Here is a 66,296-nt window from a genome sequence, read left to right as displayed (position 1 = left end):
ACCGCACTAGAAATGCATTGTTTGAATATGGCTCTCTACACTGTGTTACTTCCATTGCGACTGCTCCAGATATCATCTTATTGGGCAACCCCAAATCTGATATTGAGATCTATTCTGAGGATAGGTCATCAATATCTAAGTTATGGAGAAAAACACTTACAATTATATTAATTAGCAAAAAGAGGGGAACTTATTAGAGGGCTACTTATTAGCCCTCTAATAATTAGGCTACCCTTATAGAGGGCTACTTATTAGGAAATGGGTGACAATGACAGAATATAGCTGCATTAGCGCTGGCAACATGGACAGGACTACCAGGGGTCTAAAGGGTGAACTCTTCTCTCTAGGTGTAAAACAGCAGGAAAATTGCAGGTTGGTGAGATGGAGAACATTGGGCAGAGGGTGCGGTGTCTATAATGTCTATAAGGGTGTGGATTTATAAGCATTGCTCAGGTAGGGCAGCAAAGCTGGAGAGCTGAAGACCCACTTGACCTATACCTTTGTTATTCTATTTTAGAGTAATAATTATTTTATTATATTATAATTAACCACATGAGGACCGCCGTACGTAAATTTACGGCCTCATGTGCTGGTACCTAAAGACCGGACTATTGCCGAAATACGTCCGGCCTTTAGGTACCTTTCTGGCGGGGGGAGGGGTGCGGGGGGGACAGGGGTTAGGTGTTACTAACACCTAACCCCTTCCTCCATAACGTCCAGTCGGAACTGAGTCCGACTGGACGTGTTAACCCTTTCGATCGCGCCGTCAAACATCACGGCGTGATCGAAAGGGATCCGCCGACAGGTTAACCCGATCGGCACCCCCCGCAGCGAGATCGGGGGGTGCCGATGTCAGTACAAGGTAGTCTGGGGTCTGGCCAGTGACCCCAGACTACCGGAGCCCCCACATACCTGGTGATCCTGCCAGGCGATGGAGGAAGTGAGCGATGCAGCTCACTTCCTCTGCAGCTTACAGGACACGAGCAGGCTCATGTCCTGCTCGTGTCCTGTCTGCTACTGTGCTGAATCAGCTGATGCTTTCATCAAAGCATCAACTGATTCAAGTGTCCTAAAGGGACACATGAAAAAGTTAAAAAAAAAAAGTTTAAAAAAAAAAAAAAAAAGTGTATGAGAAAAGTAATAAAGTTCTAAAGTCCAAAAATCCCTTTTTTCTATACAAAATGAATTATATAAAAAAAAGCACTAAAAATTAAAAAAGCAATGCATATTTGGTATCGCCGCGTCCGTAACAATCTGTACAATAAAACTGAAATAATATTTAATGTACACGGTGAACGTCGGAAAAAAAAAAACGGAAAAAACTCGCCGGAAATAATGATTTTTTGCCATCTCATCCTACAAAATATGCTATAAAAAGTGATCAAAAAGTCATATTCACCCCACAACAGTGCCAATAAAAAGCGCACATTTTCCCGCAAAAAATAAGCCCTCAACCAACACTGTCAACCGAAAAATAAAAATGTTACGTCTCTCAGAAGATGGCGATGCAAAAAACATTGATTTATGTCCCCATATGTGTTTTTGTTCTGCAGACTTAGTATCGCATAAAAAAATAACATAAATGAGGTATCGCCGTAACAGTACCGACCCGCAGAATAAAGGACACATGTTACTTATGCTGTACGCTGCATGGCGAAAAATTTAAAATGTAAAACTCAATGCAGGATTGATTTTTTTTTTTTTTAATCCAGCAAGAAAGAGTTAATAAAATGTAATCAGTAAGTTGTAGGCACCCAAAGATGGTGTCATTACAAAATGCATCTCATCCTGCAAACAACAAGCCCTTATATGGCCATGTCACCAGAAAAATAAAGAAAATATAGCATCTAGCAATGTCAAGGCAAAACCCCCCAAAAATCGCCAAATTATTAGAACACAACTGGCTGCGGCAGGTAGGGAATATATAAGCTGTGCGAGCGAATATCAGGGGACACCCCAAATTTACAGCTTATGAGCGAAAAAACACCAGAAGTGACCCCCAAAGTGACCCCCAGAGTGACTCCCCCAATCATAGGAGCTACTGGGACATAGTAGGGAATTTGGTGTCTGCAATGTTCTCCGCACAGCTTATATATTCCCTCTTCGCCATCCGCTGTGCAGTCACGTCTGGGATACTAATACTCACTACACCCCCTGATAAATTCTTTGAGGGGTGCAATTTTCAAAATGGGGTCACTCCTTTGGGGAATCCACTTTTCTGGTACCTTACAGGCTCTACAAACATGACATGGCGTCCAGATACCAAACATCAAAATCTGTACTCCAAAAGCCGCATCGCGCTCCTTCGCTTCTGCGCCCTGCTGTGCACCCAAACTGCAGTTTATGACACATGTATGACACTGGTGTACCCGTTATATCGGACGTAATGTCATATGTGGGTATAAACTGATATTAGGGCACAGCTGGACGCAAAAGGGAAGAAGGGTTATTGGGTTTTTGGAGCACAGACGGTTTGGTTTTTGGATACCATGACACTTTTGTAGATCTGAAACGCCAGTAAAGTGGAATCCCCTGATATGTGACCTTATTTTGGAAACTACACCCCTGAAGGATTTCTCCAGGGGTACAGAGAGCATTTTTAACCCCCAAGTGTTGCTATAACTTATTATCCATAAATGAATACGAATACGTCATTTCAGTGCGTAATATGTTGTGCCCGCCTTGTATCAGAGATGAACGCTCTAAAAGCTGTTGTGCCCGGGATACCCGCTTACCAGTTTTTGGAGTGTCTCTGCTGACATAAGTTGGGCACAACATATCGGGCACTAAAATGGCGAATCTCTGGAAATTTTTCATTTTTAACTTCTCATTATCAGCTGTGATTTCATTTCTGGAAACTAAATAAATGCAACACTCAAGGGTGAAAAATGCTCGCTACACCACTTGATAAATCCCATGAGTGGGCTAGTGTCCAAAATGGGGTGACATGTCTGCGGATTCCACTTTATTGGCAATTCAGGGGCTTTGCAAAAGTGGCATGGTGTCCTAAAACCAAACTGTGCTCCAAAAACCAAAATAGCGCTCCTTCCCTTCTGTGCCCGGCTGTGCCCAAACAGCCATTTATACCCACATATGGCATTAAGTCCGTTATCCGGGGTACACCAGTGTCATACATGTGGGCATACACCACTATTTGGGTACCCAGCAGGGCGCAGATGTGAAGGAGCGATATGTGCTTTTGGAGTGCAGATTTATATTCTTTGTTTTTGGACACCACGTCACATTTGCAGAGGCCCTAAAATTGTCCCTACAAAATGGGTTCACTTCTTGGTGAATTCCAGTTTACTGTCACCTGTGTAGTTTCTAAAATGGGGTCACAATGGGGGGTTTCCATTGTATTGATACTTTAGGGGCTCAGCTAATGCGACATGGCACCTGAGAACTATTCCAGCCACATCTGCTTTCTAAAAGCCAAATAGCGCTCTTTCCATTCTGAGCCCCACCGTATACCCATACAGCAGATTATGGCCACATATGGGGTATTGCCGTGTTAAGAAGAAATTGTGTAACAAACTCTGGGGGGCTTTTAATTCTTCAGCTACTTGCAAAATTAAAAATATGGCGCTAAATGGACGATTAATTGGAAAAAAAAGTAATTTTTCATTTTTACGTCCCATTGTTAATAAAATCTGTGAATCAGCTGTGAGGCCAAAATGCTCACCAAACCCCTAGATAAATTCTATGAGGGGTGTAGTTTCCAAAATGGGGTCATTTTTAGGGGGTTTCCACTTTATTGGTACACTAGGGGCTCTGCAAATGCGACATGGCACCTGAAAAATATTCCAGCAAAATCTGCCCTTCAAAAGCCAAATAGCGCTCTTTCCATTCTGAGCCCCGCCATGTTCCCATACAGTAGATTATGGCCACATATGGGGCATTTCTGTGTTCAGGAGAAATTGTGTAACGAACTTTAGGGAGCTTTTTTTCCTTTATCCTCTTGTGAAAATGAAAAATTTGGGGCTAAATTGACAGTTTGTTGGAAAAAAAAGTAAATTTTCATTTTCATGTCCCAATGTTAATAAAATCTGTGAAACAGCTGTAGGGTCAAAATGCTCACTCTACCCTTTGATATGTTCTGTGGGGGGTGTAGTTTCCAAAATGGGGTCACTTTTAGGGGGTTTCCACTGTATTGGTTCTCTAGGGGCTCTGCAAATGCGACATGGCACCTAAAAATTATTCCAGCAAAATCTGCCATCCAAAAGCAAAATAGCGCTCCTTCCATTCTGAGCCCCGCCATGTTCCCATACAGCAGAATATGGCCACATATGGGGTATTGCCGTGTTCAGGATAAATTGTTTAACAAACTTTGGGGGGCTTTTACTCCTTTAACCCCTTGTGAAAATGAAAACTTTGGGGATAAAGTGACATTTTAGTAATTTTTCTTTTACACATTCCAATGTTAGTAAAATCTGTGAAACAACTGTACGGTCTAAATGCTCACTATACCCCTTGATGAATTCCGTGAGGGGTGTAGATTCTAAAATGGGGTCACTTTTGGGGGGTTTCCATTGTTTTGGTACGCTAAGGGCTCTGCAAATGTGACATGGTGCCTGAAAATTATTCCAGCAAAATATGCTGTTCAAACACCCAGTGTCACTCCTTCCCTTTTGTGCACTGCCGTGTGCCCAAAAATCAGTTTACACCCACATGTGGGGTATTTCTGTGCACGGGAGAAATTGCATAACAAAATGTGAGATGCATTTTCTCCTTTAACCCTTTGTGAATGTGTTAATTTTAGGTCTAAATGAATGTATTAGTGAAAAAAAATGAAATGTCTAAATTTGACCTCCATATTATTTTTATTCTTATGAAATGCTTAAAGGGTTAACAAACATCCCAAATGCTGTTTTGAATAATTTGAGGGGTGTAGTTTTGAAAATGGGGTGATTTATGGGGGTTTCTATTATATAGGCCTTTATAATTCCTTTCAGAACTGAAGTGTTCCCTAAAAAATTAGTTTGAGGAATTTTCTTGTAAATCTGGAAAATCGCTGTTACACTTGTAAGCCTTGTAACATCCAAAATGAATTAAAAGACGATCAAAAGATGATGCCGATATAAAGCAGAGATATGGGAGATAATATTTATTCATGTATTTGGATGGTATGACTATCTGCCTGAAAAGCAGAGAATTTCACATTTTGAAAATTGCAATTTTTTCCAAATTTCCATCAAATTTGCTAGTTTTTTTATAAATAAATACAAAAATATTGATTAGTGTTTACCACTAACATGAAGTATAATGTGTTACGAAAAAACAATTTCAAAATCACTTGTGTAAGTTAAAGCGTCTCAAAGTTATTGCCATTTAAAGTGACACATGTCAGTTTTGAAAAAAGAGGCCCGGTCCTTAATGTACTTCTGGGCCTGGTCCTTAACCGGTTAAAGGGAATCTCATTAGATTTAGGCAAATTTCCGTTGCGGCATGTTGGGAAATTTTCTCTGACGCCATTTGTGAAATAAATACAGTACTTATTGTTATATGCTAATTCTGTGCACTGAGCACAGGCGGTGTTCCCTCTCTGCTCTGAGCACAGCACCATCATATCCAGTATCCCACCTCCTCTTGCTGTTATACACCCCTTCATGTGAAGATATCCTCCTCTTATTATTCGCTGCGTCTGCAGCACTTCTCACTACAACGTATGCAGGGTGGTACACGGATGTCATTTGTGTGTCCCCCGGACCCAGGGGTGAACCATGGGTTTCTGCCGCCTGAGGCAGACGTCAGAAAGCCGCCCCCCCCCCCCCCGGAGGAGGGGGCGGAGCGGAAGGGGCGGGGCCACGTGGAGCGAGCGTCTTTAGCAGGCAGGACCTGCTCGCTGCCTGAGCATGAGAGGCGGCCGCTGGAGCAGCGCTGCTCCAGTGGCCTCCCCAATCCACCGCTCAGTGACGGTGACCCTAAGCCAGTCCAGGACAGCTTGTCCTGGACTGGCTTAGGTCAGCAAAAATGCCGCCTTCCCCGGGGCCCTGGCATACAGACCGGACCCCTCCAAACAGAAACCCAAACACAGGTGTTAACCTAGCGTTGCACTTTTTAAAAAGGTACTTGCATTTAGGAAGCAAATGGGGGGAAAAAAAAATCAAGATTTTCTTTACTTTAATGATCGCATTGTAGAGAATGACTAATAAAATCTGAAACACAAGATAAAAAGAAAAAATCTAGATAGAAACAAATGTATATAAACTGATCGGTAATAGCAATGTTTTCCTCAGTACAGGTTTATGGCCATTGCCTCATAGACACATCATTCCTGGAGTATTGAATAGCATTGCTATTTATACAAAAAAACAGGTCCAAATTAATAGTCATTTTAATGAACAGTTTGCTTCAAGATTAATAACATCATCCAGCCATTTTCTAGTTTCTTCTCCTCATTAAAATTCAGGAGGCGTTTGTGTTCTCTGGCCCACGTACAGTTCTTTTCTGCTTTTGTCTACATTTGAATAGATGCTTCTCACAGAAAAGCAGGATAGCAAACTTTTCAAATACACCATGAATCTCTGACCAGAGACTTCACCCAGACCGCATACAGCTCTACTCAACAATATTTCAATCTGACAGGCATCCAAAGTTCGGTACGTATCAATGTTTTCAAAGACACCGAACTTTCACAATATGTGGAGGACTTAATGATTTTTAGTAGTTTTTAGACTATTAGGTTTTGAAGACTTTTTATGTTCTGACTCTTCCTTTAACGCTGTCTCACTTTTCTGTCTATAATCTGGAATCACATATACCTATATAAAGAAGTTCGCTTTTAACTGACTTTTGCTTCACTAATTTAGATCACTATGACCAAAGAAGAGAGATACAATGAAGAATATGGATACGACAGGATGGCTACTTTAGAACTTGGAATGCAAGAAGGTCGAAAGTACCAAGCAAATTTGCAATCCTCTGACAATATCCACCCTTGTGTAAAGTATAAAACCTGGATGTTTTCTCTGTTGATCGGGGTAGGTAATATATACATAATCTACCATATCTTATGTCATTTTTATTCTTTCAACATGTGTTCTTTTTAGAATTTCCTTTTATTTCAATACCAACTAAACGTTTATTAGAAGGTTTAGGGGTTATCCATGTAGTGAAAACTTCTGACAATGTATTCAATGTAGCAAAGGTAAAACTTTCTAATAAACATACTTCTCCACGGTAGTGTCAATTAGGACATTTTTATACTCTTACTATACTATTGGGCCCATAAATCTTCTAGTTTGACTCCACTCCTGGTACTGTGACTCTGAATAACAGAAATGACCCCACAGTACCGTAAGGACAAGCATAAGGAGTGATCGAGAGTTGGAGTATTAGCAGTGGAGCTAAACCAGAAGACTCCTGGACCCCAAGCAGTGCTATAAATTGTCCCTATTTGGCATGGCAGTGGAACAGTATAGATAGTCAATATCCGTTCTGATGATACTCAGAACTGGAAAATGTGAGATAAAACAGTTACATAGTATAAGGTTGGATTAAGACACAAGTCCATCAAGTTCAAAGTATAAACCTACCAAGTTGATCCATAGAAAGGCAAACCCCACAAGGCTGACACCTATTGTCTCGTCAGAAGAGAAAATTCCTTCCCAATTCCTAATATAGCAATTGGACTAAGTACCTGGATCAACAGCCTATCCCAAAAACTTCTATCTTCTATAGCCTATAATATTGTTACTATGAAGAAAATCATTCAGGCCCTTCTTGCACATGTACAAGTTATCAGCAAAAACCACATCCTGTGGTGCCTTGTTCCATAGTTTCATCACTCTTACTGTAAAGAAGTCCCATTTATGACTATGGTGAAAACTTTTTTCTCTACGTAGAGGATATCCCCTTGTCATAATGACAGGCTTTGGTATAACGAGATCATTGAAACGATCTCTGTATTGTCCATTCCAATATTTGTACATTGGAATTAGGTCACCCCTCAACTTTCTCTTTTACCAAACTGAAATTAAACCGTAGGAGCAGCTGTAGCAGGAAATTAAACTGGGGGCAACTGGAGTGGGACAATAAACTGTGGGTGCACTTGGAAAGGGACATTATGCTATCAGGGCAGATGGAGGGGCATTAAACTGGGGGAATAGCTGTAGTGGGAAATTATACTGTGGGTGCACTTGGAGGGGGACATTATGCTGGGGGGGTGCTGTAAGAGAGCATTATACTATGAGTGCACTTCGAGGGGGACATTAAATTTTGGGAGTAGCTGGTATACTGTGTGATGGCTACTCTGAGGACATTATAATTTGTGCAGGTCAGGTATTTATAAGTGGTTGGGATGAGGGGTGCCCACTTTTGAAATCTTTGCACTGGGCTCACCAAAGACTAATATGTAGAAAGTAACTCTGTCGGAGAAGTGTAGAAGAAAACATATTTATCCTGTAGTAACATAGTTAGGTAAGATTCACACCTGCGCCTGGCCTCTGCTTTGCAGGTTTCCGTCTTCTGCCCGACAAAATGGACAGAAGACAGAAATCGGCAGTCAGTTTTCTAACCCATTCATTTGAATGGGTTTGCAACGTGTCCACCCGTGAGCACCCATGAGCGTCTTCTGCTCTCCGCGGCAAAACAGTTTTTTTTTTTTAACCGGACACAAAGTCAGACATGCAAGACTTTGTGTCCAGTTAAAAAAAACAAAAAAAAAACTGTTTCGCTGCGGAGATCAGAAGATGTTCACTGAATGCCGGGCTGCTGTCTCCTGTCGGCAGAAGACTGAAACCCACAAAGCGGAGAACAGGCGCAGTTGTGAACCCACCATCTTGCTGTACTATTTATGAAAAGGTGTTCATAACTGAAAGTATACTTTAATGGCTCCTCAAACAAAATTGCAACTGTTACAAATCTGTGCTACATTATGTTTCCTAGTGGTTTTATCGGAAGACTTGCTTAAATGGAAGCTGTTTTAATAAAAAGCCTATGGTTTATGTACTGTACTATTGTAAGCAAAATTCATGTCCTGCTTACAGAGGTGTCTGTTATGTTAATGGGGCCCTCGCAGCAGCTCTAACATGTCGCTGCCTCTGCAAGTTTCTTTCACAGAATATAGGCTTCATTACCTTTGTCCTGCTAACCGAGTAGCAACAGATCAATTTTATCTCCCTTCAATGTACTTATAAAAATTCTTACAACACTAATGTTTATTTTTAGGTTTCTTTCTAGTTGTAGGGTCCCTATTATTTTGACATGGCTGATTTGATAAATCTTTAGCATTTTTCAACTGTTTAATCCTAAGGGTATGTGTCATGTAACAGTGTAATTTGAAGCTGAATTAGAGGCGGTCTTATGCCTCAAAAACCTCTCCAGAAACCATCCTGAATCTGCTTCCTATTGTTTTCAATGGGATACAGTAAAAGACGCTTCCTTTTTTCTTAGTAGGCTCTCTGTCAATCATGCTAAGAGACCACATCCACTAAATTTAGTAAGTCCTGTGAATGATAAAGACCGTCATATATGCTCTTTCCATCTTCAGAGTAAGATCGAAGGTTTTTTGGCATCTCTGGATCTACCATGTATCTCACCTGAGGCACGAGATGGCCTTCTCTCTCCAGTCACACAGGAGGAAGTCGGCATAGTCCTAGATAGCTTCCAGACTGGGAAGAGCCCAGGCCCAGATGGCCTTCCCTTACATTATTTTAAGAAATTCCGAGAGCGTCTTCTGCCCCATTTGACTAATTGGTGTAACTCTCTCCTAAATGGAGCGCAACTCCCATCACAAGCTCAAGAAACATTTATCGCTTTGATCCATAAGGAAGGAAAGGATCCGCTGGAATGCGGAAGCTACCGCCCCATCTCCTTGTTAAACACTGACATCAAAGTTTGGGCAAAAATTCTTTCTCAAAGACTCCAGCCTATTATCCCCTCTCTAGTGCGAGATGAACAATCAGGTTTTGTGACAGGGCGGGAGGGTCGTCATAATCTGATGAAATTGTTACCTGCTATCCATTGGGCCCGATCATCTAATCTCCCTCTAGTGCTTTTAAGTATTGATGCTGAAAAAGCATTCGATAGGGTCAACTGGTCCTTTTTGTCTGCTTCCCTTGCTAAATTTGGCCTTCCAAGTAATTTTATATCAGCGGTCTTCTCTCTGTATAGTCAGCCGTCAGCACGTTTACGCATAAATGGCACCTTATCTGATAGCTTTAAGATCCTAAACGGTACAAGACAAGGGTGTCCCCTATCCCCCACCCTGTTTATTTTGTTTATTGAGACCTTGTTACAGGCAGTGCGTCAGGACCCAAGGATTTGTGGTGTGCCCCTACGTGACTCCGAACTTAATGCTACTGCTTTTGCAGATGATCTGCTCTTTACTATATCTAACCCAGAAGATGGCCTTCCAGCCCTAGTAGATAGACTGATGGAATTTGGTAAATTATCTGGTTACAAAACCAATTTCTCCAAATCCGAGATCTTAAATATAACCCTCTCTAAAACCATGATTGAAAGACTTAAACCTCGCACTCCATTTGTTTGGGCTAAGTCAGAGATTAAATATTTAGGAATTTGACTAACTGCTGACCCCGCTGCTCTGTATCACAGGAACTTTCCTCCTTTACTGGATGAGCTTAAACGGTCCTTTGCAACTTACGCCTCATTACCGGTCTCATGGTTCGGACGCAAGGCCATTATACAAACTTACCTTCTCCCAAAAATTCTTTATAAGCTATGTTACCGATTCGGATACCTCGGTCCTTCTTTGCAATTGCCCGATCACTCTTCTCGAAATTTATATGGCGCAACAAGACCCCAAGATTGGCATGGTCCTTGATCACTAAACGAAAACCTGAGGGTGGTATGGGCCTCCCCAATCTATACGATTATTACAAATCTGCTTTACTGAGTTGGTGGCTGGAACTGGCGGCGCCGATTCAATCACCTCTGTCCTCCTAAATGCTGTTTGAATCGCATGGATCCAACTATTTTCGTCATCTATGGCTCCCCCGCATGAGTGTTAGATCTAAGCCCTTTGTCGACCCTTTTATGGATAGTGCCATGTTCATTTGGTCTACCCTGAATGAACAACTGGCTCCGAAACCCTCCCCACTACTTCCACTGAGCCTCCTTCCTGACCTCGTTGGAATTGACGCCACTGCTTATCGCTCCTTCTGGGACAAACTCAACCGCTTTTCTATCCTAGACATTGTAAGAGATGGTGGATCCTTATCGCTTGATAGTATTCGCTCCAAGCTTCCTGACGTACATCTCTCTTTTCTGTATGAGAACCATATCACTTATGTCCTGCATAAGCTCACCTCCTCGTTCCCAATCAGAACCGAGTTGACCCCATTCGAAAAGATTCTGTGTTCCCCCACCAGAATGCTACGTAAAATTTCTCATTTATTGCACTTCCACATTTCTCCAACGTCTCTTTATAAACCTGCCTTTCTGACCTCATGGGAACTAGAGCTAGGCATCACACTCTCTGATGAAGAAGTTGAATCAGTCTTATCTCTCTCCCATGGTACATCGATTTGTGTTAGAGCTCAAGAGAACCACTACAAATTGATTACCAGATGGTACCGTACACCGGTCTGGCTGAAACAAAAAGGCCTTTCCTCTGATGATTCCTGCTGGAGATGTTCCTCTGCTGTGGGAACATATCTACACATCTGGTGGGACTGTCCTCTTATCAAGCCGTATTGGGAATCCATACAATTATTGCTCCAGTCCATCTGCTCGTCCTCTTTCAAGCTTTCTCCAGAGTTGATATTCCTGAACATGCCGTCCCCGGCCTATAACCCAAAGAAGGACAAACTCCTCTCCCACATGTTGTCTGCAGCTAAAATGATTATTCCCCTTTACTGGCTACAAAGTGTCACCCCACCACATTCTGTTTGGTTAGACAAAGTTTCTCAGATAGCTAGGTTCGAGGAACTCCTCAGTTGTGCTCAAAGATCTACGGATAACTATAGACGTATCTGGACAACCTGGCTGTTAAGACATTTATATGGTTCACACTGAACTTGGCTACCTCCCCCTTGTCTGGTACTCTTTTTGTCCTTCTTTTATTTCTCTCCTCCACTTTCCCACTGACCTCCCTCCCCCCCTTCCTCTCCTCATTTTCTTACCCCCTGGTTGGGCTTATATTTTGTATTTTGTGTTATGTCTTATATAACTGACATTATTCAGTTCATTACTGACTTCATCTTTGTGACTTTTGTTGCTCTATAGATGATTTTGTTCTATTGTTCTATTTTGACATTGTAATGCATTCTGTTCTTCTGCAGTCTCTTAATAAAGTCTCTTTGAATTAAAAAAAAAATATATATGCTCTTTCCATTCGGACTTTATCTTCCATTTAAAACAATAATAAATAAGACCGGAGAACTTCTATCTTGTTTGTAACGGTACAGTGAATGGTCATGAGTGCAAATGGAGGGTGCTATATCTGCACCTGTTATTCTGACTGAAAAATGCGCAGTATGAACCAAGCTTTACTCTTGCAGCAACATGAGCTTTGGATGTAGACATCACTATATTTATTATACAAATAAATGATTAATTGTAGTCTCGATGCATTTTTCAATAAACCCTTAATGCAAAAAACACAGTTAGGGTGCATTCACACTACGGAACGCCAGCGTGTATCACAGCCGTACACGCCGGCGTTACAGCAGGGCTGCCGGACACTTCCCATTCATTTCTATGGGAGCCGGCATGCGAGCGCTCCCCATAGAAATGAATGTAAAAAAGCAGTCCATTCATTTCTATGGGGAGCGCTCGCATGCCGGCTCCCATAGAAATGAATGGGAAGTGTCCGGCAGCCCTGCTGTAACGCCGGCGTGTACGGCTGTGATACACGCTGGCGTTCCGTAGTGTGAATGCACCCTTAGGCTCTGTTTACCTCTGCATTGTGATTTCTGTTATAAACACAAACTGTAACAGTATCATGTTTGTCTTCCACCTTCGTTATCCACCTACTTTACTTAATACAGACAAACACCTTTACCTATTCACTTACAGTGGGATCTGTTTAGTTTTCTCAGGAGGAGAGACATTAGACAGCAAGCATGAAAAGGGAAAAGGCCAACTCCAAGGCTATTATAATAAAATTGATGTGCTCAGTTCTCATCTGAGCACTGGGGCCTGGCAACTGCCCAGGTTTGTCGGATATTGAAAAAATCCCGAGGACTCATGCTTAATTGTATGTCATTTTTGCAGTTTTGGTAAACCATGGGACAACCGTGTAAAATTCTTCTCCAGATCTCAACGCAATCCACCCTAAAATCAGCTGCAGGTTCCACTGTAAATGGAACCTAAGAAGGAATTAGTAAATGGGACGCTTTGAGTAATGAACTAAAAGAAATGTTTATTTTTATTTACAATAATCTTATTGTTTGTGGGTTGAGGAAGCTGGAATTACATGATTTTTGTCCTCCCATGCATCCTCTTTATGCAGATCATTGGTAAAGATATCAATTAATATGAAGAGTAAGGTGACACTACTTAGTGCATGCAGACTATTATGTAGAGGATAAGGGGTAAACTTCATATAATTCACCGGTGGTGCTCATAGTAAGTGAAAAAAGTCCATATGCAATCCAAAAATAGAGAAAACTGGGCACTCACCATTAGAAGACTATGGTAAAAATTCCAATCTTTATTTCAAAAATCCATGTTAAAATACATACGGGAAGAGGCACGCCTGAGGAGGAAGAGCGACAGCTGTTTCGTGCGAGTAGCATTTTTTCAAGCTCAGCATGCTATCCGCATGAAAAAGCTGTTGCTCTTCCTCCTCAGGCGTGCCTCCTCCCATATGTATTTTAACATGGATTTTTGAAATAAAGATTGGAATTTTTACCATAGTCTTCTAATGGTGAGTGCCCAGTTTTCTCTATTTTTGGATTGCATTGGTAAAGATATATTCTAAGAAACTACGTAATATGTCAGTTGCAGAATCTAGCGTGCTGGATCATAGATTTCCTCACAAATAGGCCCCAACTAGTCAGACTAGGGAAATGCTTCTCGGAACCCATACTGAGCAGGATAGAGGTGCCATAAGGGACTGTGCTATCCATCTTCCTGTTTAGCATATATATATATACGTCTGACTTCCAATACAACTAGGGCTCCTGCTTCCTCCAGAAGGTGTCTGATGGACGCTGTACATTGGTAGAGAATTTGTCGTCTTGGTGCGCCAATAATGGACTCATTCTGTATGTGGCTAATACCAAAGAGATGACTATTGACCTTGCTAAGGCTAGGAGGAACGTTACCAAGTTGAAATTCATGATCAGAAAGTGGAAAAGGGATCGTCCTACAAATACCTTGGACTGTTGCTCCCATTCATCCCACTGTACTCTTGCAAGGATGTCCATGTTTGTGTAGATGTAGATTGTAAATTTTCACAGAGGTTGGTCAGATGGTGTGACCCCACATGGTGAGGTAGCTTACTGCCCAGACACCCATCTGCAGCTAATTGAAATCTATAAAATAGCTGGAGTGCAAAAAACCCCCAAAACATGGCTTTGTTACTACTCAGTACTAATGGTACTATTTAACATTTTGCATTGGTGTTTTGTTTCAGAGTTGTCTTCTTGCGATATCTGGATTTTCACTTTACCTAGGAAATATATTCCCTTCAGAAATGGACTACCTGAGATGTGCAGCAGGATCTGTAAGTATGATACAATATCAGGCAGACATACAATACTGTATTATAACACTGTGCTTAGCATATCTATTTCATTACAAGGCTGGATTGATGTCAGGTTTTTGTCTTGTTTAAAAGATACTGTGTTTTTTAATTCATTTAATCAAATTCACATTTAGATTTGGATTCAGTAGGGCGTAAAGTAATACAGGTATAGCGTTGGTACTCCACCAAGCCAGCAGAGGGCGCCAGTATCCTGTGTCACAAAAGCTCCTTCCAGCTAGAAAAGGATGTCCTGACTGTTTAGGAAGAAAGGGGAAAGTTTCAGTAGCCCAGATGATCCCTGGTGTGCATACTGAGTTGTCGAGTCAAAGGGAGAGATAGCTGGCTGCATTAGAGAGGACAGATGCAAGTTCCAGAGAGATTGGAGTGCAATTACTGCATCATTCCTCCAGCCTTGGCACAAAAGCATTTAGGCTGTAAGAGAATGAGTTCAATACCAGACTTACAGAAGTGGAACCTCAGTCCCTAGGTGGTCTTTGCTTTCAGACTGTGAATGTTTAAGTGCAAACCAGTAGTTGGGATCTATAGATTTTCTGTATTTGCCAGAAAGTTCACATTGTTAACCTTACTGTTCCTTGGTGCTGCAGAATCTTGCACCTTGTGAAGTTGTTGTATTTTTTTTTTTTTAATAATTGTTATTCAATTACATGTATAAAAACATTTGGTTTCCCAAGCATGCCGATATATTTTAATAGATCATACATTCCACAACGCTGAAAACGCAACACTAAGCGGTAAGATGATGCAAATAAAATTATAGGGGTTCTGGCATGGTCCAACCATGCTTCACTTACAATGTTGATGCAAGAACAATTCTGTTGTTATCCAATTTCAGTTTGACGTCTTAATAATTTTGTACTTCAATCCACGACATATGCTCACCAAACTGTTCAAACAATGTCTCACTTTCTCTCTTTCAATGATAATAGCCTGAAAGACAATACTACTCTACAGTGCACCCTCTAAACCATCTTACGTAGCCACTTTGTCAAACAAGCTTCACATGCCATAAATAGTCAGACAATTTAACATTTTAGCTATCTGCACCAAATGGGCGGATATTCATAGATTGAATAAGCAATCTAATTCTGAATCCATTGCTAAAACTATCTTCAAACATCATAAACAGTTACATGACTTTTTGTGCTTGGCTGTGCACCGAAATAGCCATTTATATCCATATATGACATTAAAGGGATTCTATCATTAAAATCACTTTTTTTTTTCTCGCTCACACATAGGAATAGCCTTAAGAAAGGCTATTCATCTCCTACCTTTAGATGTATTCTCCGTGCCTCCGTTCGATAGAAATCCCAGTTTATGTCTGTATGCAAATGATTCTCTCACAGCATTGGGGGCGGTCCCCAATGCTGCGAGAGAAATCTCCAGCGCCGCCTCCATCTTCTTCAGGAACGGCCTCTCTGCGTGTCTTCTTTTGGAGCTGGGTTCAAACTTCAACGCATTCGCAGTCGGCTCTGCCGTCAGGCCTTGGAAGAGCCGACTACGCATACCTGACTGGTGTAAGCGGCCACAAAAAAATGGCCACGTGCATGTGCAGTCGGCTCTGCCCGAGTCCTGATGGAAGAGCCGACTGCACATGCGTAGAAGTTTGAACCCAACTCTGGAAGAAGATGCGCAGGGAGGCCATTCCGGAAGAAGATGGAGGCGGCGTTGGAGATTTCTCTCGCAGCATTGCAGACGCCCCCAGTGCTGTTAGTCCCCTTTCTCAAATGTTAGTGAGATAAACCCAGTGTCACAGACAAACAACACAACATATAGATAAATAGAGCTAGTATTGCAAGAAACTGGAAGTCATCTCTAATACCGTCATTGGTGGAAATTCAGTAGTCTCTCCTAATCAAATACTATGGACACTCTATCGCTTGCTGTTTGGATATCATTGCATCTTTTCGTGATAACTGAACCCAATGGATTTCATATATACATCCTTCCTGTGATGTTTTGCCTTGATTCATACACGTTTTGATACTTGACTGGTATAGTGCCTCTCACTGTTATAAGGACCCGTTCACACGAAGTAAACACGCGTGTATTTCGGCAAAATACACGTCTAAAAATAAGATTCCCATTGACTTCAATGATATTTTTTACACGTGTAAAAATACGGCTGTAAAAATATGCCTGTAAAATGTCATTGAAGTCAATGGGAGTCTTATTTTTACACGTGTATTTTTACATGTGTATTTTGCGAAAATACACGCGCGGTTACTCCGTGTGAAGGCTCCCTACCATTCTCTTTTATACTGCCCTTCTTGACTGTATTTCCTTGTAATAATCCTGCTGGTTGTTGTGTTTGGTTGTTTTGTTATGTTTTTATTCTCACCTATCCTATTAATATTATAAATGTGAAATGTTTGAGTTTGTGGGTTTGTGACTTTGGATGTTCGGATGTTTGGCGGTCAATCACGCAAAAACCGCTCCACCGATTTGGCTGAAATTTTCCACAAACATAGTCACTACACTCGATTGCACAATAGGCTACTTTTTGTCACAATAGCGCACATACGTTTTTCCCAGGACCCCCACAAATTCCAAACTCACATCACTATCTCTGCAATCTCACACACTTTGGACCATAGCAAGCCATAAAATTCATATTACCCCCTACAGCAGAGGTCAGCAACCCCTGGCACACGTGCCAAGAGTGGCACTCCTGCCATATTTCACTGGCACGCCAGCAGCACAGGACCTGCAAGAGTTAAATGAAGTCCGAGTCTCTTCAGTGCTGTGCTAGAGCTCAAGCATAAGGACACTCCCCTTTGCGAGGTGTGCAGGAAACCCAGGGGGTGGAGCTTAATCGCTCAAGTCTCTGCCTGCTATAGTGATAGCTCCTGCCGAAGCTGCTAGCAAACTGAAAGTAAGAAGCACACAGCTCCCTTCCTTTAGTTCCTATTCTCATTAATGTCAGGCATTTGGGGTTATTAGTTTAGTGTTAGTAACTCCATGTGCCTCACACTAATAGGAATAAACCCCATCATGTCCCTCATATTAACCCCTGTGTGCCTCACATTAATAGGAATAAACCCCATCATGTCCCTCATATTAACCCCTGTGTGCCCCATATAAAGATTACTAATATGTGAGACATATGGAGGTGCTAATAAAAGACCTCAGTAATGAAGATACTTAATTATTACCTCCAAGTCTCTCACATATCAGTAACTAGAGATGAGCGAGTACTGTTGGGATCAGCCGATCCGAACAGCACGCTCCATAGAAATGAATGGATGCACCTGGTACTTCCGCTTGGACGTAGCCGACGCGCTTAACCCCCCGCTTGCCAGCTACGTCCATTCATTTCTATGCGAGCGTGCTGTTCGGATTGGCTGATCCCAACAGTACTCATTCATCTCTATCAGTAACTCTTACACAGGGGTTAATGTGAGGGACATTATGGGGTTAATTGCTATTAATAAGAGGCACATGGAGTTACTAAACTGTCATGCACAGGGCCAGACTTTATGTGGCTTGCTCAAGAGTATCCAGTGCCCAAAACTTACATGTACTGGCGCAAAATAACAACTCATACAATGTCGTATATCGAAGTATATTAACCTGAAATACCTCTGTCCCAAAGTCACTATGTACAGTTTATACCAGCACCGTATAGCGGCTGAAATACAAATTACATTCAACACAAAAGTCTCATGTGCTCTCAGAATTACAGCAAAACCAAGATACACAGTTACATTTTATATCCCATCCCTTATACACAGTACGAAAACCTTACCCGCGCCTGTATATACCCACTTCTACAATCACTGCAGAAGAAGTTGCGGGTACCAGCTAGTTATATATATATCTGGAATGTTATAGTATTAATGTCCTGTCTAACTATTCAAAACCAAATAAAATATATTTAAAAAAAAAATGAAGCGAAACTCATACACATTAGTTATCCATCTCCCTGTTTTGTCTATCATAACAATTTAGATAAAAAGTGATAAAAGCAATAGATATTCCCAAAATTGGTACAAATAAAAAGTACAACTTGCCCCACAAAAGATAGACATCATATGCATCGCCCAAGATAGAAATATAAAAAAGTTATGGATGTCAGAATATTGTGACTCCAAAATTTTTTGTAGGGGGTTAAAACATAATCTTGCTATCACTTTTATCGCACCGACCCACAGAATATTGCGTAAAAGCAAAGCCTGTAAGATAATCAATCAAACGATGTTTTTTGTCTTATTTCATCCCATTCAGAATTTTTTTTTCCAGCTTCCCGGTACTTTGTACAGAATATTAAACGGTATCTCTATTTGTCCCAAAAAAATTAAGCCCTCATATGGGTCTGTGAATGAAAAAATAAAAAGAAAAGATTACAGATTACATTCCATGGTACTACCTCACACGCGTCTGTCTGCCTTTTATCTAGTTTGTTTCTTTAATTTCCTCTACTCGAACCTCCTAATCTAGACTTCTCCTTTTTCTCTAACCTCATTTATTAGCAACCAAAGCCATCTTATATGGTTACCATCCATCCAAAGTGGGGGAGAGGGCGGAAGGAAGTCAGTGCGTCTTATAAAGCGAAGGTGCCGAAAATTAAGCTAACACTATTGCAGGATCGCCACCTACGAACCGCTATTCACTATTATACGCTGGGGTTGCTGTCGTTTTGCGTCATGATGCTGATGTGACCTTTGGTCCATGACGTCATTCATGACATCTCTCTGAACGCGAGGCAGTAAGACCCATGCCGATCCGCAGGAGAGGTAAGTACACTGTCTATTATGTTATGTGTATTCTATTTATGTCACCCTTCCCTGGGCCTCTGCTCATTATACCCAGGGGTCTGAACGCACCCCACATAATAATGGTTTGTGGGTGGCAAATCCCAAAAATTTAGGGTGCTTTAGAAACCTGACATTTTTAGAAAATTTGTAAAGACTACCACACAGGCCACTATAGAGCATTGTAGTGTGTGGAGGAGCTACTATAATACTTTATACTGTGTAGAGGACCAAGTATAGGGCATTATAGTGTATGGAGGGGCCACTATAGGACATTATACTGTTTGGAGGCCACTGCGAGACATTATTGTGTGTGGGTGAAGAGGCCACTATAAGGCATCCTATTTTCCTCCTCTTAATTTTAGGTGTGTCTTATCATCAGGTGCATCTTATAAAATTAAAAATACATATAAATACAAATATATATACATATAAATACATACTTTTATACTCCATCCTGAACTGGTTATGTAGACAGACTTGGCCCAAATAAATAAACAAATACATTAATATTTTATCATATGCCGTACTCAATTAATAAATCAGAATCCTCCCACAATTAATTACTTATTTTTAAACAATTTCTCCTTTATGAACACACTTGCTTCTTTGTTATCTGTAAAGAAGCGACCGACTCCGTTATCCTCAAATATTTACAATGTAGCACAATGCATTAAAGGGGTTGTCCAGGAAAAAACAGAGAGACTCCGGACCACACCCTGGGATACCAGATCAACCAAGGACAGGTGATTATGTGTTTTTTTTATTTCTTTTTCGCCTTCTGTGGCCTTTTATTTTTTACTGGAGCTCTTTAATCAAAATCTTATTATGTTGTTCAGTACTCAGAAGTTTTAAACTAGCATCTTTTTTGTGTGTTTCTGCTGAAAAGTCAGAGAACACAAGGAACCTATTTCTCCTTTTTTCAATTCCCCCTTATTTTATACACTTTTGGCAAGACCACCTTATCCTGAAAATTCCAAATTTTCCCAATCACAGGTCTTGTGTTTTCTTTTTCTTTGAATTCTTTGTATTTTAATTCCTTCCTGTAGGCCCAAAGTTCCTGGAATTTCATATGCAAATGATTTTCTCAGATCTGATGCAGATACTGTTTCTGGCTCTCCCATTATTCATATATTATTTTGCCTTGATCTGTTCTTAAGGTCATTAACCTTCTCGTATAATACCTCATTTTCTTGTTTTGTTTCCTGCAATTTCATGTACAATTCTTCAATGTCATCCATAGTTATTTGTTGTGCAAGTTTTTATGTTTGAGCTTTCATGTCTCACTGAATCTTTTGCAAAGCTCTTTCTATTGCATTTTCTATGTTATGTTATGTTGCACTTGCTAAGTTTTTCTTGCTTTCTTCTACAAGGATCGCTTCACGTTTTTTCACTCTCTCGGGTGAACTCAGAACTTGCTGCTGTTATTGTATTTCTGAAGTTACTTTGATCACCTCTTGTCAGGGGACACCCCAGCCCCTAAACACTTTTTGCCACCTGAGCACTGAGCCTACATTCACACGATAGAAGTGCAAAATAGGTGCAAAAAAACACCCATTTTTTACAGCTCTTTTACACATGAGGGGCAGCTGTTTTCACAGATCCCTCATACATTACAGTGTATGGAGAGATCAATGAAAACACAAAATAGAGCCTGACATAAATTTTGATGATCCGGTCCCGTATTGCATTCTGTACAGGCCTTGCTCCTTTACAATAACCAGCAATATAGGATGAAACTACAAATGGCCCATCAAGAGAAGAACATCAGTAAGGAGTTCAGAAAAGCAGTGCAAACTTAAATAAAACTTAGCTTTTAATAAATATAAGTAAATTGTTCCCAATTGTTTGAACTCAGGGAGGAAATTCACGCACTGGGGTGCTTGAGAGCAAAAGGACTATCACGATTAAGCTGTCTGATAAGGGGGGGGGATAATGTGGTGGTCCTGGACACCTCTAAGTACCAAGCCATCTGTGATAGTCCCCTGAATGACCGGACAGGGTAGGAGATTCTGGGGGTGATCCTAATCCTATTAATATTATATAGGTGAAAGTTTGTGAGTTTGGATGTTTGTGGGTTTGTGTGTTTGGATGTTTGTTCCTCGATCACAGCCAAACAGCTGAATGGATTTAGTTGAAATTACACACACACACACACACATTGCCCAGGAAAAGGTAATAGGCTACTTTAAATGTGGGTCACTCACCCCAAATCGCCACCGTCACCCTCCAAAGAATCCTCCGGCACGGCTGTAGAAGCTGGCATTCCACCAGCGCTGGTCTGTCCTCGCACCTCCTATTGGTGCATGGCTGGGTGTGGGCGGGCTATGGAGCCAGGGCTGCGGCACCATACGTTGGGGGCTGCATGTGGGCGTGCCGATTGAGCAGGGACACAGTGAGGAAGATGGCGGCAGCCCACATGGTCCCGGCGCCGCAGCTATCCCACACCGCAGCTATCCCACACCACCTACACATTTTGCGGATGGATAAAGAGGAGGCTGCTGCACCCGACACATCCCCTTAACAGGTCAGTGCAGGGGGTTGAGGGAGGGGTGTCCCCAACCCCCTGAACAAATGTCAGCCTCTCCACACCGGCACCCGGACGAGTCTCCGGGGCCGGCGTCAGCTTGATATGTCTTCCGCGTAGGCTGCAATAGAGGCGCCGGTATTATGCAGTGCATTTCATAAAACCGGCGCTTCCATTGCAGTCTACCTGCAATAGTCTGCAATCGAAGCAAAACACTGACCGGCCGGGGAGCCAGCGCAAGGCTTCCGTCTGTCATAGCAACCTGACGCTGGCCCCCGAGACTCCTCCGGGTGGAGGGAGAGAGCGGCGAGGGAGCGTGAGAAGGTGAGTACAACTAATTGTGTTACACATCCAAGGGGGACATAATAGGGGCCTATGAAACTGCAGGAAAGACAACCGCATGACACTGGGGCACAAAACTGGAGGCAGCAATGGCGGGACATGAAACTGGAAGAAGACATCGGGGGGACATGAAACTGGAGGCAGAGATAGGGGGACATGAACTGGAGGCAGAGATAGGGGGACATGAAACTGGAGGCAGAGATAGGGGGATATGAAACTGGAGCAGCGATTGCGTGCATATAAGTGGTTCAGCGCCACCGCCAACTCGCAGATGAAGTCGCGGGCACCTGCTAGTAATTAATATTTCAGAGACCTTAAACACCTTTTGTTACAAGTAAAACTAGATGGACTTGTCTTGGGTGGCTGAATTGAGGTTCTTACTAAACAACCATTTAATTTAAGATAAGATAATCCTTTAATAGTCCCACATTGGGGAAATTTCAGCATGTTACAGCGGCATAGTAATACAGGTACAGGATAATACACAGTAATATAATACAGACGTAGACACACATATGCTGAGAAGAGAAGATATACTAGGAGTCCATAGCAGCTAAGGAAAAACGGAAGAGAAAGAGACGGTCATCGTCATAATCATTAGTTCTCTGTGCGGAGTGATCTTCGCTTGGTCTGATGTAGATTATACAGCCTGGTCGCGGTTGGAAGGAAGGACCTGCGATAGCGCTCCTTCTCACACTTGGGGTGAAGCAGACGGTTACTTACAGTGCTGCCAAGTCCCATCAAGGCCCCATACGTGGGGTGGGATTTGTTCTCCCGCATGGAGGTCACCACAGACAGTATCCTTCTGTCTCGGAATGAGCCGAGCGCCGTGTCCCTTCACACGGCGAGCCGTACATGCAAGCGCTTCCCATTCACTTCAATGGGAGCGCTCGTAGATAAAAAAGCAGCCCATTCGTTTCAATGGGGAGCGCTCGTATGCCGGCTCCCATTGAAATGAATGGGATCTGCTTTATACACGCTGATTCTGAACGTGTTTTAACGTTCAGAATCAGTCACCATATCCGTAGTGTGAATGCACCCTAATACGTTCAGGGGTCCCCAAGCAGACTTCCTGAACGAAATTCCGAACGCAGATGTGAACCAGGTCTTAGTGATATTTTTGGCATGTTACTTGTGCAGTATCTTGCATGTTGTAGTTTAGGCTTTATAGGTATTGTCTGTTCTATGGCTGTGTAAGTGGCTCACAGGATAATTATTTTATTTACAGTGTCTCCCTTCTGCTGTTGTACATTTTGCAGTGCTGAAGAACAAAGATAATGTTGTAAGTAAATTCCTACATATCTTAATCTTCTGCTTTTTCAAAATGTTCTAGGCTGGAGGCCCCACATGGTGTAAATACTGTGGTGGAAACATTGCAGAAAAAAATACTTTTTTACAATCTAAGCAAAGAGACAAATTGTGGAAAAATATGCGCAGCAGAATCGCTACGCTTTCCAAAACCATTGCGGTTTTGGAAATTGCAGCATGTAAATTATACCTATGGAAACGCCAACAGTTTCCATATAGGTATAATGAAAGCAGAAAGTCTGCAGAGGAAACCTTTACGGATTCTCTGTGAAAAGCGTTCCAGGAAAAAAACGCAATACTTTACCGCCGCGGTTTTCCTGAAAAACATTTTTGCTTTAGCCTGCTACATGAAGCCTTAGCTTTGGCAATGCCAAATATCTATTCAGACGTGCCAATAAAGCCTATTTGATTTGATTAGCCTTAGGACTAGTTCACACGTGGGGAATATTGGGCTGGATTTTGACATGGAATCAATGGGAGGCGGTCATCTCCTTGCCCTTTCTTCAGGCAGATTCTGTGGCTGATTCAGCCGCGGACATTCGCCTCGAGACACCTCCCTTCCGACTAGGACCATTTATTTGGGCCTAATCCGGAACAGAATGCTGCGGCTGGAGACTGATGTACTGCACTGGCATCCAGCTGCGGCTAGCTGGTTTTTGGACCGGAATCTGAGGCGGCCTCTGCGCCAAATTCCAGTCCAAAAAACTCACGTGTGAACTAGCCCTTGGGGTGTTAGGCCAGAGCCCCAGTGGCATAAACATTTATGGCATATTCACAGGATAGGTCTAGCAGTCTCTTTCGCTAGAATACAATGAAAAGAGAGTTCCAGTGAATGAAATATGTAAGAGTATAGATGAAAATGTAACATGTTTTTCTGTTTAGTTTTATGTGTTTTTTTCTGATGAATGGATGCGAATATCTGATGTAGGCCACTAGATGGACAGAAAATTTAATAATTTCCCTAAAAAATACACACTGATGTCATCCATAGCTTTTTTGTTGTTGTTGTTGCAGATTTTGCAAATTTTTTTTGGCCTAAGGGGGCGTTCACACTACCATCTGTGTCCGACAGGTAGTGTCTGCTCCTAGTGTCCATTCAAAATCTAAAAAAGATGTCCGACTTTTCAAGTGGAGAGAAAAACCTGACATGTCGGGTTTTTCTGTCCGCTTGAAAAGTCGGACATCTTCACTTGCGGACAGTGAAGTAAGGGCACGGAGTGCAAAAGAACGCACCCGATCGCCATTTAAGTGAATGACAAGTGTCACGGACACAGCTAGTGTCCGCTCCTAATGTCCGTGCGAGATTTTGAATGGACACTAGGAGCGGACACTACCTGTCGGACACTGACGGTAGTGTGGACGCCCCCTAAGTCAAGAATCTCTTCAACAGAAATGGAAAATAAATAGGAAGTACTTCTACTTCTACCTTATGCTCAATCTGCTCCTGGCTTTGGCAAAATCATTGTATAGGAGATAACTTGCTTTGATGGGAAACCCCCTTTATCCAAGACGAGACAACACCGTTAACGCCATTGAAAATATTTACTGTAACTTTTAGGCTAAGGCCCCAACGTAGTGATTTGCAGCAATTTTTTTTTTTCCCTCAGTGCTTTTCACAGAAAAAGTCTGCAGAGGTTTCCCCTGCTGACTTTCTGCTTCCATTATACCTATAGGGTGTACCTATAGGGTATAATGGAAGGCACTTCCGTAGGTATAATTGACATGCTGTAATGTCCAAAAATCGCAATGGTTTTGGAAATTGCTGTGTGTCCGCTGTGTGTATTTTTCCGCAAGAATCTCATCCACTTTGCTGTGACTGTAAAGTTACACAATTTTTTTCTGTGGCGTTTACGCCATGTGGGACACCTGCTTTAAAATGTTTGTGTTTTGCAGTATTGATCTTGTCTATATTGTATATTGTGTGATAGATATTTTTTTCTTTTAGATCTCACATTATCAGATTTTATTTGTGTCCACATTTTCAATTACTACCACATGTCTAATATGGTTTGGATGCAAACTTGCAATTAATCCAACTGCAATAAATGTAAGTAGCAAATGGAATTGTGTTGTGAAAGGGGTTGTTCCATCCCAAAGGTCCTATCTATACGACCTTATTCCTCCTATATCCACAGACCTATAGGACAATTGATGTCAGTCACTCGCTGCTCTTTCGGACAGGACAATCATTCAGCTAATTGCAGTTTGCTGATGAAGCCTGGTCTGTTATCTCTTTATGTAAACACACAGATAACACTGAGCCTGTTCCATTTAAGCATCTGCATATTATCTGATCAGCATAAGTGTTCTGTGTCCCATTCAGCAAGAGGGAGTGGGGGGGGGGATACAGGAAGTGAGAAGCAGACACCACAGGCAGGGCTGATGAAAACACTGAGATGGGAAAGCCCCTTTAAGTTCAGCTTAAATGTAATGTGTGGTACAGAAATGGTTAAAAATGCTGTAAAATTGCTTTAATCTAGTACCAGTAGGAAATGTCATGTTATAAGATGTCCTTTGTAATGTTTCTGACTAGAGAATATTCTTTAACCCCTTCCTGCAATGGCATTTTTTGATTTTCGTTTTGGAGTCCCCCACCCTCCAAACCCCATAACTTTTTTTTATTTTCCGCTCTCAGAGACATATAAAATCTTAATCTTTGCAGGACAAATTTTTCTTCATGATGGCGCCATTAATTATTCTGTGCAATGTACTGGGAAGCTGGAAAAAAATTCAGAATGGGGTGGATTTGAAGAAAAAGTGCATTTGTGCAATTTTCTTATGGGCTACGTTTTTACGGCGTTCACTGTGCAGCCAAAATGACATGTCACCTGTATTCTATGTTTCGGTACAATTCCAGGGATGTTTATATGGTTTTATTTGCATTTTAACCCCTTAACAAAAATCCAAAACTGTGCCCAAAAATTTTTTTTTCTAAAAGTCACCATATTCCGACACTCGTAACTTTTTTATACTTCTGCGTACGGGGATGTATAGGGCGTCTTTTTATTATGGGGCCGGGTGTACTTTTTAGTTATACCATTTTGGGGAATTGCTTTTGTTTTGATCACTTTTTATTCAAATTTTTATCAGAGGCAAAACAGTGAAAAAACGGTGGTTTGGCACTTTTGACTTTTTTTCCAGCTACGACGTCTACCGTACGGGAAAAATATTTTTATAGATTTGTAGAGCAGACACAGGGATACCTAACATGTATGTGTTCAACGGTATTTAACTACTTTTATATGTGTTCTAGGGGAAGGGAGGTGATTTGAATTTTTATTATTTTTGATATATTTTTTTACTTTTTTTTAAAAAAAAATTTGTTTATGCATTTATTAGATTCCCTAGGGGTCTTGAACCCCAGGGGATCTGATCACTAATTTAATGCATTACAATGCTAATGCATTACGAAATACCGGAGCTTCTGTTACAGTCTACATAAGTAGTCTGCAATAGAAGCCAGTGAATGACAGGCTGAGGAGCCTTCACAAGGCTCCCTGCTGTCATGGCAACGGGATCCCGGACCCGGAGCTTGCCGGGAAAACGGCGACGCCCATGCACCACCAGGGAAAATGGCGCATCGTTCAGCTTTTACCAAGGCGCAGAAGGGGTTAATGCCCACGATCGGGGCATTGTGGGCTTTAGCGCTGGTGTCTACTGTATAAAACAGTAGACACCCGGCGGCTATGGCAGTCGATTGGCTCCTGGAGCGGCCGCCATGTTTAAACACCTGGCATCCGCCGTAATAGTATGGCGGATGTCGGGAAGGGGTTAAACGGCTTTTAAGTGCTCCTGTTACTATATTGTTTTTAATAAACTGTCTCATGTTTTTTAGAAGTTGTTATTCTCTAAGCAGCTTGGAACATATTGAATTACGTTCCTTATTTGAATGATGATTTTCTTTGTAGATAAATTTCAATGTTATTCTTCTTATTCTCATGGAAATTTTGATGGCAACAACAGTGATTGTTTCTGCAAGGTCAAGTGCAGACTGTTGCCCAGTGAAAAGAGTAAGTTTTTTTTTTTTTTTATTTAAATTATTTCAAAAATTCTTTAAAAACCTTAAAATGTTCAAGTTTGTTATTCAGCAGTACCCAATAGGTTAACAATGTTCGTTAAAATATCAATACACATATGATATGTGATTATACATTAAAATCAATATACCAAGCTATTGATAAAAACAGAAAAAAAAAAATAGAAGGAAAATCCCAAAGGCAATAGAATTTGTTCTAGAAATTCCAAATTGACACTAACGTGGAGTGGTAGTCTGAAGAATAGGCAGAACACAATTTAGCACATAGAAAAAATGCTGCTCTAGCTCCCAGGCACTGCTAGGTACAGTTATGGAGGGAACAATGCCACATCAATGATACTTCCAAAAAAGCTTTATTTCAGGGACAGTCTTGTTCGGCACCTATCAAGTGCTTTCTGCAGATCAGATACTAAATATTTTAGGTAGGGTTCACAAATATCAGTTTTTCCCCAGACTTGTCTTGCTCCTTTTTTTTTCTTCTGGAAATAACCTCTAAGGCTAAGGCCCTACATAGTGGAAATACAGCATTTTTTGTTGCAAATTTTGCTGCAATTTTTTTGAGGCAATGTGGCTTGAAAAGGAATGTAAAATATAAAGGAAGCACTTAGACATTTCCCTTCTGTTAACCAGTGGCATTTACACCACATGGGGCCCCGGCTTAAACGTTTAGATGTTTTGGCTATTTTATTCTTGTGATCTTCAAATGCCTTTTATTCCCTAGGGCACAGCCTGTGGAAGTTCAAGCAATGTCCAGTTTCCTACCCGAATAATGAAGTCCTACTCTGTAAGACAAATTCACTATGAATGCTTTGCAAGACATCATTTAGTGGAAAATATTATATTCCATGATTTTGTTTTAAAAAGAATCTATCAAGTTCAAAATACAATGACATACACCATGGGATTGCTGCTGTGCCCATGTTAATATTTTTTTTTTATATATATATTTTTTTTAATCTGTCTACCTGTTCAGAAGATATGTCCCTGATAAGGGTGAATTTTCTCAATGAATCACCCACTTACAGAACAACAGCCACTTTTCCCACCTAATAGGGGCTATATCTTTTAAAGGGATCCTATCATTTAAACACTTTTTTTTTCTGGTTGACATGTACAAATAGGCTTAAGAAATAGCCTTGTAAGCGGCCATTTTCTTGTGGCCGGTGGGCGTGCGCAGTCAGCTTTGCCTGAGGCCTAGAAGTTTGAAGCCAACCCCTGGAAGAAGACTTGTGAAGACCCCGTTCCTGAAGAAGATGGAGGCGGCATTGGGGATGCCCTCAGTACTGTTTGAGCGCTGAGGCCCGCCCCCAGTGCTGTGAGAAAACTCATTTTCATACCGGCAAAAAACGAGATTTTAACCGAACGGCGGTCCGGAGAAGATATCTAAATGTAGGAGACAAATAGCCTTTCTTAAGGCTATTCCCACGTGTCAACCAGAAAAAAATGTGTTTAAATGATAGGATCCCTTTAAGCAAGTGGATAGATTAAAAAATAAAGCTCACCAAATTGGAGAGATGCATAGAGGAACTCCAATGAGGTATGTTATTTGCCATTTTGTACTTGTTTATGCTTTACTGAATAAAAAGCACACCTAATAAAAGGGCCATGTCTACTCATAGATAGTTAACACACCTGTTTAGATATATACTAAGGCTGAGGCCCCATGCAAAAAAACACTGCAAAAAAGACATCAGCTTTTCAAACATGTAGAGTTTTCCTATGCAGACTTTCTTCCTCTATTATACTTATAAGGAAAACACCGGCGTTTCTGTAGGCATAACGTTACATGCTGGTAAAGGCACCTGCTGTGATTCTAAAAAATATAAGCACTTTTGAAAAAACAGCTTTTTTGCTGCACATGTTTTTTTCAGCAAGGTGTGAATTGGATTAGCTAGAATCCCATCCACTTTGCTGATAATTTAAAACAGAGCGTTTTCGTAATGTGTGGCCTCGGCCTAATAGAGTTTTCTGGAATCAACAGTCTGAAGTGCTATGATCTCAATATTATTTACATCAGTGTGTCTAACTGTGCTCTGTTGACTTGGCAGCAGCAGTTCATGCTACTGCAGTATTGTCCTGTTTGTTTATACTAGATGGCAATCAAGGAGATGAACTAATGTCAACAATGAAGGGGCCACAGCATTCAGTCAGGTGCATTGGACCCTTCAAACAGCTCATCAAAAACCAGACCCCTTGATGTGACACTGATGGCCTGCCCTGAAAGACCATTAATATTCTTTTAAGGCTAATGCCCCACATTGCAAGCCACAGCCAAAAGGCGCTGTGGGAAAAACGGTGTTGGAAACACATTGCATACGTATATGGAAACCACCAGCGTTTCCATTGGGATATCTGCAGTTTCCAAAAACACAATGGTTTTGGAAATTGAAGCATTTCTGCTGGTATTCTTTTTAGAATGTGTAGATGGGATTCGCTATAATCCCATCTACTTTGCAAGGACTGTAAAACACTGTGGTTTTTTCCTCAACCAAACCGTGGCATTTACACAATGTGGGGCTTCAGCCTACATATCATTTAACAATTTGAAATGCTCTTCCTTACTAAATTATTGTATGTTTTAACTGGAACATGACATTCATACATTGAGTTGAACTTGTTCTTGTATTTTCCTCATTCCATATATAGCTGTTATATTTATGCTCACTGGTGTCAGAATTCTGAGCTGCATTCATCAGTGGGTCAGTATATTATTCACCTTTACTTTCATGTGTTCCAGATTGTTGAGGTGGTTGTTGGAATTTCTGCTGTGTTTGGAGGTGTTATTGCATTACATTTTGATGCCCTAATGGATAGACCTTACTTATATGTTTCCGTTTTTTGGGTACTAGCAGCAGTAAGTATGATTATATTTATTAATATTTTATTGTAATGCTATTCCTTTTCTATATACAAATATCTATATGCACATATGTTTAGCAAAATGTCTATAATTCAGCAACTTCTAGATCATAGATTGCAGGGCATCAAACATGTACATACAGTATATTGTTCCATGGGTACATTCCAAGTTCTCCATGGGCTCTGTTCTGTTGAATTGGAATTGGCAATAGAACAATGACACACGTCTGTTGCCAATTAGAAATGCACTTCAACATTAGTACTTTCAATAACACTGACATATATGTGTTCAATTCTTTAATCTAGAAAAAATGAGTGCTCCATGCTGTTAGTTTCATTCACTACAGGCCTTTATTTTCCAAATGGGGAAGAATAGAAGGGGACTTTAAATAACAGTATTTTTCTTCCTCCTTGCTAAGTAAGACTGGGATATAGATAAAATTACATGAATAGGCTCTTGGGGTCTTGGTGTAAAAGTTTGTTGCGGATGTTCAGGCTGATTTAACCGCTTATTTTTTTTTTCTGCAATGTGTGATTCTGGCCTTACTAGCAACTACTAGCTAGTGAATAGTACTATATATTTAGTGCACTAGGGATCATCAACTTTTCAGCACTCCAACTGTTGTAAAACTACTCTTCTGAGGATGCACACTTGCTCAGCTGTTCCTAGAACTCCCAGAGAAGTGGCTGGAGCATGCCAGTAGTTATAGTTTCACAACAGCTGGAGTGCTGAAGGTAGCTTATAGTTAGTAGTGAACATGAGGCAGAGGGCTCATGAGAAATGGTGACTGGTAGTGAATTGTGGTTGTACTACACCACTGAGTTTAAGAGGTAGCAGTACACTACAGACACCGTGTTCTTCCCCAGCCTTGTCCTTCCCTCTAAACAGTTCCCTGTTCCTATTTGTGGGGAGGCCTAACCAGCTGGGTCACTTTTAGCATGGTGCTACACTAAAGGATATCTTTTATTAGGAAAAATGGACCAGTAAGGAAACCTGTAATCTCATTGTGTATTCATTTTTAAACCCTTCTGGACATCTACCGTAGAAGTCGGATGTTTAAAAATGGCGACGGCTGTCTGATCACTAGCATTGTTTAAAATTATGGACCCCGAAGTTCTGTGGAGCCCCACCACCTCCATATCTTCTTTGTTGCACGATGGCTTCCAAAGCAGAGGGATCGTGGGAGTCGCTCTGCTGCTATGACAGCCAGGAGCCTTATAAAGGCTCCCAGGCCTGTCATAGGAATACAGTACAGTTGTAATGCAGTCTATGGGACAAGTAATTTAAAGGTTGCTGGTTCAAGCCAATTGGGGGGCATATAAAACAGTAAAAAATATATAAAAAATTTAAAAAACCTAAGAGTTCAAATCACATCCCTTTCTCTAGATTTCAAATAAAATAAACAAAACCGAACATAAACAATTATGCGCCCCTGCTTCAGAAAATACCTGAGGTACAAACAATATAAAATAAAATAAAAAAAATTGGCAAATGCTGTAGCGGAAAAAAAAATTAAAAGAGCCGAACCACCATTTTTTTACTGTTTCACCTCCTATAAAAATGTGAATAAAAAGTGATCAAAACAATAGACATTCAACAAAAAGTACGTCTGGACCTGCCAAAAAAGGCACCTTATGCCTTTACAACATGATGATAAAAAACTGGTGTCAGAATATGGCAACTCCAGAACATTTTATTTTTTCAAAGTTTTCGATTATTTTAAGGGGTTAAAAGAAAAATTGTATACATTTGGTATCCCTGTAATCATACAACTCATGTAATATAAGTGACTTTTTTAGCAGCACAGTGAAAAAAAAGTTATGCCCTATTATGAATTTTTTTTACAGCTTTTCGATACATTGGACAGAATACTAAATTGTACCATTACAAAGTTCTATTAGTCTGGTAAAAATTAAGTCCCCATATGCTTCTGTGAGCATAAAAATAAAAAAGTTATATCTTTTGGAAGGAGGGGGATCAAAAAATGAAAAACGAAAAATGACTGCAGCGGGAAGGGGTTAATTTCACTTATGTACATACGGTACCTCTCTTTAGCTATTCATTAAGCACTTTTAGTTTATTGATTATTCCATATCATCTTTGTTTTTTAGAATTTTAACTTGTAGTATCCTGTTCCTTCTGTAATATGGAAAAATGGTTCTCATGGGACTTTCAGCTAAGTGTCTTTGACACACAATAAAAAGATTTAAGACTGCCAACACGACCAGACCTTTAAATACTGAGTTATGATTCATTCCAGTAACATAATACACTTTAAATTTTAACATGGATTATTAAAACAGAGAGTAGAAATATGCCCTTGCAGTGAACTCCTATAGTTAACATATAGTTTGATTTTAAGTGTTTAACCATTGATATTTTCCATTTGCCTATTTTCCATCTGCAAAGTCTGCCTCAGTTTGACAATCACAGGCAATGAGTTTGTGACCATGAACCCTTTCCCTGTCACTACTTATCAGCAGAATCCAAATGAAGAATAAAACTGTGAGGACTTTACCCTTAATCCTTCTGTCTCCTCAGGGGTTCTGCAAACCCTAGATCAGTATAATATTCCAGGATGGGAATCCCCTTTTGATAATTCTACCCAACAATTTTTTTGTCTAACTAAACATTGCACCCCAGAAGATCTCAAAAGACATTTATACAAAGCTATCTTATTAGAATTTTGATATTAAAAATTAAATGACCATATTGGGTTTATCCAGTTAAAGTAAAAATGCCCATGTGGGAAGCAAATAGTGTAAATTAATAAAATTAAGAAAGCTTGTGACGTTCTGTTCCTGGTCATAAACTGGCTTCTATAGTGGCCTGTGCACAAATAGTATGTGAGTCATTAAGGACTGCTAACAGAGCTAACCGGGTTACCAGTGATAGCACAAAGGACCTGTAAATGGTAGGTTAGCTTCCTTGTTTTTTAGCTTACACTATTTGTTATAGACACCTCCAAAATGGTTTCATTGCAAAATGTCGTCCCACAAAGAAATAAGTTTCATATGGCTACCTCACCAGAAAAAAACAATATAGCTTGTACGATACTACAACATAAACCCCCAAAAAGCTAAATCTTTTTAGGACAAAACGAGTCATGAAAGGAATGTAAACTGTGCAAGCATATGGCAGGGAACATCCCATAGTTGGTACTTATGTGAAAAAAGACACCAGAAAAGACCCCTAGAGTTACCCTCTTCCCCCACACCAATCAAATGCACTTGTAGGGAATTTGGTGTACTCTATGTACTCTGTACAGCTTACATATTCACGTTTCACCATCCACTGTACATTCACTTCTGAGAAATCTGCACGTCTCGCTATGCCCCTTAATAAATTCTTTGACATGTCCAGTTTTCAAAATGCAGTCATTCCCAAGGGGATTCCACTTTACAATCTAAATCTGCACTCCAGAAGCCACATAGCGCTTCTTCACATCTGCACTCTGCTGTGTTCCCAAACAACAGTTTATGCCCCCATGTATGACACTGTTGTACATCGGATAATGTGCTTGATGTCATATGTGGACATAAACTGCTATTTGGGCATAAAGCTGGGCACAGATGGGAAGGAGCACAGATTTAGATGTTACAATTTTTGGATGTCATGCCACTTTTACAAAGCATTCACTGTAGAACCAATATTTTCTTATTCCTACCAAAAGTATTTCACAGAAGAGGGATTGACTTATCCACCCATAGGAATAAATACTAAAACGTCACTTTCATTTATTTATTTTTTTAAAAAGAAAAAAACACCAAATAGTGTAAAATAAACCCACCAAAGCTACACACTCATCTCAGGTGAGAAAGATTAAGAAAGGGGGCTGTATGCTACTGCATTGACCCTAGGTCACATATACTACCTCCTTTAACACAAACTGGTGTCCATCACTTCCACCTGTGTAACAGTACAAGACCTCTATATGTAAGCTTGACAGAAAGCTCCCCCACCCCTCTGAGGTTACTGGCCGAACGCCACGCCAACAGAGAGGGGAGGTTCTGACAGCTAGGTCACTGCACAGACACTCAGCGGAAGTATGATACACCAAATAACTACATTGCTGACCCTACGCGTTTCATCTTTGTTGAATAAAGACTCATCAGGGGTTCACTCTAAGCAATCTCACTTTAGATAGCAGTATAGACTGCTGTTATCTGAATTAGCGGTTGGTGATCTGACCGCCGGCAGGGCTGCCGCTATACTGTCAGCGGTGAGTTGCCCCGCCACTCTACGGCTTCTTAAGGCAGCTTCCACGCCCACCAATACTCCGTCAGTCCAATCACGGTCATGCTCGGGCACTCCTCTCCACGCATGCGCCTAGTGGTTAAATTGTTTACCTACGTCATCCTCGCCATGCGTCTCCTTTCTGACAAGCCAGCACAGCTATTGGCTAAACCGGACCAGCCTTCACAACCCCACGCATGCGCGCGGACTTAGTCTTTCCGTCTACTATCACGTCATGTAGGTGAGTATCGAAGGCTATTATCTCAACAGGCCAAGCCTTTACAACCCCACGCATGCACACGGACTTAATCCTTCCGTCCACTTCTACATCATGCAGGTAAGTATCGGTACATCATTATTCATAGCGATACCGCACTACCCTCACCTCACGCATGCGCGCGGACTTAAATGTCCGTCTGACTGTTTCTACATGCAGGTGGGTTCCGACAGTATCATTCTCACCGAACCTGAACTGTTGTCACTGTTGTGATATGTCCCATATCTATTACACTAGGGATATCATACATATTAAGAGCCATAAAAACCACATTTGCGCTAAATTGTGCCCAGGCTCAGTATCGGTACGGGATTGAGGAACATTGCCGATATATTGTACATGGAATACGACAGCATACACTGCCGCACAGTATGTGTGTCCCAGTTATCAGGCATTCCCTATCAGGCCAGTAACCTCAGAGGGGTGGGGGAGCTTTCTGTCAAGCTTACATATAGAGGTCTTGTACTGTTAGGCTGCATTCACACGGAGTAAACGCTGGCGTTTTTTGTGTGTTTTTTGCACATAGCGCCGCGTTTACGCCGCGTAGCGTCGCGTTAACGCCGCGTATACGCCGCGTTAATGCCGGGCAACGCCACCGTTAAATAGCGCGGCGTTAACGCGGCGTATACGCGGCGTTAACGCGACGCGACGCGGCGTAAACGCGGCGCTATGTGCAAAAAACACACAAAAAACGCCAGCGTTTACTCCGTGTGAATGCAGCCTTACACAGGTGGAAGTGATGGACATCAGTTTGTGTTAAGGGAGGTAGTATATGCGACCTAGGGTCAATGCAGTAGCATACAGCCCCCTTTCTTAATCTTTCTCACCTGAGATGAGTGTGTAGCTTTGGTGGGTTTATTTTACACTATTTGGTGTTTTTTTCTTTTAAAAAAAATAAATAATAAAAGTGACGTTTTAGTATTTATTCCTATGCGTGGATAAGTCAATCCCTCTTCTGTGAAACACTTTTACAAAGCCCCTGAAATGCCAGTAAATAGCAACCATGAACACCTTACCCCATTTTGGAACCTACACCCCTGAAGGAATTTATCCAGGGGTGCAGTGAACATTTTTAGACCCAAAGTGTTGCATTCATTTATTTTCCAGAAATGAATGCACAGTTGATGGTAATAAGTGAAAAGGGCATTTTTTTTTTCCAGAAATATGTCATTTTAGTGCGCAGTATGTCGTGCCCAGCTTGTGTGATAGACTAAGACTTCAAAGGCTGATGTGCCCAAGATAACTGCTTAACAGTTTTTAGAGTGTGTGTCCATGCTGACAAAAGCCGGGTGCAACATCTCAATGACTGAAATTGCGTATCTGTATGAAGACAGCAATTTTCACTATTAGGTGCGCATTCATTTTTGGAAACTAAATTAACACAACAGTTAAGGGTTAAAAATGTTAGTAATAGTGTAGTTTCCAAAATTGGTCCACGTGTCTGTGGATTCTGCTTTACTGACAATTCATGGGCTCTGCAAAAGTGGCATGGTGTCCGAAAACCAAACTGTGGTCCAAAATCCAAATAATGTTCCTTCCCTTCTGTGCTCGGTTGTGTGTTGAAACAGCTGTACATACCCACATATGGCATTAAGGGTACACCAGTGTCATATATGTGGGCATAAACTACTGTTTGGGCACACAGCAGGTGCAGAAGTGAAGGAATGTTATGTCGTTTCTGGAGCACATATCTGGATTTGTTTTTTTAAATACCATGTCATGTTTGCAGAGCCCCTGAGGTGTTACATACCACATGTGGTCACTTCTTGGGGAATTCCAGTTTACAGGCACTTCCAGGGCTCTGCAAAAATATGGCGTCCAAAAACCAGTCCCTCTAAAGCAATACTACAAAAGCTAAAAAGCCCAGTTCTTCTTCCTTGCTGTACACCCAAACAACAGTTTACACCGGAGTGCTTGTCTCTATTGAGTGGGCTAAACATATTCGGCACTGAAATAGCATGTTTCTTCAAAATTTTCAATAATAAAATACCCCTTGAGACATTCCTTAAGGGGTGTAGTTTCTAAAATGTTTTGTCTTCATTCAATCTGGCACCCAGCGTAGTTTTACATTACATTACCTTATGATTTTATTTTGTGTATGTCTTTTTTTTTCTGTGTGCTTTGTAGTAATAATAATGATAATGGCATTAGTATTGCTACATGTACTGAAGTTATAATGCTTGTGAAAAATTGTCATAGATGTCATGAGATAACTAATATCCACTATGTTTAAACAAACATTACCCTGATGATATATTCTGTTTCAGTGTTTTCCTAGTGCTATTGCAAGTCATGTTACAGCTGAGTATCCAAGTAAATGTTTGGTAAGTATATTGCAAGAATACAAAAAAAAATAAAAAATTATCACTAAACTAAATGCTTTAACTAAATATAATTCACAAGTTTTGCTACCATGTATTATACTCTGTATTGTCCACCATAATTAGAAGCAGAATTTACACTTTATGATTGCTAAGGTACTGTATCCACCTTGAAACTCTAGAGCCTCTCGATTCATGACCCTATACGCATTAGGATGTACATTTGCGTCTTAAGTTGGATGCAGACGACCGTGCTGCAGCCAGCTGTGAATAAAAGCGCGGGCGGGACACGGCAATGTTCCCTTTGTGCCACCTGTGCACGGGTTGTGCTTCTGCGGCTCCTTTCATTAAATGAATAGGAGCCACGGAAGCAATGGCTGCAAAATAAGAAAGGAATAGGACCTGTTCTATAGTTTGTGTCCGTAGATGCAAAGGACCAGAAGCATAGGACTGCACTTCACCCATTAGGTTCAAGATAGCTTCATAAAACTTTATTGAGGTTCACAACACAACGCGTTTCGAGTCTTACTGACCCTTTCTCAAGTGTACAAGAACTGGAGTAGTAGAGTTGCACTAGGGTGTGTCTGCCCGGACCTTATACTGCAGTTCTTGTACACTTGAGAAAGGGTCAGTAAGACCCGAAACGCATTGTGTTGTGAACCTCAGTAAAGTTTTATGAAGCTATCTTGAACCTAATGGGTGAAGCGCAGTCCTATGCTTCTGGTCCTTTCCATCTATTTACACACCATCGGTGATTGGGTACTGCAGCTCAGAACTCACCCAGGGAGGAACCCCTGTTAAATGGTTCCGTAGCCAAAACGGTTGTTGTGAATTACATAACCCGACCAGGTGAGAGCGATTCTTATATTGCATTGTTCTACATCTTCTCTAATTACTACACTATATACAGTGTGGTGCTGTCTTTGTTTTTTTTTTTGTTTTGTTTTTTTTATATAGTTTGTGTCCGGGACTGTCATCCCGCCCATGGGACCATGAAACTCACGGTCGTGTGCAAGGGGCCTTAGAGCACATGAACTACACGGATAGCATACTGACCCACACCATGGTCGTCTGTAAGGAACCTTAGTGCACATGATTCACTCTGGTGCTCACTCAGAAACAGAGCAGACAGAGTATCCACTGGGTCTTTGCTGTTTAACACAGCTGGGAGCCGTCCTGTTTTCATGGCAATCCAAGAGACTTCTTAGCGCTACCAGGCCTGCCATAGTAATAAAGCTATTGAAGACCACTGGGAAATTGCTTAAAAAAAAGTAAACATTTTTAAAAATTTAAAAACAGACCAAAAGTTTAAATTACCCCCTTTCCCTAGATCACATATAAATATAAATAAATAAAAGTAAACTTAAACATATTAGGCTTCCCCAAGTCATAAAATGCCTGAACTATTAGGGCTCGTTCACACGGACACAGAGAAGGGCGGATTATGGCGCGGAATCTATGTCATAATCCGCCCCCTCATAATGGTGGTCTATGGAGATCTTTTTACCATGAGCAGCATGTTGCCACTCACGGAAAAATGAAGCGAGCTGCCCTTTCTTCAGGCGGATTCCACGGCTCATTGCCTTATGGCAGCACCCTCCGGACTAGGCCCATTCATTTTGGGCCTACTCCGGAGTGGGAAGCCGCGACTGACAGTCGCGGCAGGAGTATTTTGGTCCTGATTTTGATACGGCTTTTGCAGCACTTTACAAATCAGAGTGTACATGAACAGACAGTATTTGACATTATGATGTGACAAAGAATTAACATATCAAACAATAGGAGTCAGCACCCTGCTCATGAGAGCTAACAATCTATAAGGAAATAGGGAGACCCAAGAGGTAAGAGGGTTTGTTTGGTACTAAATAAGGTCATATAACTGAAACTGAATGAGCCCATCACCAGCCAGTATCTGTGAATATACAGATACAGGTTAAACATTTTAGTAAGGTGAGTTGTAACACCAGGGGACAGAGATTGGAGGAGGTGTGTCAGGATAGAGTCACTTGTGCAAGTAGTAGACCAAGAAGAAAAAAGGAGCTGTGAGACTTCTTCCTCTGTTACTGGGTCAAAGAATAAGTGTTCACAGGGAGGAGCAATAGAAGAAATTGGACTGAAACTGCTTGGAGTTTGGATTATATCCTGAAGGAAGTTGTCAATTTTGCCTATATGTCCATTTCTTGAGCACTGAGATCTGTGACCGTGCCTGTACCTTTAGTGTAATGAGGGGTACTGAAGGGTCCTTTAGGGTTATCACAGGGAGAAGAGATAAGAGCGGTAAAGTAGGCTTGTTTGGCGAGGTAAAGAGTGGTGTAATAGGCTTTGAAGCATGAACTTGAAATGAAGGAAATTGGCAGATATGTTTGACTTTCTCCACAGATATTCAGCACGTTCTGAGTACCACTAAATGATTATAACATAATTATGGTTGCCAAGTAAAGAGTATAATACCTGGAAATAAAACCTGTGGTTTTCCTTTAATTAAACAATGTGGAGCAGTTCTTTTTGTTTTCTATATTAGTCATTGAATTTGATTAGGAACTTCTTAAATATAAAACTCCAGCATAAACGTCCTTTTCATAAAAAATAACTTTTAATGAAGAAAATGAGTTAAAAATCCACAAGTGTCTCTTTAAGCAACCTCTGAGAAAACAGGATATGCTGAGCCGTGAGCTACATTGAGTAACTAGCAAGCGCTAGCAGACACTGACTGACGCGTTTCGACACATGATGTGTCTTAGTCGTAGCTACGACGTAACGCGAAACGCGTCAGTCAGTGTCTGCTAGCGCTTGCTAGTTACTCAATGTAGCTCACGGCTCAGCATATCCTGTTTTCTCAGAGGTTGCTTAAAGAGACACTTGTGGATTTTTAACTCATTTTCTTCATTAAAAGTTATTTTTTATGAAAAGGACGTTTATGCTGGAGTTTTATATTTAAGAAGTTCCTGATTACAAGTTTCTTGGGCCGCAAGAACTCTCCGTGCATTACCCTTTCAGGAACGTGAGTCACACCATTTTTCTATATATTTTGCAAGTTGAACCTAAATTTTCCCTCCCCCCCCCCTTCTTTCCCTTCGACATGGTATTGAATTTGATTCTTCTGTTTTCACTCACTCTGTTCATTTTGTATCTAGATTGACTGTGTTATTTGTATCCCCTCTATTAAGCATATTTCAAGGTATTAAACTATAATAAACTGACCGCTGAACCCTACTTAAGAATCCCTTGGCTAATTGTTGCCTAGCATTGTTTTTACCGAATTGTTGTAATTAATTAGCAGTAATTTTAATAATTGCTGGAGAAGAGAGACTCATAGGCTGTGGTCATACACTCAGCAGGTTAACAGGCAGGGGGTTCCTAGTGGCTAATCTGCTGATTTGTACAGTACCAGCATAGTCAATGACATATTGCAAAATCTCTTCCACGTGCTGCAACTTAAACCTGTATCGCAACTGACTTGCACTGCGATTTTCAAACGAAGTGACTTTCAACCTGTGCACTGCAAAGAATGGCAGCAGAAGACCTTTAGTGATTTCTGCGTGTGTGCCACCTATACCCAGTGGGACTTTAAAATGAGCAGAAAGAGAGTTTGGTAGTCAGTTATTTTGATAAACCAGAAACTGGTGTAACTATGGAAAGGTTTGTGCACTATGTAACCGAACTTGCCTCCCAGCTGAGCCTTGCCAACATTGGTACTACACAGTTTAGAAATCACTAATATAAAATAACTACGTGTTCCTTTGAGGATCTGAGGACCACCCTCTTTCGATGGACTGGACCGTAGTCTATTTGTTTTGTACTGCTGAGAGAGACTTGAGCTTAACAGTAACATCCCCAACCTTCAGTGGGTGATTCTGTCCCCACACTGTCCTCTGTGTCTGCTCTCTCCATTTCCCTTTCGGACTTATGTGGGTTACTACAGTACATGTCACTCTGTCATTAATCATCTGCATACAAATAATGGAACTATACTTCCCTTTCTGAAGGGGTTTTCCACTCAGATATTTATAGCATATTAGTAGCATATGCCATAAATGTCTGATAGGTAGACGTTGAATATGATCACTTCTGATATGGAAACTGTAAAGCAAGTTACAGGAATTAACCTCCCAAGACAAATCATACTTACTCATGAGCTGGCATGCATGAAAAACAGGCAAGAAGGCTTGTGTATGTTGGTTTTCAGCATGCCTGATTCCCCTTTCACGGCCAGTCTCCTGAACCCCTCCCTGAAATCTGTCCTCTCTGTTTGACTTTCCTTGTTTATGGTTTCCAATAGGTAGAAGTTCTAATCGCTACAAGCAGTGTTACATCTCCAGTATTATTTACTACATCCGCCTATCTATCTGCCAATATTTCAAGAACAATTGATTTTTTTAAAACCTACCCACCGGCTGTTAATGTAAGTCTTCTGTTACAATTTTTACACTATACCCTTATATATTTTTATATAAATATACATGTCTGTGTGTATATATATATATATATATATGTATATATATATATATATATATATGTATATATATATATAGAGAGAGAGAGAGAGAGAGAGAGAGAGAGACTTATAAAATACAAACTATAAATACATTTTACATGTAGTGTACTAGCTTGTTATAAGATATATTCATGATATACCTGTAGATAGTGGATTCTGTCTTCATTTTATGATATTGTAGTGTGTCTTCATCGGATAGGTGTCTAATAAACTTTAATTCTTTCAGCAATTTCATGAGGTATTGCTTTTACTCCTGATGCTGATCCTGCTGATACAAGCTGTGCTCACAAATGTCACCGTCATCCAGTGTGTACATTACAAGTCACAAATAAGATTGCAGGATTCATTATGGAATGTGTCACACTTGGACAAGTCTGATTACAGGAGTAATGAAGTAAGTATAATGTGAACCTAATAGCACCATTGAAATACTTCTTCAATTAAAACATGGGGCTGATTAAAATTGGAGTGTTTTACACAAGTCTTAATAAACAGCTGTTTCCGAGTGAGATGTGTCAAAATTATTAGGCTCTCGTCTCTTAATAATTTTGCCGCAATTCGGATGGTCCCTGTGGATAAAGCCAGGATATATATCAGCTGTTATTTGTGTCTGGAGCAAATATTAAATTTGTTGTGATGCCTCTTAAAATACTGCTAATTGGTATGAGACTGATCTTAGAATGTATTGTGCAAATACAAATATTTAGGACAGTCAAGACAAATGATCTTGGGGTATTTCCCAGCATTAAGAAATATAGCAAAAAATATGCTGAGTTTGGAATCACACATAGGGTTTTTATTTTTGAGGACACAGCTAGTAGTGGATACAATAGGAAGGGGGCACACAGTATAAAAGAAGGAGGCATGGGGGCAACACAGTGGCTCAGTGGTTAGCACTGCTGCCTTGCAGTGCTGGAGTCCTAGGTTTGAATCTCGCCAGGAACAACATCTGCAAGGAGTTTGTATGTTCTCCTCATGTTTGTGTGGATTTCCTCCCATTCTACAAAAAAACATACTGATAGGAGAAAAAAAAAAGCATTGTGATCCCTATATGGGGCTCACAATCTACATAAAAAAGGAGGCATATGTCTTTTTTTCCTTATTTAATCAGCTCCTGACTTTGGTTAAGAAAAAAAAAAAAAAAACCTGATACCTCTTTAATTAATTCTGCACAAATTTTTATCATGAAAGGAATTCAATCATTAAAATTCAATTTTTTCTTCCCCAGACATAGGAATAGCCTTAAGAAAAGCCATTCTTCTCCTACCTTTAGATGTATTCTCAAACAGCACTGGGGGTGTCCCTAATGCTGCGAGAGAACTCTCCAGCGCCACTTCTGTCTTCGCCTGGAACGGCCTCTCCCTGTGTCTTCTTCCACACTGGCTTCAAACTTCTAGGCATGCCCAGTTGGCTTTGCGGTTGAGCCTTGGGCAGAGCCGACTGCGCATGCCCATGGCAATTTTCCTGTGTCCGCTTACACAGTAAACTGGTGTAAGCGACCATTTTCTTGTGGCTGTTTACACAGTAAGCGGCCACAAGTAAATGGCCGCAGGCATGCGCAGTCGGCTCCGCCCGAGGCCCAACAGCAGAGCTGACTGTGCATGCCTAGAAGTTTGAAGCCAGTGCCAGAAGACGACGCAGGGGGAGGCCGTTCCAGAAGAAGATAGAGGCGGCGCTGGAGATATCTCTTGCAGCCTTCGGGACGCATACAGAAGAAAATTTCTACCGAACGACAGCGCAGAGAAGACATCTAATGGTAGGCGAAGAATAGCCTTTCTACGTGTTAAGGAGAAAAAATTGCATTTTAATGATTGAATCCCTTTAAGAAATTTTGTAATATTTTTTACACTTTATATATTTTACACTGTTCTTTGCAGCAAAAATCTTCACTGCTCGAGCCTGTGAGTAAAGGAGAACACAGGTGTAATGCAAAGAAGCTGAGGTTGGAAGTTCAAACACTTATATCTCAGACATTATGAAACCTAAAACTGTTATTCTTGTGTGATATGAAAGATGAGATTCACAATTCATGATTACAGTGTTATGTTTATTATGTCCGAAACCATCCCAAATTGAAAGCACAGTTGGGTTTGGCATATGTATGTGCAGCTGCAGTTGTTTCTACTTCTGCATTTTATAATTCTTAAGATATAAATATGAATTTCACGAATGTTGCCAGAAAATCAAGTGTTTGAAAGTTGAAGAATCCAGCTGTAGCTTTCCATGGTTTTAGTTCTGCTTCCCGTTGGCATCATCATGTTGATCTATGGCAGTTCAAAACTGGAAACTGCTATGTGCTCAACAGGTGGCTGTACATAATGGTTGCTGTATGGGCAGAATTCGCCCATAGTTCTAAAAGTATATATCACTCCATAGGACATCAAAAATATTGTTTGAATGAGCTGAATAGATAATAGGAAAAAAAAAAATAGATGAACCCAGGACAAACAGTGAAAGGGTAAATTATTTCCACCCCATTCCTTGTTTGCAGAGAGAGAACCTACGCTGCTAATCTAGGAGACTTCAATGGCCAGTGGTAATTTGTTTTAAAGGGATCCTATCATTCAGATGACATTTTTTCTAAGTACCACGTCGGAATAGCCTTAAAAAAAGGCTATTCTTCTGCTACCTTTCGTTGTCTTTTCTGTGCCGCCATTGGCCTACAATCCCGGTTCTTGTCGGTACGTAAATTAGCTCTCTTCCAGCACTGTGAGCAGGCCCCAATGCTCAGACAGCATCGGGGGCGTCCCCAATGCTGCAAGAGAACTCTCTCCAGCACCGCCTCCTCTTCTTCAGCAGCGTCATCTTCAGTCTCTTCTTCCGGCGGTGGCTTGTAACTTCTAAGGCCTCCAGCCTTGGGCAGAGCAGACTGCGCATGCCCATAGGCCACGAGAAAATGGCCGCTTGCAGAGTGTTGTAAGCAGCCATTTTCTCGGGGCCTGTGGGAATGCGCAGTCTGCTTTGCCCGAGGCCTAGAAGTAAGAAGACACCGCCGGAAGAAGAGAATGAAGAGGCCGTTCCTGATGATGGAGGCGGCGATGGAGAGAGTTCTCTCGCAGCATTGGGGCAGTCCCCAGTGCTGTCTGGGGGCCGCCCCCAGTGCTGCAGGAGAGCTAATTTACATACCGACAAGAACCGGGATTGTAGGAGGACGGTAGCATGGAGAAGACAACGAAAGGTAGGAGAAGAATAGCCTTTCTTAAGGCTATTCCGACGTGGTACTTAGAAAAAATGTCGTCTGAATGATAGGATCCCTTTAAACTGCAACCCTGAAATATGTATCAAAGTGTAATATACAAGAGACATTCAATAGAATGCAGCAAATTCCTAAATTTATATGTGGCTTTAAGGGCATATCTGGTGGATCACATTTGTATTAATTATTTATAATTTATAATACAGATACATTTGAAGTATTAACATATTCTATATTTATACTTTACTTTTCACTTGCAGATTTCCAGCAATTCCTTGAGGGACTTTGACAAAGAAAAGGCATGGAAAACTGTTATGGTACAGATGAGCCAGTAGCGTTTTTTTTTTTTTTTTTTTTTTTCTTTTTTGCTCCTGGTTCTGAGCAGTCACCTTTCAGGTGGACTATACTTTACTCATTTCATGACTAGCCGACAAATATCTTTGTATAATGAGGCCTAGTCATTCTATGAACTAGCTCTGCAGAATACTCTTTTCTGTACATGACTGTATTTAATCACTATCCAATATGTCTTAGAAACACAAATGATTTTCTGTGTGTAATGTTGTAAGCAACTACCAGCCTGATGTATGTACAAAATAAAATTCCTGTGTCATTATATTTATTTTATATTTTCTGCCCAGGTCTAAAATTACCTGCAAAAAATAATGTAATAAATCTAGTGAGATTTCCCCTTCATGTATGAAATAAAATACATTATCAATGTAAGACCAGATTTATCTGCAGAACCCAGATTTTTTTTTTTTTTAATAATAATATTTTTATTGAATTTTTCATAATAACAAAGACAACAAGTCAGAGTAAAGAGTAAAACAATAAATGAGTCCAATGGAATATCAATAAACGGAATCAAACAAAGACAGATATGGTGACAAATTTGTGCCTGAGTCGTAATGTCGAAGATGAAAATACATGGTAGATAACGTATCTTTACTATGTGAGACAACAAAGATCGTGATGACCACGCAGACAAGCAAAAAAAAAGGGGGTGAGGAAAGGGAGGGGGGGGGGGAGAAAGAGAGAAGAAGAGCAGAGTAGGAGTGGGAGAGAGAAAAAGAAGAGGGGGAGGAGAAGAGAGGTGGTGGTGGGGGGGGGAGGGAATTAGATAACACAGACAACGAGCAGGTCAGGAGGGGCGATGGGGAAACGGTAAGGGACAGTCAGAAGACCCGTAACATAGCGCAGATCAAAGTTTCAACTCTTTCCAAGGCGCCCATACTTTCATAAAGCGAGGGTGTTTCCTGGCTTGCCAGCTGGAGAGTTCCTCGAATCTGGCAATTTGGTTAACTTTGGCCACCCATTTGCTCTTGGATGGAGCCTCTGTACTCAGCCATTTGGAAGGAATAAGCGAATTCGCCGCGGATATAAGTAGGGAGACTAGGTTGGATCTGGATGGTTTGTAGTCAGCAGTAGGGAGGGATAGCACGACCATGGGCAGGGTGAGATCAAAAGCAGGAGAAGTGAGCAGTCGGATTACCCGTTGAACTTCTTCCCAGAAGGCACGAATATCTCTGCAGTGCCACCAAATATGTGACAAAGTGCCAGTTTGAGTTTTGCATCTCCAACAAACGTCTGAAGACGCAAGGCCTAGCCGGGCTAGTCGCTCTGGAGTGTAATACCATCTGGTTAAGAGCTTGAAGTGGCCCTCCCGGAGGCGGACACATGAGGAAAAACCTTGGGAGTGTCTCAGCACAGCACCAAGCTGTTCCTCCGAAAGTGCAACCCCGAGCTCCTGTTCCCATGAGGAGATATAAGCCGGTTTGAACGAACGTGGTGGGTTAACAAATTTTTTAAGCAGAAAGGATGTTTTCTTAAGCAACTTGTTCCCGGCCAGTACCGAGCGCTCAAAAGACGTGAGAGATTTATGCGGAGTTTGGGACCTGAGCCAGTCTTGGATCAATTTAGAAATGTGATATCTATGGAGGAAAGACAGGGAGGAGCCCGACACATGAGTCTCTATGGCAGCCATGACAGGTTGTAGGGTATCATTTAAATTATCCAGTACTCTATGTGGGAGGAGACGTTCCCAAATGTCAACATATGGTGGGTTTGGAAGACCTAACTGGGCCGGGATGAGACCTAGAGGGAATGCAATAGAGACCTCAGGGGCTAAGCTGCTTTTCAATTCCCGCCACACCTCACAAGCTCCTAAGATAAGTTGATCCACCGAACTAGGATGACGTCTGTCCAAGCCATAAAGCCACAAGTCCACCTGAGATTGCGGCCCAAAGGTTGAGAGAGAAATGTCAGAGACGAGAGACGAAGGTGACAGAGTCGTGAGAGCGATCCACCGCTTCAATTGAATAGCCTTGTAATAGTTTAGAACGTTAGGGACACCCACCCCACCCTCCTGTCGCCGTTTTACCATTAGACTAAACGGAAGTCTCGGCTTCTTCCCTTTCCAGAGAAAGGCATTAAAGATCGACCTGAGCGAGGCAAAAAACTTCGCAGGGAGTTTTATAGGCAACATGTGAAGTTTATAGAGGATCTTGGGAAGCACATAAGTCTGCAAGAGGGCCTTCCGGCCAAACCAAGAAAAGGGTAGTTTCTGGTAGGTCGACAGTTGAGAACATACGTCAGCAAGAAGGGGATCGAAGTTGGAAGTGTATAAGTGACAGGGATCAGCAGTAAGGAATATCCCTAGGTACTTTAGGGGTTTAGTGGACCAGGGGAAGGGCAAAGAGGTTGCTAGCGAAGCGACATGCGAGTTAGGGAAGGTGACGTTCAAGATCTCCGACTTATCCAAATTCACCTTGTATCCCGAGACCCAGCCATACTGAGAGAGCAGCTGCACCACAACAGGCAGACTTTTCTTTGGGTCAGATAGTAGGAGTAGGACATCATCCGCAAAGGCTGCAGTCCGAAGCTGATGTCCCCCAATTTGGAGACCAGGTATATCTGGATGAAGCCGGATAGCCTGAAGAAGTGGTTCTAAAATAAGGATAAAAAGAGAGGGCGAAAGGGGACATCCCTGTCTGGTGCCATTCTTAATACTAAAGGAGGGGGATAGAGTACCATTTATCTTGAGTCGCGCATGCAGAGCGTCGTATAAAGAGAAAATTGCCTCTATAAATCGAGGAGGGAACCCAAACTTTTCAAGGGAGGCGTGCATGAAGGCCCAGTTCACCCTATCGAAAGCCTTTTCCGTGTCTAGGCCTAGAAGTACAAGTTTGGAATTACGCTTTTTAGCATAAGTTATGGCGTGAAGCAGACGTACGGAGTTGTCAGAGCCCTCCCTCCCATGTACAAACCCCGCCTGATCAGGGTGAAGTAAGGTGGGCAGCAGACGTTTGAGCCTGGAGGCCAACACCTTCGCCCAGATCTTGAGATCTAAATTGAGCAAGGAAATGGGACGATAGCTACCGCAAGAGAGGGGGTCCTTCCCCTCCTTCGGCAACAGGGTGACATGTGCCTCTTGCGCTGAGATGCGCAACTCCAAAAGGGCATTACAGGAGTTGGAAAGGTGTGGTACCAACGTTGATTTGAATGTCTTATAATACTGCAAGGGGAAGCCATCAGGGCCCGGGCTCTTCCCCGGAGGGAAACTGCTAATATCAAGCCGATCTCTTCGTGGGAAATAGGGTCTAACAACACCGACGCATCATCCGCCGATAAAGAGGGCAAGGGTAAGGAGTCGAGGAACTCCTTTCGCTTAGTCACCTTATCTACCTGATCAAGGGGGGAGTTGGAACTGTCAAGGTTATAGAGATCCCTATAAAAATCTAAGAAGGCCGAGGTAATCGCCGGAGTGGAAGTATGTGCAACCCCAGTTCGGTCTTTAACTTTTGTTATGAAGCATTGAGACTTCCGCTTTTTGATCATAGAGGTCATTAATTTCCCGCTTTTATCGCCATGGGCATAAAGTTTATGTTGAAAGTGAAGGAAATTTTTTGCAGTGCGCGCGTTAATTAAGTCTCTCAACTCCTCTCTCAATCTGACAAGCCTGTCCTGGTGTGGGCGGTGCACAGACAGTTTGCGAATACGTTCAATGGATGAGATCTCTGACAGTAAGCGATCAAGACACCGCTGAGAATCTTTTCGAGCCTTAGACGCTAGTGAGATAAATATACCACGTATGACCGGTTTATGTGCCTCCCACGTGATCACCGGGCATGTGTCGGGGTTCGCATTGAATTGGAAATATGTGTCTAACTGTTGCTTAACCGTTGAACGATAGTCTTCCTTATCCAGCAAAGACTCGTTCAAGCGCCAATTCCAACACTTTCGGGGAAGTTGTTGCAAGGTCAGTGTGGCCCAGACCGGAGCATGATCAGATACTGTTATAGACTCTATACGCGATTTCAATGAAAATGGCAACAGAGACTGCGACATAAACAAATAATCTAACCTCTGATAGGATAGTCTAGGATTAGAGAAGAACGTATAATCCTTCATCGAAGGATTAAGCGTGCGCCATATGTCTACAAGTCCCAGGGAGCTCAGCGCCTGGTTAAGTCTGCCTAAAGATTTACGAGAGATAGCTGAGGAACCTGAAGAGGCATCAATAGAGGGGTTAAGAGTGACATTCAAATCACCCGCCAAGACTATCTGACCTTCCGCAAAAAGTTCCAACTTGCTCAGAGCTCCCACTAGCCATTCGACCTGCCCATGGTTCGGGGCATAGAGATTTGCAAACGTGTATTGGCAAGAGGCTACAGTGCCCTTTAGTAAGAGCATCCGCCCGTCCGCATCTTCATATGACTGAGTACAGAGGAAAGGGACAGATTTATGGAAAAGAATAGAGACTCCGCAAGTGCGTTTGGTCGGGTTCGTTGAGTGGAAGCATAGTGGGTAGGCATTGGTGGGGAATTTGGGGATAGAACCAGACTTAAAATGTGTCTCCTGAAGAAACGCAATACTGGTATGGATCTTCTTCAGGATAGTGAAAATCTGAGAGCGCTTGTTAGGGGAATTCATCCCATTAGTGTTAAAGGAGGAGACAATAACCTTCGCCATGTGGGGGGGGGGGGCAACACGTAGAAAAGAGGATAAGGCTAACAGACAAGACAAATGGGGGTCAATGACACAGAAAAAAAGAAGTGAGGGCAAGGAGAATGAGACAGAGGGTAAAAGCGAGAGGGGAGGAGAGAGGGAAGGATTAAGAAAGTGTTAGAAGGTAGGAGAAAGAGCAGATGAAGGGAAGAAAATGATGGGGAGGAGAAAGGACAGAGACGTTACAGGAAAAGCAAGTCTGCGTGTCACACGGTCGGCAATACGCTAAATGAGAAAAATGTCACACTATAGAAAATGAACAAACAAAAGTCGAACCAGTTGTTAGTAGCGGTAAGCCTGAAAACCGCTATCTATCTAATCACTGTCAATAGACAGCTCAGGAGGGGGTAGGAGTGAGACCCTAATCGCTAACACTAGATACCCGCTCCAGACTCTTATGCGACAGATAATGGGGAAGAAATCAAAAGAAAACAGTCAGCGGCAAGGGGAGAAGGGAGAAAGGAATGCAAGGGACAAGGGCAGTGCGTGGAAGGAGAGAGACTGACCGGGGTACAGGGGGGGGGTGGAAGGGAGAGGGGGGCAAAACACTAGGGAGTAGAGAGACCCATGAAAGGCTATCTCAGTCAGAGGGTTGTGACAGCGTGCGAGCATGATAAATAAAGGCAAAACATAGATCATGAAATAAGTTAAGACATTAACTAAACAGCCACGCTTCAGCTATGGGAACCACCGCGATAAAATTACACTAAGGAAGCGAGAGCCCAATTGTTGTCCCAGAACCGGAGTAGTCACTCGGTGCCGCAGGACCCTAAGGGAGTCCCAGGGCCCCGAGCGACAAAAACCAACATGTGTGGGGTTTAGCCGTAAGCAGCCCCTACAAACACCATAAAAGGGCAAAATGGGGGGGGGGGGAGGGGGGGGGAGGGGGAGAGGGAGGGAATCAAAGGGGATCAAAGGGGGTATAATCTCACCAAGGCGGGCGGTCATCCGCGGCCGCGGGACCCAGAACTGAGCCCCAGGGCCGCGAACAAGCCCCCACTCCGAAGAACAAACCAGTGGAAAGGGAAAAGTGGCATAGGCGCAAACAGCACTGGAATAGAAACAACAAATGCGAAGTTCAAATAGAAAACATATAAACTATACAAGTGGGCTATTGTCGCTCACTACGAGCTGGCCCGAAGAACCGTCCTGCACCACGAGGGTGCAAATACAGGAGTCCCAATGTTCAGTAGAGATAAGAACCGCCCGTCCAAAAAAAAACAAAACACTTAGCTCCATCAAGAAGGATATGTCCGTCAGTGAGCAATAGATCTCCTCGCCTTGGGGGATTTCGTTTGAAGTGGTCTATTTGCCCAATCTTTATCAGGGAGAGGAGGGAAGGCGGTAATGTCCACTGGGAGGGACTGCCAGGATGGGATAGGTATCGGTGAAATGTCCAGCTGGGGCCAGGCCCTCTCCAGGTCTGCAGGATTCCGGGTTTCAAAATGGAAAGGCCAAAGGGAAAGAGCCACATATATTGCAGTCCCTTCTCCTTCAGCGTCTCCAATAAAGGACGGAGGAGACGCCGCTTTGCGAGCGTGGCAGGAGCAAGATCCTGAAAAAGTTGAATCTCCGATTGTTCATAATATAGGGGCCTCTTTTCCCTAGCAGCATTCAATATCTCCACTGTGTCGACTGACGAGAGTAGGCCGCAGATGACGTCTCTCGGTGGCTCTGTATCTGGAGGCTTAGGCCTAACAGCCCTGTGCACCCTCTCAATCTGAATAGCTTTCGCCCTTTCAGGATCAAGGACCGAGGAAAAGATGGATCCCATGATGGTACGTAAATCATCAGGTGAGTAAGACTCAGGAAGCCCTTTAAGCCGAATGTTCCTCCTCCTATTGCGATTTTCAAGGTCCTCCAGCATATCGCAAGCTCTGTTTAACTGGTGATGGTGGAGGGTAACATGCTGTTCTAGGGCATTAGAATGCTCTGAAATGGCAGTGCAAGTACGTTCTACAGTGTCCACTCTGCGGCCTAGGCCCTGCATATCTGAGCGTAGGGCCGCCAGTTCAGCCATCACCGGAGCTACAGTTTGAGACATCAGCTTTCGCATAAACGATTTAGATATAGCAGAGGAGTTATTATCTGACCTTGTCACACTGCTCACACTGTCCATATCGGATTCGTCTGCTGCGTCCTCCGCTTGTTGTTCCTCCTGCGCCATTTTGTGGGCCAGGGCGGGAGACCGGGTCGTCTTCTTTTTGAAGAATTTATGCATCTCAGCCTGCGAATTTCGCCCATTAGGGGTGCCAGGAGTGTCCAGGGTATTCTCCCTACCGAATTTCCCCATTTTGGCTACTGAGGGTGAGGTCTGGAACGGGTACTAGCTAGGTAAGAGACGGAGCTGTTAGCTCAGGCTTCCATCCGCGCCGACGGTTAGGCTCCGCCCCCTGCAGAACCCAGATTTTGTTTTAATAAAGAAGAAGTGTTAGTACATTTTTCATTATTAAATAAACATTGGAGTAGGCTTTTTCAATGCTTCTGTTAGTGTTTTTTTTCTTCTTTTGAATAAAATACTATTTCTTTGCCTGGAACTCATGTAAACTCATTTGAGTCTCTGAAGAACAGTCTCTAGCGATCATCTAACGCAGTGGTTCTCAAACAATTCAAGCGAAGTACCCTGTAGTGAGAAAGTCCAAACCAAGTATCCTCAAAGTAGTAATCGCCTAAAAGTGTTAATAAAATAAGGCTTTGTTTGGAGCCTTCTTTAACAGTTAGGTAACGGCCCTCTTAGTGTCCCATATGTAGTATTATGGCCCCCTCAATACCCCCACACATAGTAAAATGTCCCTGTCCATACCTCCACATGTAGTATAATGGGCCTTACACTAAGTAGAATGGCCTCCACAGTGTCCCCACATGTAATATATTGGCCCCACACAGTATAATTTCCAAGAGTAGCGCACATACAGCATAATATCACATAGTGGCCCTGCTTTATTTAAATTAAAAAAATCTCACATACCTAGGGATTTTCTAACAATTTGGGGTTTGGCTTAACATGCATTTTCTGGGATTTAGTTAAAACTAGAAATTTTGAGAGTTCAACACCCCTAAACTACTACTTTACTTTGGAGTCTCTTCAGACCCTCAGGGTATAGTTAGTGGAGTTGCAGGGGAGGTAAGTGAACATACACAACACAACAATTTTATGTATATATATATATACTGTATATATTGTCAGGGTCTGGGGTTGCTAGGTGGGGTGGCATAGACACACAAGTCCAGTTTCTTTTGTCCAAAACAATAGTAGAGTTTTATTTTCACTCAAAAAAAGTAGTGCAGCAACAAAAGGAAACAATATAAAAATAAATACCTGCCTTGCTAGGCTCTAACTGAACATAGAATAGGTTACCTCACCTATAATAGCAGAAATCAAAAGCTAGGTGAATAATTCAGGACACAGCTCCAAAAAAAACAACCTCTCTGTTTGGCACTCCAGCCAAGCTCTGCTAAAGTGTTGCTGCTGGAGCTGGCTTCATAAGCCTCCTTGACGAGGAGACTCTCAACAGCTGAGTCACTGCCGGAACATCCCCAAAGTGTGAACTGGAGGGGGGTGGAATGACAGGTCCCACTACCAATCCTACCTGCCATTCCTAAAAATCCAGCCCAGTAACCGGAACTTTGAAATAACACTCAGCAGACAGAATTATCTGCTGAGAACCATTCTTTCTGCAGTGTTCCCATCTCACCCACCTTAGTAGTCTGGGTGAGATGTACACCCCCTCCATTACCTGGCTGGCCATCGGCTTACAATATATATATATATATATATATATATATATATATATATATATATATATACTGTATATAATTTTATTTAAAATAATACTTACCCATAGTAATATTGAAGCAAGATCACACACTCCAATGAATAATTTTTTTGCTCTTTTATTGGGTTCAGTAAATATTTTGTGCACCTGTGTTTTCATCACAAGACCGTAGGCAATATATCACATAACTATGAACTGATTTGTATCCACTGGGAGTAAGTAGAATGCATGAAAGCAAGCAGAGATCTAGAAACTGTTAGGAATTGATACAGAAAGTTTATTGAAAAATTGTACAACTTTTTATTATACAAACAATAACATTGGTCTCTCAATATTGATCTGAAACGTGTCAACCTCTTTGAGTATATCTGCAATACTCAATACCTCCTTCTGTTCTCCTACCTGTGTCTAAACAGGGTGTATCCTCCATATTTTGACCTAGAATATGAAGGGCCAGACGTGGAGTAAGGGACACAGTCCTGGGAGTACAAGGGCAGGGTTAGGCAATACAGTAGGGCTCAGAGGTGGGGGCCTGGATTATGTCAATTTGTGGTGAGGCTTCAAGCCAGCTGTTCTGTAGCTCTGTGTTACTATAGAACTCCCTGGTGTCCTTGCCAGATGAGAACACTTCAAGGACCCCAGGATGGCATACTGACATTGCAAACTCTTCTTCCTGGGGATCTTTTTTAAATATTCAGCCTGAGGGCGCTTTCAAACCTGCGCTCGCTGTCCAGTTTGTGGACAACGAGTGCAGGTGTGAAAGTGCCCTGAGCTTGATTGACTTAGGGAGCGTTCACACTACCGTCGGTGTCCGACATGTAGTGTCCGCTCCTAGTGTCCGCTCAAAATCTGTCACGGACACTAGGAGCGGACACTAGTTGTGTCCGTGACAGCTGTCATTTATTTCAATGGGCATCGGGTGCGTTCTTTTGCACTCCTTGCCCGTCCTTTCCTGTCCGCAAGTGAAGATGTCCGACTTCTCAAGCGGACAGAGGAACCCTGCATGCATGATTGTGTGGGTGACATTGATTGGGACAGTATATTGTGCAGGCAACATTGAGAGGGACATTATATTTTGACGCCAGATGGAGGCACTATACTAGCCTAGGTCAAAAGGCTACACAAAAGGAGCCATATACAGTGGGGGCAACATGGGGTGCTATTATACTGTGGTGGTTATATTGAGGGAACCACATAGGGAGTACTGTACTGTGCATACCAAAAGGCCACATAAGAGGGGCTATATACTGTGGGTACCACATGGCAAGTGGCCATTATATTGTGGGGGTCACACTGAGGGTAAAAAACAAAAACACATGACTTACGAGACCTCCATAAACCCTTAAGTTTTTCATTAGTTGGTGCTTGTTGATCCCATTACACCAAAGGCTTGAACAAGAAAACTTTGCACCAGTCCCATAAAACTGTAAATTTTTAACAATCCATATTAGAACATACGTTTAGAAGCCATTCCATTGCCACCCTTTACTCATTGTATGGCACAGGTAAGAAAGTAACACCATTTAAAAACATGATGGGCCAATGTGGTACCACTATGTCATAATTGACACACACATATACAAAACATATGTTGAAGCATCGAGATTGCTAAGTAATACATTAAATGAAACCACAATATTGTACATAATCACACATGAATGAAACATTCTACAGAACGATGAAGCTAGCCAAGTAACATAATCACAAAGGTTACCTTTCAAATATCTATAATGTCAAAAGTGTTGATCACAGAGCTCTCAGAGAAAGACACTGACCAGAAACAGCATGTGCAATCCAAGTGACATTCCCACCATGTGCAGGAATCACCAATAGTTTCAGAAAAACTGGAACATAATTACCTGTTGCAACATAATTAATGCATTGTTTAAATTAAAAACATATCACGTTACTAGTAGAGATGAGCGAACAGTGTTCTATCGAACACATGTTCGATCGGATATCAGGGTGTTCGCCATGTTCGAATCGAATCGAACACCACGTGGTAAAGTGCGCCAAAATTCGATTCCCCTCCCACCTTCCCTGGCGCCTTTTTTGCACCAATAACAGCGCAGGGGAGGTGGGACAGGAACTACGACACCGGGGGCATTGAAAAAAATTGGAAAAAGTCATTGGCTGCCGAAAACAGGTGACCTCCATTTTAGACGAATAGTGGATTTCAAATCCGGGTCATATGAGAATGTGAACTTTGTGACTATGAGACAGGGATAGCTGTACAGGCAGGGATAGCTAGGGATAACCTTTATTTAGGGGGGAATGTTATTAAAAATAACTTTTTGGGGCTCTATCGGGTGTGTAATTGTGATTTTTGTGAGATAAACTTTTTCCCATAGGGATGCATTGGCCAGCGCTGATTGGCCGAATTCCGTACTCTGGCCAATCAGTGCTGGCCAATGCATTCTATTAGCTTGATGAAGCAGAGTGTGCACAAGGGTTCAAGCGCACCCTCGGCTCTGATGTAGCAGAGCCGAGGCTGCACAAGGGTTCAAGCGCACCCTCGGCTCTGATGTAGGAGAGCCGAGGGTGCACTTGAACCCTTGTGCACCCTCAGCTCTGCTACATCAGAGCCGAGGGTGCGCTTGAACCCTTGTGCACACTCTGCTTCATCAAGCTAATAGAATGCATTGGCCAGCGCTGATTGGCCAATGTATTCTATTAGCCTGATGAAGTAGAGCTGAATGTGTGTGCTAAGCACACACATTCAGCTCTACTTCATCGGGCTAATAGAATGCATTGGCCAGCGCTGATTGGCCAGAGTACGGAACTCGACCAATCAGCGCTGGCTCTGCTGGAGGAGGCGGAGTCTAAGATCGCTCCACACCAGTCTCCATTCAGGTCCGACCTTAGACTCCGCCTCCTCCGGCAGAGCCAGCGCTGATTGGCCGAAGGCTGGCCAATGCATTCCTATGCGAATGCAGAGACTTAGCAGTGCTGAGTCAGTTTTGCTCAACTACACATCTGATGCACACTCGGCACTGCTACATCAGATGTAGCAATCTGATGTAGCAGAGCCGAGGGTGCACTAGAACCCCTGTGCAAACTCAGTTCACGCTAATAGAATGCATTGGCCAGCGCTGATTGGCCAATGCATTCTATTAGCCCGATGAAGTAGAGCTGAATGTGTGTGCTAAGCACACTCATTCAGCACTGCTTCATCACGCCAATACAATGCATTAGCCAGTGCTGATTGGCCAGAGTACGGAATTCGGCCAATCAGCGCTGGCCAATGCATTCTATTAGCCCGATGAAGTAGAGCTGAATGTGTGTGCTAAGCACACACATTCAGCACTGCTTCATCACGCCAATACAATGCATTAGCCAGTGCTGATTGGCCAGAGTACGGAATTCGGCCAATCAGCGCTGGCTCTGCTGGAGGAGGCGGAGTCTAAGATCGCTCCACACCAGTCTCCATTCAGGTCCGACCTTAGACTCCGCCTCCTCCAGCAGAGCCAGCGCTGATTGGCCGAATTCCGTACTCTGGCCAATCAGCACTGGCTAATGCATTGTATTGGCGTGATGAAGCAGTGCTGAATGTGTGTGCTTAGCACACACATTCAGCTCTACTTCATCGGGCTAATAGAATGCATTGGCCAGCGCTGATTGGCCGAATTCCGTACTCTGGCCAATCAGCACTGGCCAATGCATTTCTATGGGGAAAAGTTAGCTTGCGAAAATCGCAAACTGACAGGGATTTCCATGAAATAAAGTGACTTTTATGCCCCCAGACATGCTTCCCCTGCTGTCCCAGTGTCATTCCAGGGTGTTGGTATCATTTCCTGGGGTGTCATAGTGGACTTGGTGACCCTCCAGACACGAATTTGGGTTTCCCCCTTAACGAGTTTATGTTCCCCATAGACTATAATGGGGTTCGAAACCCATTCGAACACTCGAACAGTGAGCGGCTGTTCGAATCGAATTTCGAACCTCGAACATTTTAGTGTTCGCTCATCTCTAGTTACTAGAGATTTAAAACACAAAAATAACTGACAATATGAATACAATCTAATGTAAATTAACACCTAAACAGAAATACATCACAAACAAAATATCTAATAAACGTAATCATTATGAATCAAAACTTATTAAATGATAGAGATTTTAAAAAAAACAAAACAAAGACACACATGTGAAAGCATCCTAATCCCTGTTTAATGCTCACCAGTGATACCCCTCACAGTATAATGCTTACCGCAGTGGCTCCCCCACCCAGTATAATGCTCTCCTCAATATCACACCTGCTTCAGTGCCCCCGCCTTTTATAATGCCGCTGTCTCCAGTGATCCCCACCTTTATGATATTCCCATTGGCCCCCTTTATAATACAGTGTCCAGTGGCTTCCACACTTTTTAATACAGTGCTTAGTGCCCCCCTTTATAATGCTCTGCCCAGTGGCCTCCACACTTTTTAATCCAGTCCCCATACCATCTTTATATTTCTAGTTCTTTTCATCATAAATCTGTAGACATCCGTTTCACAGTACAGATTCATCAATATAACTGTTTGCATCTTTATGTATATTTTAAAATGAATATTATGTTTGTGATATTTTGTTTTTTAATGTGACTCGTAATATATTGCAATTGCGCCTTTCTTTTGAACTTTTGAATAAAACATTAATAAAACTCTTGCCTCATCTTTCCACCAGATGACCTTTTTTATACTTATATTTATTATGTGGTCTGGCATAGCAGGGTATGTATTATGCATTCCTCACTACATAATCTGTTCTATGTTAGAATCATTATTCTTAGGATTTTCTGGAAACAAAAGATGGACAGCTCTTTAATTACAAATAGCTTTGTTATAGAAATGTCTATTAGTAGGATAGATCAATTGAATTCTTTCTGGCTAGTATTATACATTTTATATGCATTTAATTGACATTATTACGATAAACTATAGTTTATTGAAGATTTTAAAGAGATTGTATTTGTGGGGGTTTGACCGTTTAGATCCCCATTGATCAGAGAAATAGGAGCTAGGTTGCACGCACCATTGTTTCCATTTCAAATGGGAATGCTGTACTTCTGTTATCTCCGGCACTTGCACTGAAATGGATGGAGCTGTGAATGTGCTGGGGACAAAAATAGAGTTCTGAGCAGTCAAGCTTCCTCTGATGTGCAAATTATCCACTCTCCGATGGGTAAGGAATAACTTGCTTTGGTAAGAAAACCCCATTGACCTAACCTGTCTGTTATGTTTGTGTGAGAGCAGGAAAACTTCTGCTGCTGATGACTTATCAGCCTTTCCTGCTCTCACACACACAGCAGACAGTGCTCACTGAGATTTCCGGTGCTCGTTGCTGGCTAATTGGCATATGCATAAAAGCAGGCTCATTCAAAAACAACTGAGGGGATTAACAAACAAAAGGTATGTGTGGAATATCCTTTTTCTAAAGGCTATGCAAATATATGTTTAGCTAAAAATGTGTTTTCCCAATGATAAAATCCCTTTAAACTAAAGTTGATAAAAAATAGACAATTCAAACAAAATGAATGTTCATTGGGTGAAATTTAACAACAAACAATATTTTAACTGACTAATGTCCTACTAATGAAGAAAATGGTGAATAGGGATTAAGTCAGCTGTCCAGTGCACCTAGGCAGCCAGATAGTGATCTGTAACCTATGCAACTAGCTGTAAATACTGAGGACACATATATAGCTGTATCTGATAAAACAATGTATTTGGGTAAAACACTTCTGTTAGCTTAAAGATGACCTTTCACGTCCTCCTGCACATGCGGTTTTATATACCGCTAGAAGCCGACAGTGCGCTGAATTCAACACACTGTTGGCTTTCCCGTTATGTACCCCGGGGCTGGAGATATCAGAGCCATTATAATGTGGTGCCACTGTCAGAAGGCCGTTCCTGATAGTCTAGCTGAGCTGTGACGAACGCCCCTCCTGACAGTACTCGTCCATAGCTCTGTACTTTCAGAGGGGGCGTTCCTTACTGCCCAGCGATAACGCAAAGTAGTGAGGAATACCCCTCCCCCACCCTCGTCAATACTCATCCATAAAGAAATTTTCATTTAGCATTATCGCTGGTCGGTATGGAACGCTTCCTCTGACAGTACAGATTTATGGACAGTGAATTCTGACACTGATTCAGTGGCAAAATCCTCAGCGTGTGAAGGGTCCATTCACACTGTTTTTTTGGCAAGGATTTTGGCGCTGATTCCATGTCAGAATCCACGTTGAAAAAAGCCTCCCCATAGAGTTCTATGGGTTCTGCTAGCTTTTTTTTCCTGCTTTTTTCCTTGCTGAAAACACCATGTGAATGGACCCTTAAGCTATAAGCTTACATATGATCCTGAAAATGGGAATACCCCTTTCTTTGATCAGTATCTCTTCTTCCATGTTTATACACTAGTTACTGAGCAACTATGTGCGATTTTATTGTTCTGTACTTCCTCTTAAGTATAATAGGGTGTGTGCATTTCCAAGCACATACATACACCGGTGATGATAACCATATTTGTTAAAGCAGTTCTCTAGGTTATTGATTATTGGTTATCCTTAGCATAGGTCATCCATATCAGCTCAGTAGGACTCCGACAACCCTCGCACCAATCAGATGTTCTCAACATTTGTGGGGACTATGACAAAGAAAGGAGCCAGAAGTAACAGCTACGTTCTCCAAGTAAAGGCCATAGCAGTTTGGCTCCCTTTCCCTGGCCTGTCCATAACACAGGAATGAAGCTGGAAGTAAAGCTGTAAATGAGAGCTAAGCTGCTGTAGCTACTACTCAGAGATATAAAACAAACATGATAGAAGGGTAAAGCACCACATAATAAATGTAGATTCCCAGGCTATAGGTCCAAGTAACTAATGAGCCCTAAAAAGTCACAGTAAAGATACAACCAAAGAACAAGAACAAAGTGACTAGGGCAGCCAAATATAATCAAAGTACAAAAGCTTTATTTATACATCAATGTTTAAAAGAATACACGAGGAAGGACAACATACCATCAGACTGGAGTCTCGGCTAAAGTAGGTATATAAAAGTATACATGGGTAAGTATCACAAGTATAGAGAAATGCCATATACCGCGACAAATCATATATAACATAGTAATGAAGTCTAGCCAAATGGACATACACTATAGATTGTGGCTAGGTATTAGGATACTGAATCAAGGGATAAATGTGCTGGACAGCACGATGACAAAGTCAAACCAAGTGGCTGGCTCCTTCTCTATGTTGGTTCCAGCACTGGCAACTTCTGAGAACAGCTGATTGGTGGGCATATCTGGTGTCAAACCCCCATTTGTTTGATATTCATGACTGTAAAAAGTATATTGACGACCTTAATACTTACCCATATGTGACATATGGGGTATATTAGCACGACTCAGGGTTTCTTATAAAAAAAACTGTAAATGTATTGGTCTTCATGAAGGTAAATACAAGAAAATATATATAGCAGCTATTAATGTTCAAGTGTCCATGTTGAAAGTGTCATGTTAGAGGTCATAAACCCCACCCCAAGCCTTTCTATACATTTGCCCATCCCATATGTATCTGATAAACATTTATACACATAGTGTAGGTCTTAGATGTTCCACTATATATGGGTAACTCTAAAGGTATGTTCACACGGAAGAAACCAAATCCACCGTGTGAACTTCCACGTGGCTAGCCACGACAGGATGCTGATGCAGTGCACCGGCATTCAGTCGCGGCATCCCGATCCTGATTAGGCCCAAATGAATGGGCTTAAACAGGAGTATGTCTTGAGCCGCGGCCATGGACAGAGTCCATGGCAAGATAGGTCATCATGTCACTTCTTTTTTCCGCTACTCAATCAGAGCCATTTTTGCAGACGGATTTTGAGGAGAAATGAGGAAAACTAGGACACACAGGACAAAGAACTTACAATTGCCCTCCATGGTTTGGTGAAAAGAATAAAGGACTATCATGATATGTAAAGCATTTACAGCATTAAGTAGAATAGTACATCTACTTACCTGCATTATATGAAATAGGAAGAATTCCTACATATTGTAGCCTGGCATACACTTTACAAATAATTTATGAGCCATTACAGCAGAAAACACAACTCTCCCTGGATTTATAGCAGGCACTCATTCTCTTGTTCTAGGCAAAAAAAGACAAAAAAAAAGTTCAGCATCTTATGCATAAATGGAATCAGAACCATATCCATACACTGCGTACTAGCTGACACGGTGGCCTTTCTCGAGCAAAAATGGAATATACCCACCAGTTTTCTATGCATAGAGAACAATTACAAATCCAAGATTTCTGATATATAGTCTCATACACATTGAAAAGGTGTTTTTAATGAAAGATTTATGGAGTATCCACACGAACCAGAGGAGCTATAAGCTTGGCTGTTCTGAAAGGGATTTTAAAGTCCTATATATTAGAAAACCCCATAAATCATCCCATTTTCAAAACTTCAATGATTCTAGCTAATCCCCTTCACACATTGCAGAAAAATTCCACAGTGAAAATACTACAAATTCCAAAATACATGTGTTTCTGAAAATCGCAGCATGTCGATTATAGCTATAGAAGCTCTGACATTTTCCGTATAGGTGAAATAGCGGAAGAAAATCTGCAGAGGAAAACTCTATGGACTCTATGGAAATTTTGCGGAAAAAAAACACAATGTGTTTCCATCACGGTGTTTTCCTGCAATTCACTGCATAGTGCTTTAGTCTTAGAGTGACTAGTTACTGGACGCCATGTTATTTTTGCCGAGCCCAAGAGGTGGCAGTAAATTGGAATGCCCTGTAAATTGGTGTTCACTGTACAGGTTAAATAATGCTTCAGTTATATTGTATGGGTTGTTATGGATTGAATGATACCAAATATTGAGCTCCAACTGGATCTGCTGGAGCAGGGTGTAAGCTGTGATAGTATGTTGGAATGTCTTAACATCTGGACAAAAACATGGTACTATTACAGCGCATGGCGTTAAGGGGTTAAACACATTTTTATTGACTTTCGTAAAGGTTCCTGATCTCCCTAGCTCCTTTGTAAACTTCCACTGATGCTTCCTCTAAATTTTCCATAATTCTTCTGCTATTGTAGTCAGTGACAGTGTAGACACCATCCCTTTTCCACATAAGCCCCACTGACAGGGCTTGTTAACCAAGCTGCGGGTTTGGATAGTATAGTAAAGCTGCTAAGATGGCTGCTATGACAGGCAGCAGTGATATAAAGTTGCATGCAGATTTAGATATTAATATTTGTTTATGCTAGAAACAGAAATGCCCATTAGCACATTACTAATGTATTGCAGCAGTGTGACTTATTACTTACATGACATGATTTTCCATGGAAAGAAGGGGTGGGTGTAGAACAGAGAATTGTTGTAAACATCAAATGTCATATTACATGATGTTTCATTCTGGAAGATGGCTGTATATAGAACCAAATGTCAGAAAACCACAAAGATTTGGGGACAAGCAGAGAGGTCCCCGGAAATTTGACCTAAAAAAATTGCCAAAATAAAGCATCCATTTAACAGGAACCAATATGTTGCAAATCTATGCATACATGTTATATTAAGATACACTTCTATAACCATGAATACCAGCTTTAAGTGTGAGGTTCTTAACTTCTCATCAAAATCTGCGAGCTTCCATATTTTAGGAGACCTTATTCAGATAGATTAATACATTATCTAGTATCTTTATGCAAGGAGACTTACCTCAATGTTTCTCTACCCACTGTATGCGCCATGCACTATGAACTTGCTCACTAATGTCAACTGTATTTTTTATGTCTAATAATAATCAGGATTTTACAAGTTAAACTATATGCTTCAGTAAATGTATGTACTTCCCCTAATATAACCGTCTGAATGAGTGATTTACATCTTGCCAAGCTCATAACATAGTTTATTCTTTCTATAAATCTCTTTACCAGTGTGGGTTATATTACACAGTTGTGCTCCTGCTGTAACTGCTGATATTGGAGGTAACTGCAGTCCCAGTTGTTAAAGGGGTTGTCCAGGCAAAAAAGGACAATTCTTTTAACATTTAACTCAGCCAGGGGCATTGTATAGCATTTAAAAAAAAAATGCATACTCACCTGTCCTCCTGCATGTCCGGGTCTTCTGTTCTGGCGGTTCTCTTCCCAAGTTCCATTGAAGCCACTGAATCAGTGAAGGGCCTGAATATCACTACCTGTAACATTATGGGTCCTCCTCCTGAGGCTGCTGATTGGCCTCAGCAGTCATATGACCCATGAGACCCACCGAAGCAGAAGAATCGGGATGCACGAGAGGACATTTTATTCAATGACCCCAGCTGATTTAAACATTAAAAGGGTTGTGCATTTTTGCTTGGACAACCCTTTTAACTAATTAGATGCCATGACAAATAGAAACTGCAGCACCCAATGTGTTTAGCACAGAGCCGATACAACACAGCATCAGTGCCACTACAACACAGTCATGGCTTGCTGATAGGAGCTTTTAAACCTGTTACCAGTATCTTACCATTAGGCCATGCCAGAGGCACAAGCCTAGATCCTGGGCTTATGCTATCCATGCCATGCTTATGCCATGTGAGCAGGAACAGGGATTGGTAAGTAAATAGCGTTCACTACCTGCTGGGGTTACTCCAGCAAGTAATTGCCTATTTAAAAGAAAAACAACAGCAGCAGGCACCCAGTGGTGCTCCGTGGCAGCCATAGTGGTTGCTATGGTAGTACAGTAGATACACCACTACTTCTGATTTCTGTATATCTATCATATATATTTCACAAACTAGTAGAGATGAGCGAACACTGTCCGAACGAAGATATTCGATCGAATATCAGTCCGTTCGAGGTATTTGATTACAATTGAATATCAGGAGGCAAACCCACTAAAAATGTGTATCCCCTCCCACCTTCCCTGGCGCTTTTTTGCATCAATAACTGCGCAGGGGAGGTGGGACAGGAACTACGACAACGGAGGCATCGAAAAAAAATCAGAAAAAGTAATTGGCTGGCTAAATCAGGTGACCTCCAATTTATACGAATGGTGGAGTTAACATTAGGTTAATTTGAGACTGTGAACTATGTGACTGTGAGACAGGGATAGATGTGCTGGCAGGGTTAGCTAGGGATTACCTTTATTTAGGTGGGAATGTCACTCACACAGCTCTTTGGGGCTCTATCTGGTCGGGATCCCTGTCAGCTTGCGATATGCGCGAGCTGACTTTTTCCCAGAGGAATGCATTGACCAGCGTTGATTTGCTGAATGCCATACAGCGTACAGCATTCGGCCAATCAACGCTGGTTCTGCCGGAGGCTCGTCTGTGAGGAGGCGGAGTCTAAGATCGGACTATTATACACCATAGTTTAACCTTGTTTAACCTTCTCTATGGAAATTTTTTTCCATTTTTTTTCAGGAGGAATCTCTGAAGGATATTAGGGACTCCATATCCCACATTTCTAAAAGACAACGTATGGACAGACGTTCTCTTTCTCTTCCCTCCTTGGAGCGCCTTCATATGGAGGAAGTTTCCGTTGCATCTGAGGATGAAGACACTCATTCTGGCAGACCTTTTTTTCCCATAGAAAAAATGGGAGATCTGCTGAAGTGTATCCGGTCAGGCGACCGTGATGTTGATGGGGAAGCCTCCCTGTCCACCTCTGGGGGCCGGAGGGCTTTCCATGTGGATGCAGCTCTGGCCAAGCTAATGTCAGAGCAATGGAAACATCCCGAGAGAGCTCATCTCAACTCCATGGTGTTTAAGGTGCTGTACCCTATTGCCTCTTCTCAGTTGAATCAGTGGGGCCCGCCTCCGAAGGTGGACATGGCAGTCGCTAAATTATCTTGCCAGACAATTTTCCCTCTGGAGGAGGGGTTGAACCTGCAAGACCTCCTGGACCGACGCTCTTGACGGGACCCTGAAGAAAGCCTACGCGGCTGCCGCCGCCCAGGCGTCGGTAGCCGTAGCTTCCACCTCCGTGGCCGATAGTCTTCGCTCCAGTCTTTCCCAGCTTGAGCGGGATGTGGATTCCGGGGTCCCCAGAGACGATATCTTAGCCTCCTTGTCCTCCCTGTTTACCGCTGCAGACTATTTGGGCGAAGCCTCCCATCAGCAACTGAAGCTAGCCTCTAGAAGTATGGCGCTGACTACCGCAGCCAGAAGACTCCTTTGGCTGAAGCCTCGGAGGGCGGATGCGTCTTCCAAATTTGCGCTCTGCGCCCTGCCATTTGAACCGGGAAGACTCTTCAGTCGGGGACTAGACGAGTTGATGGAAGGACTTGCTGATACCAAGGGGAAGAACCTCCCCCAGACTACGAGAGGCAAATGGGAGGGTTTTGGCAGAGGACGTGGATCGTCTCGACCGAGTTCTCAGACGCAGAGGTGCTTTAGATTCCGCCCGAGGGGCCCTGGCCGTGGTCGCCCAAGAGAGGACCCAAAGAAGAATCAGAACTTTTGACGGGATGCTGCTCCCTGTGGCCATTATCCCAGTGTGAGGTCGTCTTT

The 66,296-nt window shown here is 42.1% G+C and overlaps 1 protein-coding gene across 3 annotated transcripts; it reads left to right on the top strand.

The window, feature by feature from the left end:
* The first annotated feature begins 6,477 nt into the window (after positions 1–6,477).
* On the top strand, positions 6,478–45,391 carry MLC1 (modulator of VRAC current 1). 3 transcript variants are annotated; one of them, XM_075274180.1, is made up of 12 exons: positions 6,478–6,599; positions 6,810–6,980; positions 14,546–14,635; positions 23,529–23,582; positions 25,554–25,655; positions 27,517–27,618; positions 28,366–28,428; positions 30,382–30,498; positions 37,285–37,341; positions 41,618–41,740; positions 42,060–42,227; positions 45,290–45,391. In XM_075274180.1, exons 2-12 carry the CDS (start codon positions 6,816–6,818, stop codon positions 45,362–45,364), a joined length of 1,116 nt encoding a protein of 371 aa, XP_075130281.1. In that variant the 5' UTR covers positions 6,478–6,599; positions 6,810–6,815; the 3' UTR covers positions 45,365–45,391. The 3 variants fall into 3 exon arrangements, with proteins under 3 accessions (XP_075130281.1, XP_075130283.1, XP_075130282.1); XM_075274182.1 differs by lacking the exon at positions 28,366–28,428; XM_075274181.1 differs by lacking the exon at positions 37,285–37,341.
* Positions 45,392–66,296: the final 20,905 nt, after the last annotated feature.

This window comes from Leptodactylus fuscus, chromosome 5, assembly GCF_031893055.1.
Source record: "Leptodactylus fuscus isolate aLepFus1 chromosome 5, aLepFus1.hap2, whole genome shotgun sequence".
Lineage (NCBI taxonomy): Eukaryota > Metazoa > Chordata > Amphibia > Anura > Leptodactylidae > Leptodactylus > Leptodactylus fuscus.
This window is presented reverse-complemented; position numbering and strand designations above follow the sequence as displayed.

Bases quoted from the DNA above. Each gene is read 5' to 3' on its own strand.
- MLC1 (XM_075274180.1), top strand. From the start codon at position 6,816: ATGACCAAAGAAGAGAGATACAATGAAGAATATGGATACGACAGGATG. The intron at 23,583-25,553 runs GTAAGTAAATTC...TTTTTCTTTTAG, and splicing joins TGAAGAACAAAGATAATGTT to ATCTCACATTATCAGATTTT. The intron at 30,499-37,284 runs GTAAGTATGATT...ATTCTGTTTCAG, and splicing joins TTTTTTGGGTACTAGCAGCA to TGTTTTCCTAGTGCTATTGC.